Consider the following 72,089-nt stretch of genomic DNA (forward strand, 5'->3'; position numbering starts at 1 on the left):
CAGGGAACCCTGATTTGTCCACTTTGGAGAGCCAAGTGTTGAGGTCACTGGTTGCTTGGTGCACTGGTCTTTCAGCTCTCTGGTTAACATCTCATCCAGGCTCGTGACTGAATTTTCACAGATGGAATCTGGGTGCCTCCCAGTCCTGATACTGATTTTTTTGTTACCATTAGTTCATCCATAAACGCCCTGATCGGAGGTTTACAGTTGCCAGATTTGTAATTAAAGTTGTTGTAATTGTCAAGGGATGAGGTTTCCAACCTTCTAATCCATAGGCATTACCAAGGTCCAGCCACAGCACTGTCAGGTTTCCCCTGCTTTTTCCTGACTCTCTGATCAATTGAGTTACCACACTGGTGTGTTCTACAGATCCTGGGACACGTTTTTCAGGAGAAATCCCATGATGATGACAATCTTGAAGAGGGTCTTACATTCCACACTAAGGAGTGTGATTGTTCCAAATTGCTCAATGATGCCTGCATTCCTCTCCTTTGAAATTCACATACCTTCTGCATATCTCCACTGCTGAGGCACCTTGCCCCTCCCCCACTGCATATCACCATTTAGATCTCTCAGAGGTGCTCAAGGAGTCTGGAGCTCTGTTTGAGGACCTTGTAGAGCACTCTGTGCAGGCCTGGGGCAGAAAATGTTCTTGATGACCTGTGTGGATTTGTTGATGTTGAACAGCATGCTGGGCTGAGGTGGGGATTTAACAGTTACTCAGTGGCCATGGTCTTGTTCCCTCATGTTGTCAGTGTAAGTGGTGTTAATGTGGCTGTTTATCTCCTCCTCAGGGCATGACAAATGACCACTGCATTTCTGCACCTGCAGCTTCTTTGTATATCCAAATGGATTTGCAATAAAGAATTGTACTACACCTGTAGGTCATCTCCTTGCCTCTCTTCCTGTGCCACTCAGCATGCCAAAGGGTGATGAACCTTTCTTTTACCATGCTTTGAAGTTCTGTTGAGGCTGTCTTCTTTCCCCTCAGCTCTTGTCTAAGTCAGGAAATCTTTGTATGTGGTACTGCTGCAGAGTTGGTGGGTTGTTGTTCCTTGTTGCCAAACCTATAGTGATGATAAAGGTGTTATCAACAATACTTTACATTGCTATATGTAATCTGCATCATGCTTCAAAGGACGTTTTCCTTGCCACTGTTGCCTAGTGCTTTCTCATGGTGGGAATTGTTGGGTCTTTCTCTGTAAAAGTATGGTATAGACCTATTCTATATGAAAAGTGCCTTGAGATAACTTTTGTTGACTTCACTTATTCATTGTCTTGAGCCTGTGGTCCTCATCACCCTAGGCCAGTGTTTCCCAACCAGTGTGCGTGGAAGATTATCCAGTTTAACCCAATTGGTACTCTAAGTGAGTGTGTAGTGGCAGGCAGAACAATTACATGCTCTTCCACTAGGGGCAGTATTGCACTAAATACGAAAGTACATAGTCATGCTGCGAGTGAGACAACGCTGCGGCAGAGCTCAAAAAGGTTGGGAAACACTGACCTAGGCTGTTGCTTCAGTGGTTGCATTCTCACTTTATGCTGGCAGCAGGCCACAAAACACAGCACTTTTGATTGTCTTCTTGGTGTGGCTTGTGGTGCTTGGAGGTTCTGGGCTCTGTGGTGTGACTCCAGGCCTAGCTCCTCCATCTCACCAGGTACCATATAAGATACTGGTGCTGTGTAATGCACCCCTTGTTCCTTCCACAGCCAACTCATCGGATCTATTAATTTCTATGGTTCATATTTTGTAGAGCACTTTGTTCTTCAAAGGGGAACTGACACTTAACTGACACTGAACTTAAATTTAGTCTATTAAAGCTCACTTGGTTGGTAGGAGATAAATATAACATTTCCTGAGGATAGCAAACATCATCAGCATTTATAAATATGGACAAATCCGTTGCAATAATTGCAGTAAAATGATTGCAGATGATTACTTCCTTTCTGTCAGTGGTTGCTTTTTTATGCTATGAGTATTGGCCAGCCAACATACATGCTATGATTGTTGTTTTCAAGAGTACACACACACACACACACACACACACACACACACACACACACACACACACACAAAAGAAAAACAACAAACAAACCCCAGCACATTTGCACTGATTAGCTTGACTGCTGTTCAGCAGACTTTTGGGCTAAAGACAAGACAGTTACCGTGTTCTTCAGGAAACTAAAGTTGAAATTAAATTAGCAAAATTATCTACTTTGTCACTTTTATTTTCAGTATATTATATGTTAAGTATGATACTCAAAACAAACAAAACAGATAAAATACGAGAGGACAGAATAAAATGTAAAAAATGTAAAAAGTACACTATAGTATTATGCCAACACATTTGATGTAAGACTACATTTTTTAAATCATTAGGGAAGATTTGATAGAAAATAGATTTCTCGACAGTTTGTGCTGCTTACAAGCCAAAACAAGCATGGGATATTTCAGTTACACTCTTAGCGCAGTCATTTAATTTACTGCCTGTGTTACTGAGGCTGTAATAAAGCTAAAAAACCAACACTCCTAGTATGCATCTAAACAAATGGTGTTAGCATGGTCAGATAAACCTACTACATTGCTGTGGGGCAATAATAAGCAGCTGGTCCCCCATTAAATCACCATTAAGCCTGTTCCTCACACAAGGTGGAATGTATGCAGTGTTTTTGTTAGAATAAGATAAGATAAGATAAAATTAAGATAAGATGCAACTTTATTGATCCTGTGTAGGAGATGCATTTCAGGAGACAGTGGCATATGACATAGTTAGTGTGTAGTGGTGATGGATGGACATTCAGACAATGTGTGATGGTGTCATTGACAACAATAAATGACTAAGAGGCGGGGACAGTGCATATGCATAAACTGTATAAAAAGACAGACAGGAGTCAGTACAGTTTAGAGCTCTTCAGGTGTATCTTGTGTGCACTTTGAACTCTTCCCAGGTTTCTTTGTCGACAAATAAACTCTGCTGCCTTGGACACTGCTGTCTCCTGATAATTTTTGGACATCTGAATCAGGCTGAAGATTTCTGATCGCAGTTCAGTGGTTTGGGACTTTAAACCCAAATCCACATCACTAAGAAACAAGGGAAATCCAAGACAACTAGACATCAGACTAGACTAGAAAATGCTGTAAGGCCTCCACCACAGAGGCAGTTCACTGACGAGTGATTCAAATCTGTAATTCAGGGAAACATAATTGACAACTGCAGTCCTGATTTGGTGGAAAATATGAATCAGTTTAAGTTTTTAATCGGTTCTGTCACTATTCTGTTCTTCTGCCTCAACTGTAACAGCAGCACTGGTTTAAGCCTGGAAATATTCAAAATAAATTCATCAGATCACTAATCAGTCTGGTCAGACTGTTCAGGTTATGGCTCCTCTGTTCTGCTGCCTCTGCTCCAGGCTGTCTGTGCTTCTCAGGACGAGAGAGAGAGAGAGAGACAGAGAGAGAGAGAGAGAGAGCAGGGCAAGGAGAGGCTGTACTCATTTGAAATAGTGAATAAATAGATAATCAGTATGTGGTGGTCAGTGCTGATATTGTTGCAGCTGTAAATAAATCAATGTATGAGAAACACTGTAGGAGGAAAACTACTGGTAGATGTGCTAAAAATTGAAACACTTTCCCCCTTTTTTGGCTCACATTTACTGAATTCATTAATATTCTGTGGGCTGGATATGAAGTTTTGGCAGGGTGGATGTAGCCCGCAGGCCGCCAGCTGATGATCACTGACCTACACAATCATCACCACACAGTATTGAAGCCCGGTAGTTGTATATGAAGTGGCAGGAGACCTCTGTAGTGGAGCCAGATGTGGTCACAAAGAAATTTATGGCCACTGTTGTGATGTCACAGCGGTTGTTATTTGTTGTGATGTCACACCACTGTTCACCATATGTCACTCCCTGGAGAGACGAGGCTCTCCACTGATTAGCTGAACAGCTTGTTGCTCAACAGGCCAGGAGGTTGAGTGACCTCTGAGGGTGAAGAGAGGGACATGTAATTTGCTTGATGGGACAAGGTTGTAACACCTTTGTGTGTGTGTGTGTGTGTGTGTGTGTGTGAGTATGTGTATGTGTGTGTGTGTGCATATCATCATTTAAATGGACTCCCTGATTACAGTTTGTGATTTGTATGTCAGGCTGAAAAAGCTGTTAATACATGAACAAAAGGAGCGTACCTATCATTGTCCCCCTGCCCTCTGTGTGCTCTGCTGTCTATGGCTTAGGATTCTCTGCAATACAGACCTTGGTAGTTTGGCTGAAATTCTATCTGTTGAAATTATATTATCATTTTGTTTCTCATGTTGTCAGTGAAGCTAATCTGTGAGGCTCAGACATTAACATTTTGTAGATGCACACCAATAAAAACTGTGTTCCATCTCAGATGCTTCTATCAACAATTACAGGAATTGCATGTGATAAAATGCAAGCACACACATGACGGTAGACTGTCTGTGAGTGTGTATATTAATTAAGTGTTGTACTCTGTGTTACCGCTATTTATGGTTGACCAGCCATAAAAGTGTCTCCTCCAGCTCCTTGCTCCTCCATTTATACAATCATCCAGTCCAGCAGTGCACCTAACAGCCCACACCACAGCAGCACACAGCTTCGAGCATGCTCTGCACCAAATCCACACACCAGCTACACTTCCAGCACTGACACCACTGGAGAGTAATAGGCACAATACAAAAACCACATGCTGTTAACAACAAAGTTAACAAAATGTCTTAAAATTTGCTTAAACGCAGAAGCGACATCACATGACTGTTACTCTAAAATAAACTGTCTCACAGTATAAATAGCAGTTATTCATTACATATAAAGATTATCTATTAATTTTATTCAAGCAAGTTGGTTGGTTAGGATTGAAATATAAGAGATAATCTAAAGGGTGAGCACATATTTTGAGAAGCTTATTGTGTTTTATACAAATATCTCTTGTATGGAATTGTGAAGTATTGTGTCTACTATTTGGAGGGAAAACTTGATTTTTTGTGTTGTTTTGTTTGTTTGCCTCTGCAGGTAGCCAAATGGTGTCCATTCCTTTTTGTACACCGTGAAAATCAACTCAGACACTCAAAACATGCTGTGCTAAGGACAGCAAAGTAATATAGAGGATTTATTTGTGCCAGTTGCATTACTGTTGTGTGATTATATCAACCCTCACTGCAAAAATGATGTTCATATACAACTAAATGGTTTTGCCTAGCACTTCTTAATTGCTGTTTGGAGGGAGAGGGATTTTTCCAATCTGTGCATAGTTCATACCAGGGTGCCTCATGTAGGGTTGCAGGACTTTGAGACTACAGACCAGGGTTTGCATGCAGAGTCTTGTGTGTGGTTATATTTATGATACAAAAATCACTTTGGTTAGGAAATGATTGGGCTGTGATACATTTTTTTGAAACATGTGAATATATTTAGTGACTCAAAACTACACCTACCAACAAGGTTTATTAATAAGGTGTGTCTTGTTTGTTTACTCATTTATTAAAAGTAAAATAAAAAGTGACAATTTGTGGTTTTTGAACAAGAACTATTCCATGTTCAACTGCTGAATGCAGTGAGCAAAGTCCTGGAGTTTTGTCTTTGCAGTGAGGTTACCAGGTTTGGCACGACTATAGGTTACTGCTGTAAACTGTTGCTCATCAGGGAATTGTTACAGATAAACAGATAAAACAACTCCAGAAGAAACTCCATTCGCTGTGGAGTTTCTGACCTCTAGCAGAGCTACAGAGCTGCTTTTCTATGAAAGGGTGAAATCACAATCTGATCCAGTGTCTGTGGACCTGCCTGGTATTGTGTAGGTCCCCTTCGTGCCACCAAAACCGCCCTGACCCCTCGGGGCATGGACACGGGACCTCATCTGCCTCATAGATGTCGTAATTACTACATCCACTAGATGTCGCAACAACAAGATGTAACTGTGGACAGTAATGAGCCACTGCACAGACAACATATGAGGACGGCCTGAAAATGACATGTTTTTTCTTTTGTTTGTTTTGGCCACTTGGGGGCAGCAGAATAAACAGTCTCCCTCCTTCAGGCTCTGGTTTGTTCTCCACCAACTCCTGAGAGAAATATCCATCTCTATCGCTGCTAAATGGTCCACTGTGTTCACCAGCTGTGTTCTCTGACCATGTCTGGGCAGATAGTGGGTTTATCAGAGCTTCTTTAGCTGAAAATATCAGCCTGCTGTGGTTGGAAGTTTACGTGCATCTAATGACCACAGTTCAGTTGTGTAAAAGGAACATGTGTTTTCCTCTGTAACTTCATAGCATAGTGTTGAGGTTATAGGCTACACAATTCTTTTTTTTTTGCCAGATTTGCCAGATGTGAAAATGCAAAAATGTTTCATCGTGCAATTTTTAAGATGCATATGATGAATTCTGCCTCTCTCAGCTGGATGGTTTATTTTGAAACAGACCTGCAGAGATTGTTGCAATATAGAATTATTCCATAGTGGCCAACAAACTGCTAGTCCAATAGACTGCTGGGGAGGCAGTGAAATCCTTGAGAGGTTAATCTTTGAGTCAGTGGTGTATTGTCAACAATGCATTATTATCAGTAGAAATATCTCTGGTTATATTAATTAATGTGAGAATGATTTTGGCCCTCAGGTGCAGGTTTTATAGGCCACTTGGAATAACATCAGATGCTTCAAGGTGTTTTGACGTCACAGATGAATATGGATGAATTAAATCATCGCACAATGCTGAGTTATAATGACCTCAATAAAGGACTTCGTTTCATCCCTTGATATGCTGTCCCTAAAGGTGATGATGATCTGTAGAGGAGGTGGAGGAAGAGAAGGAGGAGGAGGGGTATCACCAGTTAATAACCCCTGCCTCATCTCTGCCTGTCAGCATCATGATCGCAGAATTATGCCGGGACCTCTTCACCAGAGGAGCCGCGTCGTGATGATTGTCCGCGGGCAGAGCTGCAGCCCAGTGACGCTTGACATTTCTTCCATCCAGTAGCCGATTTTTCAGCGCAGCGTGAAACTGGAGCTTTGGCACAAAGCGTCACACACACACACACACCGTCACACACACACTGTCACACACTCACAGAGGCTGCCTCTGTTTGCTCCGACACATTCCTCCGAGGCTTCTCCATCCTTCCATCTGGGGACTTGAAACTTGAGGGACTTTACCGTCGCAACCAGAGAACAAAAGACGGACGGCCGGACGGAGAGTGTGAGCGCGGTGAATGTAGCGGCGGGCAGGCTGTCTGTCTGCGGGGCGCACAGCGGTGCTGCTGGACCAGCCGAGGACGCACCAAGTCCCGTTCACACATGTCGTTTTACCCCCTCGGTGTCACGAAGACGGCAACAATGATTCTCCCCTGGACTGTGCTGCTTCTTTTCTTCTCAGGTACGTTCAGTGATTTGATCATTAGAATATCAGAGACATGTTTAATCCTCTGTGAAACACGTGAACTAAAAGATCCGTCTTTGTTTGGTCCTGAACTCGCAAGTTACACTGAGATGAGATTAGAGAGTGAAAAGTCACACTCCCATCTGTAGCCTCACATTTGACCTCAGAATCAAGACGAGATATTTCATCCTCTCTTTTATCATCTACTTCCATGACTCTGAGCTGCAGTTTTTGGCTCCTTTGGTTCATTTCACGGTCTTGGAGTAGGGATGCTTTTCTCCTCCCAACTTTGCAGCAGAGTAGGAAATGTTGTGTATGGCTGATACCGACCATTTAAATCGTAAGGTGTAAATGTATGTTTTATTAATTCAGTTTATATATGTGGTTCTGTGCTCTCAGCTCAGGCGGTAACTCTCGCCGCTTTTCTCCGTCCAAAGCGCCACTAGGCTACGCCCTTCCAGCTCCAAGCCCTGAACTGAAACTTTAAAATAATGACTGAACACAGAAACATGCTGACTTACAGACAGCTTTCAGAACCTCAGGAAGACACGGCTACAGGATTTTATTGTTAGAATCCCAGCAGAACAGAAGATTTTTTTTTCTCTTTATAGAGATATAGAGGCTCAAAGCAGCCTATGATTTTTTAAATAATAAAACACAAAATTAAAACATTACAAATCATACAGTGTTTTAAAATGAGCTGCTTTTAGTTTTCTAATGTGAAATTTTGATGCCATATTTGTAAATGACAAAAAGCATAAAATATAGTACTAGATATTTCTAGTGAATTTTGCAAAGCATCTTGATAAATATAAAATAATTAAAAATGAATGACAAAATGTCTTAAGTGTATATCTTGAAAATCTCCTCCATGAGCCTCTGTAGACCAAAGCCTTGGATGCGTCTCCTCAGTCTATTCTCATTCTCATCATTAAACAAAGGAAGAAGATTCAGGCACCAAATTAATTGATTATGAGGACCTATATTTTGTATGAATAGACTAAATGAAAATCTAAGAATTCTAAAGATTTTTTCAGTTGTTCTTACATATTATTGACCTTTACAGATCTCTTCACAGTGCCGGGGAATATTTCTAACAAGTTTCTTTTCTACACCTCACAGTGAATGTCTTGTATGCTATAGAACCATTCCAGATCTTATTTTTGGCCCACATTAGATCTTTTGTAAGTGTTCTTTTTCCAATTTATTCTTTTCTAATAAGGACTATCCTCCCTGACAGATTTGTGCGGATGCTTAAATTTCCTCTTCATGCATACAAATAGCACTGACAATGGGCATGATTTTGACTGAAAATTATTCTTGAAGAGTGGAATCCCCCTCTTGAATTAATTGCATGAATTCTGAAAAACAGACAGAAACACTTTTGTATATATATATGTATAAATCCCAGCATTTGTAGGGCTGAATGTACAGGCGTGTGTTGCAGGTTTTGAACTTACTGTTGCTGTGTGAGTGTGGCTGAGGATGACTTTGTAAAGTTTAGTCCTCTTTCTCTTTGTATGGTTTATATGTAGATGATGCATTCAGGGCTTTGTAAATGATAAAACAAAAGGACAAAGTTCTTAACAGCACAATAAACACACTCTTGGTGAGCTTCTCTAAAGGCTTGTTTATAGCACCATAGTGGGTTGTGGTCAGGCCTATAACAGAGTGTACAGAGTGCACATATATAGTGTACAGAGACAGGTTTACCAAAGCTACACAAAGAAACAAAGACTGATGTATTATTCTTTGTTGTTGGGGTTGATCATGACTGAACACAATGGAAACAAACTGCTAAATACTTGTTACTGAAAGTCATAACAGTCACTAAATAAAGACGAAACATAGGTCTGGAAATGTTTCTACAATAAAGAGCATTGTGCAAATCCTTCTAAGGCCTGAAGATTAGATAACAGCAGTCGATTGGTCAACACCATCTACACTTCGTGGGTAAATATGGAAGCTTGTTAGTGTCAAAGGTGTGGGAGTGCTTTAATATTTAATCAATGTTCAGGTTAAAATTCAGGTGTACTCTTTCCATGTTGATTTGTCAGGTTCTTAGTGCTTGAGGATGAGGGTGCTTTCTGAAGTGCTTCAACAGAACACACCCATGTCAGGCTTTTGAAGTCAGATGCTTCTCATAGCTTAAATCACCTGATAGACTCCATGTTCTAGGTAATAACAGGATGACGAATCAGTTTTAGTTTCAGTTTGTATGCCGAACCTTTTGACGTATACAAAAAATTTGAAGCTTTAATTTTCTTATATGACAGTACTTACATATGTATTCTCTGGTTTTATACAAAATACAAATATCTTGGAATTCTTATATATATATTTTTAAATCAATGTATCAAGTTTTTAGAATTATCTGAGCACAGCCCTGCCAGGTAACAGGCCTCCTTGTAGCTGCAGAGGTACCCCATGGCGTAACAGCCCCGCTGGTTGAGAATTAGTAGATTACATCAGAGCTGTGGAAGGACTAATGAAATTCCCCCACAGTGACTTTACGTGAGCGTGGTCTGTATGGCAGCATGGCCCTGCTGTGTTCATTAGCCATGTTAATGATTGTCCAGCTTGTAGTGACAGTGTAATGTTGAGTGACAGGCTCATATATCTCCCTGTCTCCCTGCGTCACTTTCACCCAGCCTCCCCTCTTCTCTCTCTCCCTCAAGGCTTTCAGGTTGTGTCTGATTTTTCTCTTTTTTCAATCTCAATCTAAATTCCCCCTTGGATTCAGCGGCGCGTCAGAATAAATTGTTCAAGTCATTCAATGAGGAAGTGCAGTCAACCGATGCTGGTGTGCAAACACATTTGGAGCGGCAGTGGTTGACGTCTTATCGGTGTGCGGGCAGGTGTGCGTGTTTGTGTGTATTTTTAGGGGTGGGAGGGTGTGTGACAGGGCTCATTTTGCGTAGACGCCACTAGTGGGTTTTTGAAGACCTATACTGATACCAATACTTTGGGAGTGAAGCTGCCCACAGGGAATATTTACCATCTCTTTTGAATATTAGCATAGTTTTTGTTGCCCTGAAGAGCCCTGTGAACCTATTTTCTCAGTCAGCTTCTTACTGCGAGTGATGGGTTTCTATAAACACACTATGTTCAGCAGGTCATATTATTTTAACATGAGAGATCTTTGTCAGCTTTCGTCTCACTGGTTTGAAGTGCTCATTATCTCATACATCAACCAGAGTTTAACAATATTTGAATCAGCTGTCAATCAGTGTGATCAAGACCAACACACTCCAGATGATCCAGATTAGCTCAGTTTTTGAGTGTTAAATATTTACAATCAAATTTCAAGTCAGGGGGAAAACATCTTTGGGTATTTAAAGATGCATTTCCCCCGACTTTAAATGTGATTGTTGTCTATTTATTCATGACTGTGATTTCAGATTTTAAACAAGCCTTTCAGGGTCTTTGCATAGCTTTAAAGTTATTAAAATGATCTGTCTCACACAGTATATTGTACTGTACAATCTAGTTCAGTGTGAACTGTATATACCTGTAAAGAATAACTAATAATAATTAATTTTCAACCCATTATTTTTGCATGTCTTTGGGTGGAAATGATTGACAGAGACAAAAACCTTTGGAATTGGTGCAGTATTACCTAGCCACTGGCAACAGCTGCTGCAGTGTAATCCAATGGCCAATTGTCCATGTCATTACGTCCACTGAAGTGTTTGTCTTTGTCACTGACAGGCTCAGATTGTTATGTAAGTGTCTGACAACATTATGGGTAGGATTCCTACAGAGATAGAGCTTTTATGTTTAACCAGAAACATCACTGTAAACCCCAAAAACATGGGGGAATAAGGCCAAGGTTCAAAAGTGATCAGTGTTACAGTGTGACTTCAGTGTGACTTCTTTTTTCCATGATGTAGGGGGACAGGGTGGAGGGTTAAAGGGCAGTTAAGGGGTTAAAAAAGAGAAGAAATATTTGGACTCCTCTGATTCTCATAAGCATCTGTGAACCATTGGTCTTTAGTGGTACAGTTTTCACTCTGATAGATGTGGTTAAATAAAAGTAAATGGTGCAACACAACTAATAAGGGCTCATAACTTCCTCCACTTTAGACTCTTTTGCTGTGTCTCAATTTGTGTGCTTCCATACTCACACTTGCTATTTTGGGTGCATAGGTGTGTTCACACTGTCAGGTAATGAAATATGCGGTGCATCAGTACCTGGATGGTGTACCATCTTGGCTACATAGTGAAAGTGTGGCAAACACAGGCTGGTGTGAGCAGGTCTTTAGACTTGACCAAGTTCCTCCTGAGCCAATTTGGTCTTATGCAACTTTTTCCACAGGCTGAATAGCACTCAACAAGATTGAATGTCCGGAGAATCAGGTCCGGACATTTTCCAGAGTTGCTATTTTGCCTGTGTCAGATGTACTCTCACCTTCTGGAAATCTTCTGTTTGGTTCCGGTGAGGGTGGTGCATGGGTATAGCATGTAATCAACATGCCCACTCACTCACTGGTAATTCTCTGGGCAGTGATCAGCTGTACTCACACAGCGACTCAGTCTGACATTACATAGACTTTATCCCTCTCAGGTCTATGGGTATTTTCTGATTTTTACATAGTTTATTTATTTATTTATTTATCCTAGAGCAATGTATAAAGACATAATTTGGCTCACATGCTGAAAATCTGAAGTCTGATTTTGTCTGAATAATGATTCATACTCCAGATGAAACTTCATGAGATGTGTGCAAATGAAAAATCAAGTCCGTGTCTTGGTCACTGATTCTCAAAACTTCTTCAAGAGATTGGGCTATCGTGATCTCTAATGCTCTGATATGATGGGTGGGTCTGTAGTGAACTCGTGAGGGTCCAATTGGTCAGTGTCACACAAAAGGAGATAGACAAACAAATCCATCAATGATGCACAGAGAGGGGCAAAACGTTCTTAACACTCACTCATCTCCCAAGACAATACAATAAAAACAATATTTAAACTAGGCTGTATTATTGCAGATTTATGAATAAAAACATTGTGAATTATGCGCAGATGCGCTGGTGAGCCGAAAGAAGCTCAAAGGTTATACTGGTGAGCTGGCAGGGTGAAGTGCAGTCTGATTTGTGTTCTCACATACAGTTCCTCCGGGTGACATATAGATAAGTTGAGGGTTGCTGTGCATGTGTGAAAGTAGCTCAAGTGATATACCGGTCTAACTTTAGACATTATCTGATCTAAACATACCACCTACACTTATAGCTCACAAACACACACACACACTCACTCACTCACACAGGTGTCAGGTGTTTCAAAGTGTAGGCTCTTACTGTGGTAACACACCCATTACTGATGATTCCACAGCACTGCAGGGCTGTGTGCTGTGAACAACAGGAGTCCCTCTAGGCAGAGAGAGAGAGGAGAGAGAGAGAGAGAGAGAGAGAGAGAAAATGTCTTATCTGTATTGACCTCCAGTGACAGACAGTGATGTCTATGAAGAGCAATGAGGCCAGAGAAATGAGCATCGTAAACCTACTTTGATGATAAGTGTAAAAAATGCTCGGAGAGAGGAGGGAGAAAGAGAGAAAAAGAGGGAGAAAGAGAGAAAAAGAGGGAGAAAGAGAGAAAAAGAGAGAGAGAAAGAGAGAGAGAGAGATGAGGAGGATTGAAGTGTATGAGGTGAATGAACCTGGTGAAAGAAGTGAGGAAATCCATCTTCCTTCTTCTTTCACATTTAATGAAATATGAGCAACGTACCTGGCCTCCATCCACCTGGTTCCATCTGATCTGGGTGCAGAGGTGTGTGTGAGTGTAATGTGCGCATGTGTGAGTGTGTGTGTGTGATACAGTTATCCTCAAAGCGAATGCTGTATCCAAGGGGGAAGTTTGGAGGTCTTCTGTGTGTTTTGTTGATAACTGGGATTTGGAACTCAAACACAGGGGCGGCAGATGGTGTGTTGGCTTCTGCTTCCTTGGCTCTGTCTATGTGCGTGGTGTGTGTGTGTGTGTTGACTGTGTGCGCAAGCATTAGATTGAGTGCTCTGGTGTGTGAGTGTATTGGTGTGTCCTTACCAAAACTCAGTGTCAGACATGAGTCAGTGGTCCCCGAAGGTACCACTGCTCTCTGTGGTCAGAGCCTGGACTGATCCCAGGTCAGCCACGGCCTGACCTCAGGCCCATCTGCTATCATGATGACAGATGTGCCAGAAACTGGCTTCAGATCTGTGGCTGGATCCACAATCCCCAGTCAGTCTTTCCGACAGACCGCCCTCCCTGTTGGCCTGAGGACTTCTGCCAGACATTTAGTTTAGTACTTCAAATCCAAAATATGTTTGGATACACACTCAAATGTGTTTTGATCTTCTCTACTTCTTGTGTAACTGTAGAGCTGTAGGAAGCACAGAACCTTTTAAACAGAGGGATCAGATGCATCGTCCGTGGGAAGTAAATAATTGCTGTGGTACTAGGTTTCAGACAAACACTTCCTTTGTAACCAGCAGACACTGTACAGCAACAGTGTAATGGTATATGTTGACATTCAGAGTCTTCCATGTTGCTGCTGTGTGTTGAGTCTTTGTCCAGTGGTGAGTTCCCAGCATGATTTTTGAGGTTCAGTTCATGATGACTGGCATCCTGTCCTGTATGGGTTTATATGTGTGAACGGTGTGTTACTGCCTGTCTTGAAGCCTGACATCACAATCCCCCAGCAGATATCCTGCAGGCCTCAATAGATGCCCCCTTATTTTTGGAAAAAAACAACCACAGACTGACGACAGTCCCACTTTGCCAAAATATGAGGCGTGGAAACAGCAGCTCTGTTAATAGACAGTGACACAGCAAGAGTCTTTTTGTAAAATATAAAAAGCATTCTTCTCTGTCTGAGACCTTTGCAACTATTCAGACATTATCCATTATTTTGCTCTTTGATCATAATTACACTAATTACAGCTCCTCTATTACCTCAGTTTTTCATAAACAAGGAAGCAAGGGAAATGGGAATGTAGAGGCTTAGTGATTCACAGTCTCAGAGAGTCTGTGAAATGTGATTAAAAATTTGCAGGTGACACAGTGACTTTTGTACAAATTATTCTGGTAATTTAGGAGGGGGGCAGTGCTGAGTTGTGGGCGTAAAATGGAGAGGGGAACGAAGCTCAGCCCACTCTGAGAGCTGCTGCACATGGTCTTGCTTTCCCAAATTTGTTTTATTATTAAATTGGTTGACTTGCTGTGGTGCTGGAGAACTAATTTTGCCAATATGATGAAGTTTTTTTCTCTGTTAAAAGGTCACTCAGACTCCACGGCTCAGAAACTTCAGCCATCAGCCGTGACTGGACCCTTCTTTTGACATCAGTGAAAGCTGCATGGCTTTGATATGGCATTAATGTTAGAGCATCCAAGATTATGTTAAATTCTCCATGGTTGTGATGCTGTCAAAGCCATGTAACACAATCAACGTGATTGATATTTCCTGTTCCCTGGCTCCTCTGACTGAGGAAATCATAAAGAGACATAAAGTGAAACTTGAAATACAGTAATACTAAAGCTCACGTTAGTGTGTCTAGTCTCTGGGTCACAGACACAGACTCTCTCCTGTCAGGCTGTTGAAGTGGTCAGAAGTACTTTCCCTGCCAGTTAGTATTTTTCAGACTAGAGTCTTTTTGAACTCGTCACCTGGCAGGTAGACAGATTTTCTCCCTGATGTCAGGAGATGCTGTGGCAGCAATACATGTTATACCAGCCCTCAGAGACTCCTGCAGGTTAAACTCTTTAAGTGGCAACTGACTCTTAAAGACTCACTATCAATGTACTGAGAACTCTTGCCAGCCTAGCAACATTAAGGACAAACAACCTATAATGTAACACTCAGTACGAGACCATGCTGCACTAGTACTCTCTCCATACAAATAAATAAATAAATAAATCTAAACTTTTGTCATTCTCAAATTTAAGATGGCCCCACATTTTAAAACCTATTTTCTGAAAAAAAAGGTGCTTTGTGCTGATATGACATATATTATATATATATATATATATGTGTGACAACTGTTGGATACTATTTACATTTAGTACTTTTACATTTCTGTAGTATGTCAGAGGCTACTGGATACAATTCACGCAAAGTCCATCTGCATTTGACTTTGCACATTTCGGCACCAAAGCCCTACGTCAGCTTTAGAGTGGAGTAGAGTGCTAATGAATAATTGAACTAGCTTCCTGGTCACTTACTGATTATCTCAGTCTCCCAAATGTTGACTCCACCCGTATGAGAATTTGTGTGATTATGTTTGTTTAGTCTCTCAATGTGTAGCACTCACTGCATTCTATAGAGCTTTCCAGTAAACACTGCTGAAATATCTTTTTTTCTCTCTTTCTTTTATTTTTGCATGCAGGTGTTCAATTTGGTTGGGTTTTTATAGATGTCTGTCTTTTCCTCGTCTGTTCATTCGGCTGTGGTTGCCGTCACTTCTCATTCTAACCAAACAGTTATTCCTCTCTTTGTCCCAAACAAACCTAAAATATGAAATGCATCACTTCCACTTCTCATCACAGTGGTGGGAATACTTTTTCCCAGAGAAACACAAACCTACATGCTCCTTTCCTCACCACAGCCAGTTCCTAGTTGTTCCCTGCCAAACAAAAGAGGGAGATATCTGAACAGAGACAAGGATAAGAGCTAATAAGAGCACATCATACTAGCCAGTACATGCTATATTCTGACCAGGTAAGTCAGTAGGACTGTGCAGTTGTAATAATAGGAGTGGAATCATATTATGGATTACATGCAGTTGTGCTTTGTGCTGTAATCCAGCAGCTTTCACATTAAATCCAACCCTGTGGCACATGATGTAAAATAAACTGTGGAGGCTAGGAGAAGCTAGTGCTGCTTTTTATGGCAATTATAGTCCTGCCTCAGAATTAATGCAGTAATGATTTATTGATATTGAAGTGCATCATTATTAGAAGATGAACTATTTTAGCTGCTACCTACAATAGGTGAAGTAGCTTCAGGAGATCTTGTATTGGCACCTGTGTCATGCTTCATTGCCATAGGGCAGCTAGTGATTCATTTGTTGATCTGTCCTTAACACACAATCTATCAGAGTGCTGAAAGAATTATAATGATACGTAGGAAAATGTTTCATGTCCTATTTTCTAAATTACAAAAACCTTAAGAATTTGTATATTTACTGGACTGAAAAAGATGGCATATTGATATTATCAGGTATGTGTTTTGACCATGTGACATTCTTAAGATGTGTTCAGACAGAACATTAACAGTGTCTATTTGCACTGGGGTAACAGTAGAATGATGCAGGAATGAGCCCTAAAGCCTGGAAGTTAGCAATTTAGCATTACCGGTTCCCTCATCCTAAAGTCAATAGATTCTTTTGAATGGGTTTTTGGTTAAATGCCTGAAAGGTTTTAACACAAGACATTTTATTCTATGACATAAAATATGTCAGAAAATACCCCACTTGTAATTTTTTAAGGTTTTACATGTCTTTAAAAAAAGACTGTTGCTTACAAGTGGCTAAATGCGACTGTAGAGGTTGTTGATGTCATAAAACCACACAGGAAAACTGTGTGTGTCTATACTCACACTCTTGCAAACTATTACTAACTTTCTTAGAAGAAAGGCTTTTGTAGAAGAGCTCAGAGCTAAATTAAATTACAAGTTGGTAACTAAGTGGTGGAGATGTTGACAGATTGTGTCCGTAGTGTAATTGGTTTATAGCCTAACATTAGCTTCTCTTCTGGAGATTGTCATTGTTTGATTGTGATTATTTGCTGACAAATGTGTAAGTATCACAAACCTGTTGGTTTATTTTCTGCAATACTCCAAAAGTCAATGAAAAAATGTTGAAGGAACCAGGGTGATGCTAACTTCCGTGTTGGCCTACAAAAATACATCATCCCTGCTCCACTCTATAGACCCTTTAAGGGCAGACGTCATGGTTACGTCAGTGATAGCAAGACAAGAACTGACAAAACAGAGGTTAAAAAAAACTGAAACGCTGATCACCTCATAGCAGCGCACATAAACCAAGCGAAAATGTCCTCTTGCTGTGTTATTGGGTGCTAGAATCTAAGGAAGCTTATAACACCTGTTGGAGCTTTTATAGCACTCTCTTTTGTTTGTTGTGCTTCCATCTTTGGTCAGCTTGCTTCCTGATTGGCTAACGTTCCGTTCCATGTGACAATCCACAGAGTGCTTGCTTGGCTTTTCTCAGTGTTCCCCCGACACGACAGGATTTATTTATTTATTATTTTTGGGCCTTTTGCCTTTATTTGGATAGGACAGTGGAGAGAGACAGGAAACAGGGAAAGAGAGTAGGGGAATGACACAAAGCAAAGGTCCAGCTGGACCAGGAGTGGATCCAGGGACCAGCTGGTCAGGGCACTAAGGCCTATGTGAGGTGCGCCCCAACCATTTGGCTGTTGGGGTGTCATTACGTAAATAGCGAATGTTTAATAATTTCCAATTGGGGTGGCCCTGATTTCTCTGGGCTGCAGTTTGTGTGTTAATTTCAGTCCTAGTCATGTCAGTGTCCCTGGGTTTGGTCCATGTGGAAACACTGTGTATATTTTGATATTACCACAGAATGACACCTAAATCACACATTTTCTAAAACTGTGTCCTCAGTATGATATCACCTGGGTGCCAAACAATGGGTATTATAAAGATAGAAATCTTAGGATTTATCCTTTTTCACTTTTTTATGTGGATCTAATTCTATACAGACCTTGGCTACTGTAAACCTGGCTCTAACATCTGTATCTGTATTCTAAAGACAGCGGACCCTGTCCCTGTGGCAAGTAAAGCTGTTTAAATGGAGTGTGTGTTCCAACATATATTTCTCTTAGGTGTGAGTCAGAACAAATGAAACTTCACATTCCATTTAAAACCTGAAATGTTTGGTGACTAGTAGTTGCTGAATGCAGTGAATGTTAAACACAAATGCTCAGTGTGGATGGTCGTCCCCCTCGAAGCAGCTCACCAGACTCGTGTCTGTTTTCACACAGTGCTGATGTGTAGCAGATGGTGTACTGAATGTTCATCGTTCATCAGTGGGAAAACAATGATAAACTCCACCAGCACTGATGGAGAGTGCTGCCTGCCGGCTGCAGACACAATGTGGCGACAAAAGTTTAATCTTGTCTGTTGTCTACTGATGACAAACAGGTTTTGGAAATTCTACCAAAACTGAGGCATATGCTTTAATTTATCAATGCACACCATGGTGAAGGTAAATTAGTAAAGACCTTTCTTCCTCAGATTAAACATTTTGGAGTCTGTGAAGGAAAAAGCTAACTGCCAAAGTTAGGTCTATCCAACCATTTTACCTCCGTGCTTGGTCCCCTTTTTAGTCAGTGTGACCCTGCTGGCTTGGCAACGTACACACTGTTTCTTGGACTTCCTGTGGAACCACCTCTTAAAAAACTCTGAAAGGGACCTACGACCACAATAACAAGACAACAAAACACTGGTTACCTTATTCATTTCAATGGGGCTTACTTTGGTTCAGTGGGGGGATGTCAGAGAGCAGTCCAGCTGCAAAGGAAGAGTGGTTCAGAAAAAAAGTACTTTCTGGCTGGAGTTGGCATTGTGCACTGTTTGCCAATACAATATGTGTGACATGCAGATCAGAGTAAAATCCATTGTATTAACAATTGGCTTCTTAGTTTACATACATTGAGATGGAGAGTAAAATCATAAAAAGGAAACTATAACTATAACTCAGGGGGTTTATCCCAAAATACACAAAATCTCATTTAAAAGCACACTGGCATTTAAAATGTTCCAAATTACTAATCTCACTTAATGGGATATTGTGTGGTTCATTCATTTTTTTACATAAGAGAACAAAAATTAAAAACATAGATATATTATTCATTCAAACAGATGATGCAGATTTTATGGAAAGTTGGTTGAAATTTGACCTAAATTTGTATGGAAAAATGAATACATGGACATAAAGTGCTGTGCAGTGTAATAAAGGCTCTACCCTTTAACAACATACCACAAACCAACAAAGCCTCTTGTGCTGAAGTGGTACTATTGTTCATATTGAAGCAAATTATAGACAAAACTGGGCTGACCAACTAAGGCATAAGTCCTGCAAAGCTAAAACCAATGTACCAAAAAGTACATTGCTTGTAAATGCCCTTCAAAATTACCCATGTAAATAGTTTTTGAAGTGGCGGCTCTGTCAGCTGGACAGCACAGTTTGTCAGTGTTTTCCAAGTTTGCCACAAATCACAGCCATGAAAAGATACATATTAGTGTTTTCTGATCTGCTGCAGCCATGGTGGTTTGGATGGGCTTAGAGTTTAAAAAATACAACTAAACAAACATATAACCCAAGGTCCACTGTTTTTTTCCTGAGATTTTGATTTGATTGCATCTCACAGTCCTTCTGAATTGACTATTGAGACAGCTTATGCAAACTGAGCAAACAAAATCCCTGAGGAAGACTGTGAGATACAGTCAAAGCCCAAGAAAAGGCTATTGAGTTAAATATTTTTGTCAATGTAGTGTTTCCAAGGTCAAAAATGACTTTTCATGATTAAAATAACTACTTTAGATTATAGGCAACGTTTGCTGTATGGTTGAGGGGTCATGGTTAAAACAAACCAGTACTGATTGTTGGTGGGAAACAAGTTGCAAACAGCAACGTTCTGCATTGAAGTTGCACACTTTGTCAACTCTGCTAGCCACCTTGACTGTTACTTCCTTCTTTGTTCCTGACAGTTAAGAGTCTCAGCTACAGTGTTGCTGCTATGTGTGCAGGTTGTCTAATTTTGGCACATCTAAGCTGAGTTTGATGTGTTGTCAAACTGCTGTTGAATAAGAAACAAATTTTCACTGTGAATCTAGAGCTGTTCAGTTACTGATGTCCATGCCAGATGACGGACATTAATGTAACTATGAGTATCACATGGCATTATTGCAGCAAAATCAGATGTGTGGTCCACCTAATTAATTAATCATTTTCTGGATTTGGGATGTACTTGTAGTGGTAAACAGCCAAAGCTTAGGTTTTCTTGACTGGTTAAACAAACAAGACACATGTTAATTAGTGGGCTTTAGAGGTGCTGGGAGGATATTGTTACCTCTGGACAGTATCACACAGTCTGTTTCCTGGTTTCCTGTTTTTATCCAGAACTAAACTGTATATTTCTATACAGACATTAGGTTGGTATTGATCTTCTCTCTTATTACATTTCTTGCAACTTTATTTCACAAGAAACTGAGTATTTCCCAAACTGACAAACTATTCCTTTAACAATCAAAGGGAAATTGTATGATGGTTTACATGCAGTGGTTGACTTTGTTGAAGTAAATCAAAGGGGAACCCCTCTGATTGTGAGGCTGTTTCCAGGTGTTGGGGAGCAGTATTAAGTTCCTTAATAAAAATTAAGATGAAACATATTTGTCAGTGAGCTTTATTCCCATGACAAAGACAAGACATTGAAGAGAGGAAATTAACATTCGACAATACCTGTGACAGTAAAAGCAAAGATGAAATTACAAACATACCTGGATCACCTTCCCACTGACTGCGCACTGGGAGCATAGCCACGCCTGCACCACCAACACTGCTGGCCTCGACCTAACTGCTGTGTGCAGCAATAGGAAAACATTGTGACCGCAGCAGCAGGTCTTGGTCGGCAACAGTTGACATTTAGACCCACTTTACATATAGTTAGTGTTTAGTATTGTTAGGAGAGAGGCTGCTGGAATCTTTTAAGTCAGCTTCTAAATGCAGTGTTATAATGTTATGTATTGGCATTTCACAGCAGATGGGGGTTTAGCCTCACTGAAAAGTCAGTAGCCCAGTTAGCTAAGCTGGCTCACCTTTTTTTTGTTTGTTTTCATCTGACAATCAGGTCTTGTGGAATTTGAATGTGCTTGTGACAGTTACGTGCAGTGTCTGTGCTTCATGTACTGCTTATCAGAATTCACAGGATATAATGTAGAAGACTGGTGGTTTGGAGCTAAACACTGCCTGTATGAGTTCAGCACAGTCTAGCACAACAGCACCACTAAGGCCTACAAGATTACAGAGTAATTAATAATAGCATTGGATTCTAGTGTTTTTCTTTCTAGACTTTGTTGTTTTATCCTCTTTAGTGTCTGGATGTTTTGCTCAAATTAATAACATCAGACCAGACTCACTTTGTGGTGTACTTTCAATTTCTTTTAGCCTGAAACCAACTGGATGAAATCTTATTTGAAAACAGTTCACAACATTTCTCTTAACATAATTTTCTGATGACTATAAAAAAGACTCAAAGAATGTCCAGAGTTTTCAAGAACTAAAACTAGACTAAGGATAAAAAGAATGAGGTTGACATATATGACTAAAACCGTCATGGACTTTATATCTTAGGACTAAATCACAAAATGGCCGAGGGTGTGGAGTTACAAAGAATTGAGTTTTCAGTCTCTTTAAGTCTGAACTGGTGAGGATCCAGTTGCATTGTGGGTAACTGTTGCATTGTGGGTGACAGTTTTTGAAGGGGAAGAGGAATTTGTGGAATAGTGTAGATCTCTGTATCAGTTGATACTTAAAAAACAGTCTGTGATCAGTGACAGTGTTACATGATTGCAATGTTAAATTGGTTACGTTCTCTTTTATTAAGTGCAGCATATGGGATATATTAATCACCAGTTATTAGTGTGTGCTTTTAGTTAGCTGGAATATTGATTACATGTTTTTTCTTTAGCAGAAATGTTCTTTTACTCTGAATGCCAGATGTGTATTTTGGAAGACTCTGGAAGACATTCACAAAATGAATCTGTTGACTTGCTGTAGCTGCATGCCATGTGACTCCCAGTGGTGTTTCCTCAGTGACTGCTTGTTATGTGTGTGAATTTGTTGGACTTTTATTATGAAATCAAATCCTGGCTGTCTGGAATTATGTTTTAAAGTGGAAAGGAGTTTCTGGGATGGCTGAGCTGACCGTACCTGTAAGAATACGACTATGTGCTGCTTTGAGCTCGGCTCAGCCACAAGCCTGGAAAAATAACTCAGAACTGTCTGTCTGCCTGCTCTGGTGTGTGTGTGTGTATGTGTGTGTGTGTGTGTGTGCTGGAAATGAGACTGGCAGACACTGTGCATGTGACCTGCATATGACATGACCCCACAGGGAGCTGCCAACATCAGAGGACACTGGGTTTAAAGTGGAAATGTGATGTTTCCTGTGCGGCAGAGATGGAAGTAAATTTGTTTGTAGAAGGCTGATGATGTGTGAGAGTGGCGTGAGACAGGACAGCCTCTGGTCAGAGAGGTGGTCAGGATCATGCCGGTCGGGCTGAGCGGGTTAGTCTAATGTGTGGACAAAGTGAGCTGTGGCAGAGTGTTGGGATGCTGTGCTCTACAAAGGCTGTTTGTTCAACCAACAATGTTTTATGTATGTGGTTAGTCTTTCATCAGCACACTCAGTATTCAATTTACATACTGTCTACTGATCCGGCACTGAATGTTAAGCTGTTTATGCTATCTCAGCCACTTTATTCCGACACTGAGATGTGTGTGTAGAAGTCTGTGTGTGTGTCTTCGACAGATTGCTTTGCCCCCTCCGCCCCCTCCCCTGTGGTTGTGCAGTATTGTGTTCTGGTAATAATGATGGGTTCTGTGCCTCCCAGTCTCCCTCCCAGCAGGACACATACATAAAAGGGTCCTTCTCAGGGCAGCCATGTGTGTGTGTCTGTGTGTTGTGTTTTGCGATTATGTGTGTGTGTGTGTGTGTGTGTGTGTGTGTGTATCTTTGTGTGATTCTAAGAACATCATTTTCGGAGGTGCATGCTGATTGTACCTCATACTGTGCGCGTGTCCAACCCATCAAGGTTCACACTGGAGCGCTCGCTCTCTGTCTCTTCCTCTACACCTCTCTCGCTCTCTCCCTTGATCCCACCTCACCCTTTTTCCATCCTTCTCTCTGTTCCCTTATTTCTCCTCCCTGTATGACATTTCTGCTGTCCTCAGACAACTTCTCTACACTTCCCCTGTGCATATCAGCTATTGGATTTTACCAGGGGAGCCTCTCCTTTTAGCTATTGCAAATCGAAGCAGCCACACATCCGAAAACAATAGTCCCCTCCTGAGGAAACTTTGAGTTCCACATGATTCAGACGCTGCTGGTGATAAATAAATAAATGAAAATGAGCTTCGAGCCTCATTCACGCCAGCCAGCTGTGACTATCTTGACTGAGGAACATCTACTGTATAGAGAGGTAGACTACTGGAGAGAGAGAGAGAGAGAGAGAGAGAGAGAGTGAAAATGGATGTTCCTCATTGAAAGTTAGATGAGTGGAAGCAGCCTGTGAGCTTTGGTCTGGTCCACAGTATCTCTATCTTTTGCACCTTAGAGTGGCTCAAACAAACTCTGCTACTGTTTGGTTCAGCTGTAAAGCTGCTGTGAGGGATTGACATTGAACTGATGTGGATCAAATGACCACAACAAGATATTAGCTATATTAATGTGAGTATGATATAACATTACTATTACAGGAATATGTCTCTTATCCACCGTCTTTCTATTTGTTCATCTTTATGTATGGCATCCAGTATGAGGTCCAGTTACACCCTCAGCTGATAGAGCTCATAATCAATGGTTTCTGTGTCTTCTTTGTGACACCAGACAAGATAAAGAAACACATCAGGTTCAGTAAAGAATAGCATTTAATTTGCTGATTGTGATGATGCAGGGTGACATCAGCAAAACTGATGCAGACCTAATTTAAGTAAAGTACAGGTCATGGCTGTATTAAGAGAGGTGGACTCAGCTTTGTTGCTTTTTTGTCCCAGTGGCTCCATGTGGTATTGCAACATAAAAAATCCCCTGCAGCCCAAAAAGCATTGTCAGACATTATGAAAACATGTCTGTCTGTATAACTGTTGACAGGACACATCAGAATACAAACAAGGTCAGTTATTACTCAGTGTTATGGATGGATATCAGCACTGATCTCCTGTTCTGTTTTTATTTAAATTTCAATTCCAGAATCAATGAATTGATTTGTTTCTTGAAGATTCAGTTTGACTCAGAGATTCAGATACATCAGATAAACATCAATATTGTGTAAAGCGCCTCTCAAATTTCTCCTGGGAACTGACATTTCTTCTATATTCAACAAGTGAGAAACACTGTTGTTTCCTTGAATATAAAACTGTGTAAAGTGCACATTAGCAGCTAAAGTGTCAACACATTTCCTGGTTATAAAACTGTGGATCCAGGATTTATCCTCCTTGGCAAATGCAAATATGACACATGTCTATTTTTAGGCCTACAGTATGTATACTAAACAGCTCAAGAATAAAACACCTGAACCACCTTCAAGGGCATCACCAAAAAAAAAATATATTATCCCCTACAAACGTCCAGTGTAATGCTGAGTGTGAGCACAGACAGGACAGAGTGAAAGTGTCTGTGTGGACAGGACATGGACCTGAGGTCTGCAGACAGCTGTTAGCAGCAGGGACAGACTGAATGAAGGAGAATCCACACACTGTTCACTCCACTTCCACCTCACATCTCACAGCCAGAGATAATATCTCTTCAACAAACACAAACTGACCTCAGATCAGTCTGCAGAGGCTTTTTTCACTCTGTCTCTCTCATACAGACTCTAACTATTCACCTCACAATTTATCATTGTGACTATCATGACCCACAGTGGCTCATATAGCAGCTATCACCTATGTTACTTTTTAACTCAAATAATACTAATGATTGATAATAACTAGATTTCACAAAGTAGACATTTTACACATCATGCAGCTCTGACTCAACTCACCACCATAGACACACAATGTTAAACAGAGATACACATGTATACAGAGAAAAGAAGAACTGATATCTGATCAAATACAAATAAAAATGGTGAATAATCAGAAAATTGATTTTTTTTAAGTCCAGCCTTAATCATTGTATTATGAACACTTGATCCTAGGAAAGATTCTCTTGTGTGTGTGATTTGTTGTTCATCCTTGAGGAATTCAATGGATTTTTAATTAACTGTTGGTCAGAAAAGCAGGTTGTTTCACAGCCATCTGAAGAAATCTGCAGTCTCTGAATTCATTCAGTGATGGGTACATCATTTTTCTCTGTGTTATTCATGTGCATTTTTAATTATCTGGTGCACAGTTAGTATCTTGATTTTTTTATTTATTTTTTTTTAGTTTTTTACTTGAGGTAAAATTGAAGCACAGAACAGAGATGTTGCTCAGACTTTAGTCTGCATTACAATATCTGATTCAAACTGAGATGAGCGTTTATAAAAACACACATTAAACAACAACTGATACATTTTCAAGTCTTCAAAAGTCTCCACAGAATATAAAAATCTAATCACCTTATCAAAGTGTGCATTATCACAATGAACAGTTGGTGTTACTGTTGATATACTTAGTGAGGCTACATACACAGTGAAGCCTACCTGCTGTTTAATCACATTAACTAGGTCTAATCTCCATGTTGTAAAACATAACATCTAGGTTGCCTGAGAATCAGGGGAAATGGATTAAATCATGGCTTCCACCGAATGCTTCAACAAGTAAACTGAAGAGTAAGCACGACAAATCCTCTGCTGAAACTAAAGTAAGACTATGTGCAGAGTGTTGGAGATTGTTTTGAAATCAGTTGTATAATTTGAATTTGCATTTGCATTTCGGCAGAAATGTTATGGTACCCTCTGCAACACAATGAAAGTGAACAGTGAATCCAGCTCAGTCAGACAATAAATGTTCTTCTGTTCTCTAGTTTTGCTTTGAAGAAGCAGTAAAGGTTAAAATGAGGAATCTGTTTTCACTGCACCACATTTCCAGTGAAAATAAAACAGAATGATATACAGCGTCATTCCGTGGAAGCTCTCTCTCTCTCACAGACACCAGTGGAGTTTATTGAAGGAATCTACTTGTCATCCTGAACCTTCTCTATTGTTTTATGGTAGCACTTTTGTAGAATACTAGTCTATGAAACACAGTGTAAAATGGATGTTACAACATCCTGCTACAATGTCTGCAGCGTTCTGGAGCTGCTACCTACTCTTTTTCTAAAATGTCCTTGAACTTATTTCTAAATTAGGGTCTGCTCATTAGGTTATATAGGCACAACAGCCTCACTCATGTGACAAAAAAGAAACTGCAAAAATAAAAAAAAAGACAAAACAAACAACCCCCATCCCCTTCCCCCACCCCCAGAAACAATTTAAAAAAAACTGCAGCAGCCCAAGCTTCGTAAGATGGTTCTAATTAGCCAAACATTTAAACATGAATTCAAATAATATTTAACTATATTTGGCTAAATAAACTAAATAAACCAACTGTGCTGCTACTGCTGACATTTAATGGCCCAGTAGGTTGCTGTGCAGAAAAAGAATATTGTCCACAGTTCCAGGTTAAAGCTGGTTCTCCTTTTTTGACTCACAAATCAGGCCAGGCTGTGCTCAGTGATGGTGGATGGATAGTGATCACAACCAGTGTCAGGTTAGGAGACATTTTAGCATGCTGCTTTCACCAAAGCAAATGGGCTATAAAATAAGGTCAATACTGAGGTGTGATGAGTTGACCTCTTGTTTACATCTTTCATTTCAAACAACTTTGCTGGTGGAAGATGGCCACAGGTGGTCGGAGTGTTGGATGTGTCCAAGGTCTTAAATCGAGCCAGAAATGCAACAGTGTCACTGAAAGAATATTTGGAGAGATGGACAGATTACTGACGTTTTCACTTTCTGCTGTGACCAGGCTTTAACACATGGTGGCCTGGACATGTTACCTGGTTGAGTGTTCTGTATATCATGAAGCTGTCTGCCTTGGCACCAGGTCACTATATTCACTACAGCTAATGTGTGTAACGAGTTCATACTGCAGCAGTGTTACATTTATGACCTTTATATCTCTTTTTCCTCTTACTCTTTTAATACATCATCTTCCATCTCTTTGTCCTCTCTTAGATGCGTTGCCATCCTCAGCATCCATCTTCCCCTTGCTTCCCTCCTCCACTGACTGTGTTGAAGCTCATCGGGTGTGCTCAGCCGACCCCCAGTGCGAGGCGTTGTACCGAGGCTTGGAGTTGTGTGCGGCTGATGCGGCCGTGTCCCTGCTAGGGGAGCAGGTGGCAGCTGAGTGCCTGGAGAGACAGGATGCTTTGCTGGCTAAGCACCCTGCTCTGCTGGCCTGCAAGTGCCACCGCGGCCTTCGCAAGGAGGAGCAGTGCCTGCGCATATACTGGAGGGTTCGCCTGCTGCCAGGTGAGTCAGGACTGGGATGGGGAAGGCTGTGCATGAGAGTATGTCTGTGGATCCATATCGGAAGCTGGGTTTCCATCCAGCAGAACAGAAACAGAATGTATTAAATCAGAAAAACTGAATTATGACGACACCCCTCAACTTAAAACAATTAATTTTTGAACAGATTAACAATACTGTATAAAAATATTGCTTTGCACATTGTAATTTCAGTTTAAGTAATTATCCAGCCACATTGAGCTTGTTTGCACCCATTCACACTCCACTGAATTGTTTCATTTGAAGAGTTCTGAGTCACTAAGTCATTAGTGTTATTTTGCCAAATCAAGATCATGAGATTCTCATAAGAATTTTCATTTTTGAATCCATCCATTCATTTTCTATATCCACTTATCCCATACAGCGTGGGTGGGGTTGGAGCCTATCCCAGAATACATTGAGTGAAATGCAAGCTATATGCTGGACAGGTAGTCAGCTTAATACAGTTTAAAGCTGAACAGTATTCTACATAGATATAAGTTGATGATGATGTGTAATGTAAGAAAGGTTGCATAAACAGAATCACAGAGAGGTATCACCAGCTCTGCCGTTCCCCTGCCTCCCCACAATCTCCCTGCTGCTGGATGTGTAAATGGTTCAGGTGCTGCTGACACCTGAACTGGGGTTCAGGTATGTTAGTCTGTTCACTGGTTATTTCTGAAGATAGAAATCTGTATAAACACCTCATGAATGTAGAGTTTCATTTTACTGTCACTCAAACTGGACAAAATAATGCATTTGTTGGGGACTATTTTCAGCAGCGCATTAATACCTGATGCTCTGGTGAGTGTTTGGGGCGGCAGGACGATGTGTGTCGGACTCAAAATAAACCTCAAGTGGAAGGAAGAGCAACTAATGACACTTCCCTCCTTCAGCAACATACAATCTCTAGGATTATATGTTGTCTCCCTCCAAACTAGTCTAGTCATGGCTAGTCTAGTTATAGCCAGATATTTACAGTATGAGCAACCAGGATGACACAATGACTTATTGTAAATTTATATGAAGAATATGATCTAGTAGGACATTAAGCAACTTCCAGGTGCTGCCAACAGATAGGACAGGAGCCACACAACCTCCTCTCCAACATGAAGACCAGGAAAGAGGACACAAACACACACGAGGCAAAGGGGAGATAGAGAGACAAAGACAACATGAACACAAGGAAGGAAGAGCGACAAGGAGGAGGCTGGGACTCCTGGAGGACCAAGATCCAGATGCAAAACATCTGGAATGAAGCACCGACAGCCAGGGTAGAGAGAGAAAGGTCCCAGGACAGCTGATGGTCCAGTACAGACAGGCTGGGTGAAAAGAGAAGACAGGGAGGAGAAAAAAAGGGGTGAGCTCATAGCCTGGATGTTCATGTCCTTGAGGAATAAAAAACAGAGGTTAGAGAGATGAAGTGGCTTTACTGGACAACATGGACCATATGTATGAATGTATACTAGGTCCATATAGACTGAGATCGACCTGCCAGCAGGTCTAATGCTAGGCACAAGGCTGCAAATAAGCAAAGATCAAGGCCCTAACTGAATGTTAAGGCATAAAGATGAGTTATAAGTTTGGATTTAAACATCTCAACAGAGTCATACAGTCTGGTGACTTCTTCAGTGTGTCGATTAAAAGGGAGAGTAGGATCAAATGCAACACACAAGATTCTTGACTGTCAGACTTTAAAAAGTTACACTGACTGATGAGACTGGTGACTGTGTCGGCTGTTTTATCAGAATTCAGGAGCATAAAGTTATGTGACAGCCAGGTTTTCGTAGTCAGACAAACAGGCCTCTAATTTAATGATTTGAGAATGGTCATTTACCTTTACAGGTGAATACAGCTTGGTATCAACATAACAGTGGAAACTGATTACATGACTGTATAGTTTGGCCAAGAGGTGAAATATAAAGAGAGAAAAGCAGAGGGCCAAGAACAGAACCCTGAGGTTTCTCACATCAGAAGATATTGATGTAGAGTTGTTATAGGAAACACACTGTTCTTCCAAGTGCACACAGTTTCAGTAGAATGACTCAACATTAGATCCTGCATGTCTGGATCACTGTCTAGTCTCTTTAGCTAGGGTTTAACAAAATTAGTTTTCAACTTGGTGTGGATGATGCCAATTGTAAGGGATAACTTAATGATATTCAGCATTGTAGGTCCCAAAGCTGGACAGAGATCTTTGAACAGTTTAGCTGATAGAGGCTCAAGGGGGCAAGTAGTGGGTTTAGAAGCCAACATCAACAGACAATTATCCAAGTATCATTTTGTTAAAACAGATTATAGTACAGGCAATGAAACAGACTATTTGGAATTCAACATATTGCTCGACTAGTTCTGCAGAAGAAGTGGAAGAGGACCTAATTTTGCATCTAATCTCATTTATTTAGCTGCAGAAAAAGTGTAAAGAAATCATGACCTGTAAAGGACAAGCAGCTACAAGATGGCTGCTTTGGGGTAAGTTTGGCTACAGTGTGTATTAGTGGTAGTAAAGGAACAGTGTGGCCTATTGATGTGTTTTTAATAGTTTTTGGACAATAATGGAGCTCGATGGCACAGATACAGTACATCAGGCTTTAATACACACACTTATTAGTATGAGACACTGATGGTTGGTTTGACTTTACATGGAATTTGTTGACAAGAAGAAAAATTTGAATTTGTCAGCCTTATCCTTGAAAACTCCAGAGGGAGGTGGCTTACAGAGAAACCACAGGTTCAGGTGTTTGGACATCCATCACATACTGCTGGTGTGTGTTTGTCTTTTCATACAAACAGTACAAATTTCTAGTGACTACTACGACTACTACTACCACATTCATTACCAAGCTATAATCCTAATCTTATTTTAACACTTTTACCCGAATCCATCTTCCAGCCTCATGTGGAAGAGATTTCTAGTCAAAAAGACCTCACTCTGAACACACACACACACACACACACACACAGACACACACACACACACACACACACACACAGAGTAACAGAAGCAATCCAGTGCTGGTGTGATGTGTGCATTAGTAAGTGAGCTAACACTAGTCAGCGGACTCCTTCTCCCCTGTGGCCTATTAGTCAGTGGAGCATTAGTGTAATTACACACTCTTCAGTTCCTAACGCTGCTAGGCTGCTCTAGCGTGTCATTACCATAAATATATAGCCTGGAATAGGATTTACATACATAAACACTTTACATGCCATTACATTCTTGATTGGGTTTGTACTTTGGAGTGTGTTTAAATAATTTGCAGGAACAAACGGCTCGTCCACTAGTCAGTCATGGCTCTGCTAATGGGTTTCACAATTGGACAAAAGCTGCCTCCAATAACATGAGCTCATGGTGACTTTTAAGTTTGCCCTCATATCGATCTTATCCCTCTTCTTATCCTTCAATTTGTCCACATTGATGAGATTTCAGTGACATGGTGATTGTGCTATTTGCAGATACAGGTACAAATGTTCTGCAGTGTTTCTATGTGATGTGGGTTATTTACAGAAATATAACAGGTTATTAAAAGAAGTAAGATTCATTAAGTAACCTACCTGAGCAGCTAGAGAGGCTCTAGAGTGGTATCTTACTAGAGATACTGACTGATCTCAGAGCTGCTGATTTTACACAGCTCTGTTGATGAAATGATAGTAACATTCACTATCAGTGTCAGCACTCCAGTCCAGTCGGTGTAGGTTGGGCTGTTGTTAGCTACATTACAACATTTTCCAGGCTGAAACAAGTCTAAGAATTGATTACTGTGTAATTCATGGACACAGACAGAGGATAAATCCCCTTAACTTTTCATTTAGCACCACCATGAAGTTGACATTTTTGCTTTTGGTAACATGTCTCAGAAATATTTAATGGTTTGCCATGACATTTTAAGTTTCTTTTTGTCCTGCATGCATGCCAATAGACTCTAGGTGGTTTTACAGTTCTGCTTTAAGTGGTTACAACATAGCTACAGAACCAATGCATGTAGAAGGCATATCGATGCATAGCTAATGTACGTCTCCTCAGTGCAGCTGTACACAGAGGTTGCAGCAGTTCTGTGGAGACCACAAAAACTGTCATCTTCAGCTTGGGACGCTTGTGTTTTCTTCAACAAGTGTCTGTACAGAGGGAGGTGATAGTGAAGAGTGAAGACAACATCAGTAATCTGTGAAGCCATTGCTACTGTAAAGCTCCTGCTCACTGTAATCACCTCTCTCTTTAACAGTGAATAAGAGAATGTAAATATCATGAATGGCAGAGGTCGTCTACTCAGCAAAACACACAAAGTGAACCTTATCACTGTTGCCTTGGATAACAAAGTAAATGAAAAAGCACTCAAGCAACTCAATTTTTTTAATGTGCAAAGACAGTAGGTTTACTACATGGACCCTCCTGCACTGCAGTGGATGCAGGGGGGAGTTTTGTTCTCCTAATTAGCTTTTGTGAAATAAATGTCAATTTAGTACAGTAGACTGTCAGAAGATACACTCCACAATTTAATTTAGAGATAGAATAGAGTAAATGACAGAATCATAATGTGCTTACAGAGCAACATGCTAGTGAGGCCAGCTTAACTCTGCTTGATGAGTTCTTAATGGTTTATGACTGAATTATAGTTCTGTGTGAAAAGTTATTTTTTCTGTTTTTTTTTTTTTTTTTTCATTTTCCTTGGTGTCTTCTGAAAAGACTCTACTACTAGTTTGGCTATTTGGGAGGTCCTTTTTGTTCTGATTGACTTTACTGAGCTACTTGTATCTCGGGGTCTTTAGCACAGCACTCTGGGAAGATCTGTGGTGTACCTCGAGGTTCAATCCTTGGCCCTTGGTCTTTTCTGTTTTAAGAAGAGTTGTGGCTGTTTACCTATTTTTTCAAAGAATGTTCAAAAAAGACTTGCTCGTACTACTTTAAACATTAGACAGACATGGCTAGTGCAACACCATTTTTCTTATGTGTGGGCAACATATTAATGCTTTTGTTTAATTCATTATTCATTCATCTTTCTTATCATTTGGCCTCATTCAGAACATTGATGACCTTCTTACAGTAAGTTTGATCGAGGTTACATGGAGTTTTGTTGGTGTTTTTCAGTTTTCAGTTTCCCGTTGCTGTCTTTACCTCAGTGTATATCTTAAGTTTGTTTTGTCCAAGCTGCTGTTGGTCACATTGTAAATGATAACTCAGTTGTTTTCCAATGTGTGTGTGTGTGTGTGTGTGTGTGTGTCTTTTTCTCCAGGGGAGGATGAACTGGAAATATCCCCCTATGATGACACACTAATGGATACTCGCATGGCCTCCTTAGTGGCAGGTAAAACACATTCATATACACACACATAACACATAGAGTCACTCATACAGCCTTTGTTATGATTAGGTAATTTGAGCCGGTGTCCATCACTGTCACACATGAAGTATTTAATGGCAGACAGCTCTATAGTTCTGTCTCAACAGCCATACAGATACATGCCAGGAAGTGATCAATGAATCAATGAATTCTTAGACAAGGTAATCAACATGCATCAATCAATAAAGATATAACTAGTGACCAGCTGACTGAGGGAACTCTGCTCTTTTCATTTACTCTCTTTTCTTTCTGCCTCAGTACCTCTTTATGCCGTCAGAGTTTCTCCTTGTGCAATCAGCTTGGTGGTGTAGGATAATGTGGGCAGGATAAGAGGTCTGCTAGGCCTTTTAACATGATATTTCATTTTGTTCTGAAATTCTTTGGACAGTGATATATGGCTTGGCCTGGATATGGACCCTGGACAATGTAGTAGCAAAGCATTATGCACTGTAGATCCCAGAGTGAGATTGGTGCAGTCAGTCATTGCATTTTTTCCCCAGCTGACTGTGGTGCCAAAGGATTGGGTTTGTCAGTTGGTCTATTCATCCATCCAACACTTTGGTTCAGAGCAAATATTGACAGCTGCTGGCCATATTGCAGTAATGTTTGGTGGGAGCAGTCACAGAACCGACAGGATAATAACCCTCTGAACTTTCCACTAGAACTACCATCTTTCCCAAGGTTACCTTTGATCAGTACCTCTGACAAGGTATCAAGGCAACTAATGGATTTCTTTTTATTTAGCCATGTTTATTCATGGTACCCAGAGGATGATTCCTATTGTTTTTGGCTCATGACCTCATTTCTAGCACCATGGTTTGGACAATTTTTTTTTCCTTCCTTTGCCTTTTCTTTACTGGTCAATCTAGAGGAGGCACCCTCTCTACCTTGAAGAATCCAGAGCTCAGTATATTTTATTTTGTGGAAAGGCTAGGAAGGAAGGCTGATAAACAAGAAAAACAAAGTGGAAACAGCTCTTAATGTACAAATGATATGTATACATCAAAGCCTCCTCTCTGTCAAAATGTAAAAATCTATACAACAGGAATTATAGTTTTGGAACACTGACCTTTAACTGAATGACAGTCAGGCACTAACACTGCCACTGAAACTGATGGTTGATTACTTGTTACTTTTTGTTGTTGTTGTTTCTTTACTTCTGCAGCAACTCACAGATTAAAAACTAATAGGCATACAGTGTACTTTTTTAGCAGTTGCTGTTCGTGGGAAAAGACTCCTTTCTACACACAGGTGCTTTGCATTTTGCTAATTCAACTTTTCCTCACCTGCTCAGCCTCATCCTTCATGCAACTGGACGGTGAGAATCAGTGCCTCAAGGCAGCACAGGACTGCGGCTTGTACGAGAAGTGTGGTTCCCTGCGGTCAGAGTACGTCCTGGCCTGCACCAAGCGGCTTCCCGGAACTAACCGGTGCAACCAGCACAAGTGCCACCGGGCTCTCCGGACGCTTCCTAGAGCGGGTCCCTGAGGAGTACAGCCTGGGTGTCCTGTTCTGCCCCTGCACGAACACCCTGTGTGGTGAGAGGAGGAGGAAAACCATCGTACCCTCCTGCTCCTACGAGAACACAGAGGGACTGCAATTTAACTGCCTCCACCAGCAGAGTTTCTGTCGCCGAGACGACCTCTGCAGGTTAGACATGAAGTATATGGGGCTGATGCTGTCTGTTAATAACAGTTGAATATGTCAGTATGTGAGAATTGGTATCAGTTGGTAGCAGTTTTATGTGGCATTGCTTGCACACAGTACTGTATGTCTGTCTGAATGTATGTTTTGTAATTATAGTAGTGTCCCCAAACTCTTCAGTTTCCATGCAGCTCACCACTGATGAACTGCAAAATTGTGTTGACTTTGAAAATTTGAGGACAGTTGGAGTAATTGGGTGCTTCTGGGAATGCTGGCCTGTCTGGTCTCAGCCTAAAAGGTCGCATGTCACTCTGCTGCTCCATCTACTTAAACTCAGTCATATAAGCTTACACTCCTTCTCTCTGTTCCTCCAAGGATCATTCTCATTTGTGGTTCCACTGTTTGGGGATGCCTTATTGAACAGATTTAGTTCTTAGTTCTTACTCCAAGGTGTCCTACTATACTGAAGCTTTAGTATTGTCCTTAACTTGAAGTCACTTTGGATAAAAGCGTGTGCTAAATGATTAATGTAAATGGAATGTAGGCTATTGTCTCTAAATTCCGGTGCAGGCATTCATTTGTCATATGTCTTTGTGAAATAGATGGTGCTAGAAACTTCATGAAGTGGTGGCTATTTGCAGGTCTAGTTGTCAACCTACTTTAGGTGGCAACCTGGGTTTCCAACCTAACACAAAGGAGCAAGCAGTTTAGAATTTTGGCAAATAATGTCAATAATCACTTAACTCAATTAACTTTCTGTTAGTATTTTCTGCCATGCTTAAGAGAGGTCACAGAGTAGTTTAGTATGGGAATTCAGAGATGCACAAACTTAATTTTTTTCTTCTCTAAAGTAAAGTTGTTGTAGTCCTCATCACCTCTGCCTCCCATCAGAACCAAAATCCTATTAACACGAATTGTGAAGGTCAGCGTATTTGGCGTGAAAGTTCAGCTAGACTGAACTTGAAAAACCTGAGAGAAAATTAGCATATTCAGTTTTGGACTCTCCAGCACCCCATCCCTTAGAGCTCAGCACTGTGAAGATGATTTGCCATTGGTCCACAGTGACACTTCACTTTGCCTCTGTGAATGGATTTGTGGGTCATGGATACTGCATTGCAATGGATAGATTTCACCAAAATTTGTTGTTGGGAAGACCAAGATTTTATGATGAAGATGATGATAATGATGATAAATTTTAGTATGTCATTATAGTTTAATTGCTTTTTTAGAGGCCTTTCCATCATTAATATTTAATGTACGGGATAAATCGTGATACAAATGTATGAACATCAAAAATTACCAAAAAAGTCAAGCTAGTACTTGTCCTTCAAAATGCATATAAACAGTCCTATGTAGGGAGAACAAGGCTGGAGGAACAATGGATCCAAAGCAAAAATATCTAGAAGAAAGCAATAGTGAAAAGACAGAGAAAGGACAAAACATACAAAACATGTATCAATACTTCTACTAAAGAAATACTGAAAACAAACATGGCACTGAAAACCCTGCATCCACTGAACCTAAATTTAAACGCCTGCAAACACACCCCAACACACACACACACACACACACACACACACACACACACACACACACACACACACACACACACACCCATCTAACTTTCCTGCCCATTTCTTGTGTTTGATGTTGAGTTGTTGTTTGTGTTGTTGCCAGGTCCAGACTGGCTGATTTCCTTAATAACTGCCAGCCATCTCCTCTGACGGCCAGCGGCTGTTTGAAAGACTCAGCAGGCCTCTGCCTCCGAGCCTACGCTGGACTCATTGGTACGGGTCGCAAGGAGGAGGGGGAGGAAAAGTTGGGGAAGGAGGAAAGAGGAGTAGTTGAATTACATAAAACAGAAAGCTGCATTTTACCCTCAGACATAACTTCCAGGAGAGAATATTTTGGCACAGTGTGTCTGGGACACTCCAATGTCTTTGGAATTTGAACTATGGATTACAATAGAAACAAATTGCAGTCAAGGGTTATATATAGAATTTCATTAAATATGGAACAACTGAGCAACAGCAAAGAAAAAGGTCATTAATCTAAAAGCATGCATGGACAGATGTGAAGCCCAGAAGACAGGACAGAGCTATGAACACAGTGTTAGGGTGTCTTCACAACTTTTGTTGATGCCAATCTAAGAGCAGAGCACAAGCTCTATCGCATTTGATGTGGAAATAAAGCAAGATCCTAAGTTAGACATCAGACCTCTAGTGTGCACCACTAGTCATTTGTCTAAAAGAAACTGAAACCCTCACTGTCAAAAAATCTGTTGAAATAATGACCTCTGTTCATTTGAGCCCCTCTCTTCATACTGTGCATCATCAAATGGTCAAAGCTAGCAAATATCATATTAAGGCAATTTCTGGACTTAATAAGCTAAGGACTGTAACAGTAAGCAACATATTTGTGTCAATAATACATCCATTAATAAACAATATGTATTTAGGAATCATTATTCCCATTGGACTTTGTCCACTATTCCTGCTGCACAGCTGACCTCTGTACTCTCCAACCATCCGCGCAGTAAAAACAAGTTGTTGTTAAGGAGAGTGATAGCACCACATGGACATAGTGAGTAACTTAAAATTGTCATCATGACAACAAAAAAATGTTGAATATGCTGTCTTAAGACTGTGTAAAACCAAAAGTATCTACAGAGTCCAGTGAGCGGATGAGAAGGATAGATGGTCAGACTGAGAGAGGAATGGGTAGAGAGGCAGAAAGTGAGTGAACAGGGTGATCAGACAGAGCAGAAGTGGAGGAGGGGAAACAGCAAGATAGAAAATGAGGACCCATGACAGCTGACAAGAGATGTGGATAGAGAAGTGTTGAGTAGCTCTCTGCAAGCTCTGACAATGATGGATGACTTTTCTATGAGGAATAGCTTTTCTAAAGGCACAACCTGCATAATCCACATATTTACCAGAGTAGCCTGCTAAAAGTAACCACACAATGTGTGTGCCGTGCAGTTAAAAAAATATAATGGTATTAGTTAACCCCCCTGCAGGATCCAAGGAGACAGAGTGTGATCCCTTTTATTACTGATTATCAGGTGCATGTTGACATGTATATACTATATGACATACAGGCTTGGAAACTAAACTGAATCTGGTAGTTTATAACCACTTTTTTTCTATTTAAAAACAATCTTCTACTGTAGTGATATGAAGTGAAACCAGCGGCTGTCTGCACAAGTCTGCCTGTCTCCAAGAAATTGTGCTACCAGTTTGCAAAAGCAATTACATTTTGAGGAAACATGATGCAGACAGGCATATAATATGGTTTTTTAATGATCGTGATGAGGAAATGCTGTAAATGTTTATACTAGACATCAGTAAAGTGTTCACTGACAACGTCATTTGTGCAATATCCACTTGTAGCAACTAAAGCTTTATTAAGCCTTTTTTATGCTTATCCATGCTCAAACACTCAAACATTTGGTTTGAGTATTTTGAAAAATCACGGTCTTGGTTTAAAACAGAAAACGTCTGCAGAGAATTGAAGCATGAGACAAAACATATTAATTAATATTTGGTCTGAATTACAATAGAACCTTAACCAACATTACTTTGTCGACTAAACTTATCCACTCATGCGTCTCAGGCTACAAACTGCAGTCCCTGGTCCTGTGAACACAATTCAGGCAGCATTACACATAACTGGGAAAAACAAATTAGTATAAATGGAGACAGGTTTGACCTGTAAGGTAGAAAAATGCAGTAATAGAAAACTATGGTACAGTCTGTACAGCAGCCAGCTGTAATGTAACGTATTATAGCTTTTAGAAAATCTGTCCAATAAGCTTTTTCACTTTTCATTTTCATTTGATCATTCTTGGAAACTGAGAGAATCAGTACATTTCCCAAAAAGTTTAACTGTTTCTGTAAGATTTAAAAGTGGTTAAAAGGCTCCAGCTGTTTTTCAAAATGTAACTTCTTTAAGAAAAATCTCTAAAAATTGCTAAAACGGCAATTAGCAGAAAGGCCCATCTTTAAGCTTTCAAAGGTCACAGAGTCTACATCGTGTCTTTTCTGCAGGCAGTGGTTGAGCTTGCAGTAAAAAAACTCGGCCCACTTGTGTTTTGTGCCATAAAGTAATTTCCCGCCAAATTGCTCAAAGTACAATGCAGTGTTGAAGCCAGTGAGGCTGCCACTCTTTCTGGCTGTGGCAACATTTGTTCCTGGCAGTTTGTTTACATCTGTGAATTAAAGTAATAAAGATGTAATGATTTTGACTAACTTTGACTGCTCTGACCTGCAGGCACCATCATGACGCCCAACTATATCAGCAACAGTTCTGCTGATGTGTCGCTGTCATGCAACTGTGAAGGCAGCGCCAACCAGTGGCAGGACTGTCTGAGACTGCAGCGCATGTTCACCCACAACACCTGCCTGCGTGAGTCCACACTCATTCATGTTTCATGGGTTTACCAAGTCAGATGAGTTTCATTTATTTATGTTGTCTGTTGTCCCTTCAACTGAATTGATTTAGTGATGACATTTTGATCAAATTTCAGACAGTTTATTATATTATTATTTGCACTATCAGTGGTATTAGTAGTTGACGTGCTGACTGTATAAACTTAAACATTTGTCTCAGTCCAGTAGAAATATGATTCCTTTCTAGCTTTGGAAAATCAAATCCTAACTCCATTCCAAACTGTCAGGGCTGGATTACCAACTGGGAAACATTGGCAACTGCCTTAGGAGCCTAGACCTGAATTATGCACCACTAAAGCACAATATCAACCTGTTGTTGATTAGCCAGAGCATGGTTATGTAAAAATCTAGTTAAGACCTTTGTTATTCCATTTTAAACATGAAGATCTTCACCAATGAGGGAAAACATTATGGCCACTCACAGGTAAAGTAAACTGATTATCTTGTAACAGAAGCACATGTCAAGCTCTAGGAAATATTAGATGGTAAGCGAACAGTTGGTTCTTGTAGTCGGTATGTTGGATACAGGAAAAATGAGCAGACTGAGTGACTTTTTTTTGGGGGGGGGGGGGGGGGGTTTAATAAGAACAGCCAGATGAAAGGGTCAGAGTGAGTTAATGATGGCTATGGGAGGAGTACATCACAACACAGAACATGACACCCTGCTGCATGATGTTTTGGCTCATCACTGAATATTCCCAAATAAATCTGTCCTCAATCAAATTACCACAAAACCATTTGATCAGGTAAGGTAGTACTCTAAGAGAGGAGTACCGGTCGGTCTCTGAAGCCTTTGGCAAATTATAATTAAATTACCATATGCATTCTGTGCTGTGTGCACTGCACTTGATAGATACTTGTTAACACTAATGCAAAAAGAATTGGAGCAGTTTAAGAAGGGCTCTCATCTGTTTTCTATCAGGTTTTTGTTGGAGATTTATGTAAAAGGTTGAAAAATAGGTTAAAAAAAATAAATAGGCAGATGAATCTAACCAAAGAAAACAGATGCTGCAAAGGTAATAAAATAAGAAAGTGAAATTCAGTCTTAATCATCAATTGTGATCAATGAAAAAGAAACACTGCCAACTCTTAATTTGAAATATGTTGTTGTTGCCTCCTTAAACGGGAGATTCAGTATTTTGAAAAATACACTTGCTTTCTGAGAATGAGAGGAGAGGGTTGATGTCATTGTCATGCTGTGTTAGATGTTGAATCAGGACATTGTAGCTAAGCATAAAGACTGGAAGCAGAGGCAAATAGTCAGCCTGGCTCTGTCTAAAATGGAAGACACACCAACACCTCTGAAGTTCACTAACTAACATGTAGAGTTGTTTGGTTTTTAAATCTGAACATAAAATGAAATATAAAAACAACAGTTTGTGGTTTTAGGTGGAGTTGTGTGTGTAATCAAATTATTTCTTGGCAAACAGCTGTGTAGTGAATATAAGCAGCTTCCTGGGGTCTTGCTTTCATAGTGAGGTTGTGCCCATAAAGACACTGTAACCAAAACCTGTGCTCACAGACTGACCCTAAGGTCAAACAGGCTGTTTCCCCCCGCTTCCAGTCTTAAAGCTATGCTAGGCTAGCCACGCCCTGAGTCCTGCTCTGCACTGAAACATGAGCATGAGATTAATATTGATCTTCTCATCCAACTGAAAAGTGAAAAGACTTAGTCACCAAATTTTCTGCAAACCGTCTTACAGACAAAGCAAACTGGATAAACATATTTCCCTAAATGCTGAGCCGTAATTTTGTTCAGTATTTAAGTATTTTTTTCATTTTTTTGCTCCTAAGGACATTTGTGCAGTGCAAAATTGGGTTTAAGGTTTCTTATATATTTAAAGAAATTTCCTAAGGACATAACTAGATCTTATTTCATGCATCAAATTACTCTATTAAAAAATATCCTTAATGAACATAAGGAGAGGATTTCCCTTGGTTTTGTGGCATGTGTTGCTGTCCCATGATGCTCTGCATGCTGTTTAAGAGCTTTTTATACCAAAGCTATTGTATTTAGAATTGAGGATTGTTTGGAATATAGAAAGTCACTTTTAAAAGACGTCCCAAAATTACTGCTATCCATACTGATTTCATAAAGGCTGTTTTAAATAATGCATCTGAGGACCAGAATTATGAAATCAGCATTAATGTGTCACCATCAGTGATACTCTGAGGAACAGCTCAAAGGGAATAAATGAAAAAATGACTTCAACATGATGTCTGCTGAGTCTGTCTGGGTGGCTGGCTCCTGCAGCGATGTTCACAGCTTGAACTGAACTCTACCTCTTTATATGTCAGCTACATGCTACAGCTTTAGCATTCGTAAGAGTCTTGCAGTCTGCGTCTGCAGCATGAGGCTGCCAGAGGGTAAAGCCCTCCAGCTGTCATTCAATCACAGCAGCTGTCAATCAGGCTGTCGATACACACTGAGGCTGTAATGTCCAAACACTAAAGTCTGGATCGATGCATCAATGCACTTCCCATAAAGCTCTGTGATTTATCAAGCTGCCGACAGCTCAAACAATAAAGCTGCCAAATAGATATGAGGGTTCACACCCACTCAGATGCAGCACCACAGCACACAGGCCATCTGAGCACACACACACACACACACACACACTCTCACACAGAGGCACTGATGGGGTTGTGTCTCCATGCAGGTAACTCTATCAGTTGGATGGGGAACCCTGGCTCCCTGCCTGCAGACATCACGCCCCCTCCTGCTCCCAGACCCTCCCCGTTGGTTCAGGAGGATGAGCTGCTGAGCAACAACCACCTGCCTGAACACAACAACATTGTGAGTACACCTCATTTTATCATGCGCATTAGCTGTGTATTTTGTAATTCCTTTTCCACATGGGCATAGATTTGTGAAAGTTGTTGCATTACGTCAGTTTATTATTTTTTTTAAGAATTCCAAGTTTCAGACTTAAGACCACTGTATAGCCCTACAACCAGGATTTTTTTTTTCAATAAGGAAAGGACTGCAATCATTAATTAATTTCCAGATTAATCGTTTCATCAATGGAAAAACCAGTAAAACAAGACAGTCTACAGCCATGCTAGCAGCTTTGTGAGACTGCTCACAGTGACTATGCTAACATGCTAATGTTATCAGGTTATACACCTTCTTGATTTAGCATGCTACCATGCTAATAGCGCTTAACACAAAGTACAGCTGAGGCTGATGGGGATGAGTTTCACAGATATTTGATCAAACCAAAGTATTGGACAAATCAAAATTTTGACTTGATAAAATTAGATAAAATTATAATATATATAAAAGGAATTATATAAATGATTACAAGTAATTCTCTGGGGACCATGAATGTCTGTACAAAATGTCATGACAGTCATCCCATAGATGTTGAAATATTTCATTCTGGATCAAAGCGATGGACCAACAGAAGGACCGACATCTTTAGAGCCACACAGATATTGTGGCTAAAAGACACCATGTCGTTTTCCAACACAGAATCCATGCAATTCATTTTTGTAGAGTTCAAATGCTATGAATCACAAATCGAGCAGTACCTTTTTGATGTAATGATTGGCTTTAAGACCTCAGGGACATATTATTATGACTGACATGAAAACTGCAGTGTATTTATATTTGTGAGGCATGATCACTTTTTTAATTGCTGTAGCAATTACATTAATTGAATGTGTATTATTAACTCACAGCCTTTTCAAGGCAGGAATACTGTGCTGTTATTCCACCTCACTGTTCTATATAAAAGGTACGAGGTAGAATGGGGGGGGTCCTTATCTCCCCACCTTGAAGCTGGCAGTGGTAGTAGTCACACAGCCGATGTCTGTATAAAAGGGAGAGTCAGCACGGTGGGACAAGTAAAGGCAGCAAAATTACAGGTCTTTCTTAACACCAGTATTGTGCAAGCTCTGTGTAAAAGGGGCTACAGTTTGAAACACCGCTGGAAGGCTTTTACTGTGAAGCAACTGCAGGAAGTACTGAGTACATTAGTCAGGCTAATAGCAGATTAATATGGGGCTGTTGTAGCCACTGCTTTAAATGTATTTATTTTTGATTGCGCACTCACTAATACCTTTGACTGATCATTGACAGTTGTCATCCTTAGAGGAAGGTCAAACCTCTCAAGAATGGTAGTTAAACACAATGGTGTGTCAGCGTTTGATTTGAAGATAAAAGGAGTAGCTCTGGGGCTGGAGATATCACAGCACTTTGGCAAGCCTTCAGAAGATTCTACAGAGTGTGTACGATCCAACAAGAGCAGTGTTTTTATGTTTCTCTTCTATGTTTCTCTGAACTGTCTGGTCCTGTGATTTAAACCCTGTACAGAGCAACATCCTTGTATTTTAAAGTGGATCTCTGAGTTATTTTCCTTTTGACAGCTGCTAGTCATTCTCTTTTTTTCCATCAGCTAAGACTGAACTTTGACTTTTGTGTGAAAATGAAGGGATGTTTTTGCTTTCTTCACTTTTATCGATGGAAACATGCTAACACAAACATATAGGTGTATTTGGGAACCAACCAGACTCCAGAGCAAGACCCATAAATCTTATCAAATGTGCTGTTGTAATGGCAGGTATGTATTAAAAGTATGCTGGATTTGCTTATAACAGTTCCTTTTTGCACTGAAGCCATGGATGTAGAGACAGTGGATCAGTGGAGACACTGAATGATGTCCGTATGTGTTTCATGTCTGTGTTTTCACCTTTCAGTCATGATTCTGAGAGGAAATTCACCACACTCAGTATCTTTTCCTCCCCTTCACCTGTCCAGTGCCCCGACTGGGGAGGCTTTTGACTCTCCTTTGTCTTTGTCCTGCTGAATGTCCATGACCATCACAGACTATATCCTCTCATTTCACCAGAGTTAAAATGCTGTCCAGAACAATGGGTATAATTACCAAGGAGCACAGTGAAGATTTCACTCCCTGACTCCCCCTGTGATGTTAATCCCTCCTGAATGGGGATTTTATATCATTCTGAGGGACCTAGACAAACAGCATATTTTGTCATCTAATTTGGAGGACTTGTCAGTTTGTCCTGCTCCTTACCAGATGTTGGCTGTGATGCACAAACCTCACATTTTGGCAAACTGGCACCACTAAGATCATGCTGAATGAGCTATTACCAGTTTCTGTTACCAGTTTACCCATGGATGTGCAGCTATCACTCGATTACTGTAACACTGAAATGATGATTGATGATGATGATTCTCATCAGATTCTGGGGTTATAAGGAACATTCAATGATTTGTTTTAGCAGATTTATGGATGTTAATGCAGTAAGTGTAAGTCACACTATGGGGGTCAGGGTCAGACCTCAACTATGAGCAAACAAATGTTCAAAGTGTCCTGACTGTGTCCGTTCAATTTGTCTCTCCCAACCAATCAGGCTTCACACAGTCTGTGGCACACAGACAAGTCTTGGCCCTCAAGTGTTTTGATTTCCATCCTGTTGGATCATGTTTGAGCGTGCCAGCTCAGTAATGTGCAGACTGTAGCAGACACACAGAGATGCTGAAATGTGCTGTTAACACATATGTTCTGAGAGCGCCACAGCCCCTGGCTGCCCTTGTCTAACACTGACCATTAAATGTGGTCCAATCCAATCGTGGTCCTGGCTACTGTAACCTTGGCCAGACCACAGTCTGCTGTGGCTGTTTCTCCCTGGCTCCCAGCATGCCTCACTGCCAAAGATAATCTGGGCCTCCAGACAAGAGGGGATTCCAACTCTCTCTCTTCCTCAGTTGCCCTCCTCCTCTCTCTCTCTCTCCCTCTCTGTGTCCGTCTGTGTCTCTCTCCCAGCGAGCGGATTAGATGAGGTGTTGGTTGGAAGCAGTGCATCAGTCAGGCTTCATTAGTATGAATTTATTCATGCCCATATGTCTCTCCCCTCTTTTTCTCCTACCCCCAAATCCCCCTCTTCCCTCCTTACCATCTTCCTTCTATCCTTTCCTCAATTCCTCCATGCTACCTTTTCTTCTTTTTTATTCATTCATTCTTCCTTCTGGTCTCATCCTCAAGCCTTCACTGTACCCCTCCCCCTCCCCTTCCATCCATACCTGCTCCACATCTCCTCATCTGTCCATCACTCAGCTGCTTGTCTTGTCTCTTTGAGGAGCTTTTGCTTGTTTCTCTAAAGTGATTTTTCCAGCATTTGAAAGGTTTCACTTCAAAAAGCTGAGTATCCGCTTCAGCAGTGGAAAAAAAATGTCACATTTAGAAGCACAGATGAGTACTCTTTGTTTTAAATGTTACATTTCTACAGAGAATATAATCAAATTTGTTGTGAGGTGGGATTTTAATCTCATTTTGAAAACCTGCAGCCTGTTAATTTCCTTATTTGCTGGGATATTCATATTTGTTTTGACATATAGAAAGCTTTACTGAAAGTGTGCTGGATTATGACATGTTATAATGGGCCTTTGCATTATACCTGGTATTAATGGGTGTTCTTGATTGTGATTGAATCTCAAAGAACAAAATAGGAATGCACCAATTTTATATGGATCAGGTATCAGCCATGATGTGACCAGAAATTTTATTTTACATAAAAAATAATTTTAGAGTTCCAACCTTTGATGTATACAGATTTTAAACTGGGGAAACCGAGTGAACTAGTGTTGAAATGATGCATATATCATGAGTTGAGCACTCAATGCAAATGTTTTCAGAGTTTGTCAACAAACAGCTGGAATTCTGCCTCTCTGAGGATACTCTGAACATCTCTGTGATTTACACAGAGAATGGTGTTTTGGGTAACCATTGGACACAGAGTTTCACAAAGGAGCCAAACATACTACCTACATCTATAAAAGAAACTGCCTTGTGAATGTATCTGAGTGATCCCCTTGCACACTCACCAAGGTGCAGCCCAAAGACGCATAATCGTAGCATTGACTATGACTAAGGAGGTAAAGGTCGATATGCTTGTTGGATTGCCTGCCATCACTTGTGGGGCTGTGGCTGTGACTCAGGAGGTAGAGTGGGTCATGGATGATTGATAGTTCAGTTTCCAGGTTCTCCAGTCTGCATGTGGAAGTGTCCTTGGGCAAGATACTGGCATGACATGGCACAGGTAGCTCTTGTTATATAACTTGTTTTTAGGTTAATTAATTAGCATTGAGCCCTACCTCTGTATCAGCTGCTGATAGACCACAGTTTACAACAAGAAAAGGATGCAGGCCTTACCTAAATCCCTGATGAGCTTAACCTAATGTTCACAGTCGCTCCACTTCTTCCCCACAGTCACTCATTTCACTGAGTGGTTGGGGCCAGCCTGCACTGGTCCTCCTGCGTCACCAACCGTGCACTGAGCTTGGCAGGGGTCTTGACCAAACTGGAGACTTTCTTCAGATTGGATCATTCCAGCTGTGATGCCCGTCAACTTGTTGACGTTCTGACCCATGAGAGCTTAGCACTCATGGTTGGACCACAGTCATCTTTGGACTCTGACTTCATTTTGATCTCAGCTGCACACCTGTAAAGTTTCATGACTGTATCTTGCATGATTGTGGGGCTAATGCAGTGACAAAAATCTGTCCACAGACAGACATATACATGTCTGCCAAAATAGTCCAGACTGCCTCTGTAGTAGTTGCTGCTACAGAAGGTGTCTCCAGGACCACATTTTGAGATGGTCTAATAAAATCAGAAAATTCTCAGTTGATCATTATATAATGTTATGTTAATAGATTTTATGTGATGATTGACTGTGGGAAGGACTCTAGCGTGCATGTTCTATGCACCTAAAAATGTATTCTTAGACCTGCAGAAACATGTCTTTTTCTTTATACAACAACCATATTTATTCTTATTTCAGAAACTGGACACAACAACTCACAACAAACACCAATATTAAACATACTGTTAAAACATATATGAAGAAGTTCTGTGGACATGTGCTGGTCCTTAAAAGACCCCAAGTAATAAGTTATAAAAGCAGCAGATCAAAGGAAAGGTCACAAGGCTCTCAATAAAAGATAGTGACTAAGAATAGCCTGGCAAACTGGAGCTGAAGCTTTGAAAGGTGCTCTCTGCTGGTCAGGCTTAATATTTTTAACATTTCTTCTTAAATAATTGTCAGTGAAGGCACACAATACTCACAGGAATCTATTTCACCACTAAAATTATCGCCACATCAGTACAAAAGAGAGAAGAACCTAACCATGATCAGTTTCTGCACCCTGAAGGAGAGCAAGACAACTGCCGTGTTTACAGCTTCTGCTGCTGTCAGACGTCATGATGAAAGGTTAAAACTGAATTTAAAGATGCCAGTCAAAAAATATAAGATGCATAAAACAAGCAGGTATCAGAGGCAGTATTTCAATCTAATGATGTAGCGCAGTATTATTATCAGTAAAAGAAGAATTTGAACACAATAAGTTAGTGTGGGCCTTGGGCTCCTCCAGATGTTGGTGCATATACTGACGATGAACAGCTGGGCAACCTCAACACTCAACGCCCGTAAGACTGCAGTGACTCATATTCATCAACAGCTTTAAAGTTTTAAATAAAGACTTCTGTTAATCAGTATTTACTCATGCACATACAGCATATTTAAGGTGGCAAAGACAATACATCTGACATTTCCTTTTTTTAAATAATATGTTTTAGCTATTTATTTATTTATCTTTGGTGGTGGTGGTGGGTGGTACAGGAATACAAATACAAATTATACAAAATTTTAAAAAGGGGAAAAATTAATTAATACATAAGGGAGTGGCAGGCAACACTTTTAACTTTTAAACTAAACTAAAATTATGAAATACAAATTATGAATTGCCATATTTAATTTAAGTGCCATGAACCATGAAGTATCTGCCCACAGATTTCAAATCAAACTATTTCCTATCTGAGAGTTTATGTGAACATTGTAATAAGATGCATGTATCTGAGTTGTAAATTGTGAAAATGCTGAGAGAAGTTCCCCACCAGCTTTCACTCACACTTTCTCCTCCCTGTCAGGTGGTGGAGAGCGAGGAAGAGGAGGAACTGACACATACAGAGGAGGAGACTGATGAAGGTGACCAGTTTGACATCATCCCGTTGTACTCAGAGAGAGCCACTGTCTCCAACTTGGGCTCCTCTGGGACAGGGGTGGCTGCACCCCTCAACACTGGCCCTGCTACACCCATACTACTGCTCCTTCTGCTCCTATTTGCCTCCCTCAACTGGGGGTAGAGCACAGGATGTAGAGAACACACACACACAATCACATGCACATGCATACACTCACATATAATGGACCCTCCAACAATCCTGGACTGATTGCTGTAAAATTCTAAGAAACATAGTGAAGAAATGGACTTCACCTTTTGTCAGTAGCATCTCCTCAATTCTTCACTTCTGTCCTTCCTTCATTTGAAAATGGCACTTTGGTTGACATGGTCTGACTGCAGCTGCAGTGGTGCCATCAACCAATGAGCATTATGTAGCTGTTCCCATCATAAAGCCAGAAATATTCTGTTAGTTTGATTGGCTTGTGCAGTTGTGAGTGAGCAAACATTGGCGATATTAACCAAGCAGTATGAGCAGGATAAAACACAGATTCACCAGTAATGTTGCCTTTGTTTTGAATCATACAGACCATGGTTAGGTCATGGCTAAACGCAGACTGTAATATTCCCACTCAGGAGGCTGTTACTGTTTGAAACAACCTAGATGGCAAAGAATTGTAATGTGTGCAGGAGTCTGATGACTGCTGGGATGGTGTGTGTACACTGTGTTGGAGGTTTGATATCATCTCCAGTGTTATCCCTAGATTGACTTTCTATGTTGTGCTGGGGTGGGGGGGTGTCGAACAGCTTGTTAATCATTATTAACAATGAATAATAATGATAAGCAGCAGGAGAGCTGCTACACCTCTGGCCAGGACTACCTTCCCTGCTATTAGCATCCTCGCCACTGTTGGCAGATTGTGTGCATTGTAAAACAATGTTGATATTTTAGTCTGACTTTCATCAGGACATCTGTCCATCTTTGACGTTGTCAACCTGCCCCCGCTCTGTGTGCGTGTGTGTGTGCGTGTGTGTGTGTGTGTGTGTGGAGAGAAACATGACAGTAAATAGCAGTAAAACACAGCAGAGACTCTCACACTGACCTGAAAATAAACCAGTACATATAAATAAGGTCAATAATATGAACAGGATATTGTGTTTTCATATTTTTTTGATTTCTATTCCATTATCTATAAGGCTTATCCAAAAGGGTCACGCGGGGTGGCTGGAGCCAATCCACTGCACCACCGGTGGAGGGTCATGTAGGGAGTAATTGGCCTACGTCTTTGCCTTGCTTGGATTACTGCCCTAAGCAACCAGATGTGACACCTGAATTACACCTGCCTTTAAAGAGGCAGAGAAATTTTCCACCAAAAACATACATGTACTTTCCCTCACTATTTGGTACACACAACAAAATATTGTTTCTCCTTGCAGATCTCCTCCCTTGTTTTTGCATAAAACTCCCACTTTTCACTCAACGCCCTCATAAATGCCTATGAATGTGTGGGAAAAGTGCGACTTCACTCCGGCTGTGGGCAGAATGTTTTCAGGTGCACGTTACAATGAAATGAAAGCAGGCACAACGTGTTAATACATCTGCCACTCAGACTCTCCTCTTCTCCCAGAATCTATAATCTAGATGCATATATTTCTAATGAATTACATTCTTTATAGTTCTTTTATTATTCAGACCTATAGATCAACTATTTTGAATTTGATGGTGACTCTGAAAAACAAAATCTAAAACTTGGGAGTAATACACCTGAATCTATTGTTTGTGTGTCAATGAACCGCAAAGCTGCAGTGTACAATCATTAATCAGAGTTTCTAATTAACGGATATGAGTCAGTCTGATTAAAGGATTTAGTGAAGGATAGCCTTGTGTATCCTTGCACATGGCTCCTCAGAGATCCCTCCTCTCTCCTCAGTCCTTGCTCTTCAGTCCTAACTCCTCAGAGCAGAAGTAATAGGTTTTTTATTGATGGCCTATGGAATGGAGGACTGGAATGACTGTCTACTGTATGTTAGCAGTATAATTATATTACTGGTTGCTAGGCTACAAGTTTAATGTTGAATGTGCAAACAAGTATAGCATAACGTATGAGGCTAAGAAATGTTGCAGATGTTTTGCATGCTAGCAAACATTGCTAGTTAGGCTGGCTGACCAGATTGTCCCTATCTTGGCTGAGGACAAACATGAGTTTTATGATGTAGACTGTTGGCTGCTCCAAAATCAACCAATGGCTACATGTTAGGAAAGGAACACAGTAAAAATAATGGAACATCCCAAACTCTGCAAACTTGGGAGAAGAAAAACCAATGGCAGCCACACTGCATCCACATCTATACTCCACACTCCATTTAAAGGAGTGTTGAGCATGATGAGACGTAATCTGAGCGGCGCAAGCTGGGTGCTCCTGTGCTTGGACATAAATCCCCCCCAAACACTACAGCCTACTGCTGCAGTCAGACCTTGTGTTTTTGTTAAAGAAAACTAATTATTTATTATCATTGATGGATGATGATTTGTATCACTGGTTGCGACTTACCTCTATATGGGTCATCCAACAACAACAGGGAGTGGAAGCTGATTTACGATGCATCAGTCAAACTTTATCGTGGTGATGAATGGAGTGATTCTCTTTTCCCTGCCGTTGTCCCTATTCTACAGCCATGGTGAATGACAAATTACACACTTGTCTCTTATTGTTTAATGAACATCAAGTGCCAAGTGTGTGATGTGTGTGTTTGTGCATACTGGTACAGGGATCAGGCAGAGAGATTGCAAAGAAAATTGGGTAAAGCTTTTTGTTATAATTTAAGTCTTGCACTTCGTCGTTCTCACCCACGTCAGCACAGCACACATAATGTATAGCCGTCTGCGCACACACGCACGCACACACACACACACACGTACATTCGCACACATACCGCCTGCCATGTATTGAGCCGATGCAGCTCTTTCTTGCTTTATTGCTCTATCCCTGTCCCTATCTCCCTCCCCGGTGACTCAGGACTGGGACCTAAGCTGCCACAGGCACCGATATGAATAAAGCCGTCATAATAAAAACAACACACCAGAAACAATATGAGCTTGAAAACGGCAGAACAAATCAAATAGCTCCCCAGCAGGCAAAAAACACACGCTACTTCTGACATCGACAGAGAGACAAAATGAAGAGAGTTAGAGAACGAGTGGGAGAGAGAAATGTATGGAGGAGAAATTAAGAAAAAAAAAATAGAGCCAAGTCCCCGTGTGGTCTTTGTGTGTTTGATGTTTTACTTGTTTATAGTTGGGGGGCTGATAATCAGTCCCTGACAACATCTCTTTATCATCTGACAAGCTCCAGGGGGGTGGGGAGTGGGGGGTGGGGGGTGGTTAGGAGAGGTGGGGGGGTATCAGGCAGTGATAGAAATAGTGCAGTATAGCGAGAACAGAAGGGACCCTAGAGCACAAACATAGCAGAGAGAATCGCCGGCTCTTGATTTTCTATGTCTTATAAATCTTTTGCTGACACAATTTTTTTTTCTCATTTCTTTCCTATTTCTGGGGAATGTGTAAAATTGACTTCCATCTGCAGGGGCGCCAGTGATGGTGGAGGGCAAGGAGACAGAGGAGCGACTGAGGAGAGGAAGAGGAGAGAGGGGAGAGAGAAGGGGAGACAGAGGAAAGCATCAAAGAAAAGAGGATGAAAGACGGGAGGACGAAGGAAAGAGGAATTAATAAGAAAATGCAGACAACAGGCAGAAAAGAAGCAGAAACAAAATACTGGAGGAGGAAACAAAGTGAAGAGGAAAGAAAAAGGAGGGATTAGGTAAAGAGAGAGAAAGCAGAAGAGGAGAAGAGAAACAGGGACAGGAAAGAGCAGTGAGGAGGAAGGGGGGGGGGGGGGGGGGGGGGTGGAAGGAAAGCAACAAGAGCAAGAGCGAAGAAGAGGAAGAAAGTAAAGAAGAGGATGAGACAAGAGAAGAAGTGAGATGAGAGGAAAGGACGAGCAGATAGTAGTGGAAACAGGAGAAAATGTTGAAAACTGAGGAAAGACGAAAGACAAGGAGGAGCAGAGAGAGGAGAGGAGAGGAGGGAGAGAAGGACAAGCAGGATAAAACATACAGACGAAAAGAACAAGGAGCAGAGGCAGACAGGAGGAGGAGGTCTGCTTTGTGAATCCACTGAGGAAGCAGACTACAAAAGAAATGGAAGGATGAGGAGAGAGAGAGGTGACAGGTCTGCAGTGTACTTTAACCTCCCTTTCTCTTTCCTCAGGCTCTGTTGTCGCGTACAACTGCTGAGAAATACACACACATACATCTCAGGGCTCTTTGTGTCTGAACACAGCACTCAGACAAAGCATCTGTCTATCAGTGAAACTGTGATAAGAGACAGAGTGAAGCTCTGTCGGCTCACCTGATCTTTAAAACTTCAGCGGGCTGAACAGTAAATACTGACGCTCCATGAGGACGAGTTTGCTTAAGTATCGACTAAGAGTCATAAACAGCAATCAGGCACTGTAATCTCAGAGAGGACACTGATTACGATGAAAGATTCATTCACTGTACAAACTGCAAATATCTCCATGAAGTGTTTTCATTAAGCTACACATAGAATCACCAGACACAGGTCATGACAGTTTTGTAAAGGATAAAGACACACGTTGTGCACCTTAAATCATCAGACTGTAGTAACCTGCTGTCAAATTCAGACTTGAAGAAATGTTTGTAGGAGAAAGGGTAATTCTACATTTGTCTTCCAAAAACTTACTCATTCATAATTCATAATATTGTACTGAGTGCACTCACTAAAAGACCAAATGTGGATGAATTTGCTACTGAAAATAGTCCCCAACAAAATTTATAGATTTACATCTTCAGTATGAGAAGCAGTGGGCAGAAAGTACTGAGGGAAACAATTTGGAGGTCCTCTCATGGGATGTGTTGACCATGAGAGAGGTAACGGAATAACACCATCCCTATCCTGAAACTGGAGAGAATTCCAGAGAGAAGTTTGTTGTTGGTTGCTTTGGTTTTACCTTCTGTCCATGCCAAGCTAGCTCCGTGGTGCTGAAGTGTGAAGACAGTGATGATCCTAAAACATGTGAGGCCTATGATGTTGTTGATGATGTAATCTTTTTAGTGTGGAGTTTGCATGTTCTTACTATGCCTGTGTGGGCTCTCTCCAGATGGGTCCTCCTGCAGTGGACTGGCAATCTGTCCAGGGTGTACCCTGTCTCTCGCCCAGCTATCCCTTGTGACCTTGAAGGATAAGCAGTCTAGATAATGGATGAATGGATCTTGGTGTAGGACGAATTCCTGACCAACCAGTCTGTTTTCCTTTGGTACCTACCCTTTTCTCTCCATTCTGACAGCAGTATTCAGGACTACTTCCTGCAGTACAGTGTTGTCGTAATAGTGCATCAGAGGATGTAGTAACACAGTTTGTTCCTACACCGTCTTTGTACAGACAGAGGGTTTGTCAGTTTGTTGGGACACCTGCAGAAATTGTGTGAATCAGTTTAGTAATAGAGTAATAGTATAGCTAACCAGGAAACTGAAGATGCAGTTTTACAAAGATATAATGAAAAGTGCTAAAAAATAGCTGAAATCGGAATTTGTGCTGCTTGTTCAGGGTTTCGGTTTAGTTTAATTCCTTCAATGTAGAAGGTTGAAAATTGCTAGTTGGACAGGATTTTTGAAACATGTCAGAGTACAGGCCTGGTCACACCTACACTGGAAATGTCCAGTCCACTCACAGGGTTTAGGTAAATCCACAAAGATCATTTAGTTAACAGCCAAATTAGCTAGCTTACCACTAACAAGCAAGCTAGCTAGCTTGGACTACCTTGCACATGACAAACCGTATCATGTTCCTGCCTTTTAAGCTCACCAGCCACATCAGTTAACCAACTTGTGATATGAGTCAGTCATCTTTTAACACCATCCTTTGAGTGAGAATATGCAGTTAATTTTGCTTTGGCCTGCAGTGACCAGGCCATAAGATTGGTAAAAAAAAAAAAAAAAAATGCTTTTTAGGGAGTACTTTTAACAAGTTAGTTCGTGTTTGGAAAAGGTGATAAAGTGGCTGATGGCTGATTAACCTAAGATTTTAAGACACATTAATATATAGATAAAATGTTTACAGAGGTCATGCCAGCAAAAGAAAAGCAGATCAATATCAGGTTATAATGTTATAATATGTTTTTCATGTTATAACAAGTTATTTTCATGTTATCACAACATACAAACGTATCATGTTAGCCTTTATTGTTATAATGTGAAAATGATGTCAGAATGAAAATGGTGCGTGGAGAACAGGTAAACTGAGGAGCAGGGCTCATTTACACGATTCTTTGTTCTGCGTCATGCTTGGGTTGAGACATGGTGAGATTCTTGTTACTGTTACTGTTACTGAGCGAGGTGGATGACACTGTTATAACTATGACTACCAGGCTTTTAAAATGCATGGGGCTGTACAGAGGGACGAAGGAGTCTGCAGGCTGAGTCATTTCTCACTGATCAGCTGCATTGACACAGACGGCTCCATGTAAACATGAAACTAACATGAAACTTTTCACGTTACAACAATATAGGTTTTCATATTAAAACGTCTTACATATTGAGTTATAACATATCACAAAAATCTTGTTATAACACTAAACTTTTCAGGTTATAACGTGAAACTGATCCGTTTTTCTTTTCCCAGCACGGCAGAAATACGCTTCCATAAATATGACCGAAAGGTTGTCATTTCAAATTCTAAAAATGGCTTTGAAAACTGAGGTATGCATAGAGATTGATTAACACTCCCCCGTCCTGAAACAAATGAAGTGAAACCTGAGAGCTAGTTCTGACAGTCAGCTTAAATCTGCTGCTACAGTCACACAGCATACCTTTGTCACTGCTCTCCTTCCGCTCCTCCTGTCAGGCCCTCTGCCACGCCACTCACCTGAAAGCTCTGCTGACACCTGCTACTGCTGCCGCTGCTGTTCATGTACCATTTCAAAAGCTCCACCCCCACCCCAGCATCCACCTGTAGGCTGAGCCTACGGGGGCAGGTTATAGTCATGTCCCACTCCCTGCTCTGCTAAGTTTGATGTTTCCTTACAGGGATGCTACAGCATTATGATCCATCCCTCGTGGGATGGTTGACTGAACTGAAGGTGGATATCAGGGCAGGTAGCTGAGCTCTGTCTGTAACAACAAGGCAATTGTCTTTTAAATTTGACTAAAGTGAGTTCCTCCCACTCTACCACCCCCAGTAGCAGGGGTTAATTGAGATCAGCAGGGAAGAGCAGGCGTGTGATTGACGGGGGCCGGCAGGGGTCGGAGCGACGGCTCTTTACTGGGCACCATTGTTCATCGTAATTGTTGTCTCAGCTGTTTGTCATCGGGGCCGGCACCCGGTGGCAGGACGACAAGAGGGATGGACGGAGGCAGAGAGAGAGAGACTGGAAAAAGACAGAGAGAGAGAGGGGAGGGAGTGGACACCGGTGATTTACATTAATATGTACTGAAATAAACAAGCGGAGAAGCCATGCGTTAAATCAACTGAGAGAGAGAGAGAGCAAGAGAGAGAGAGAGAGAGAGAGAGAGAGAGAAAGCCTCCAGGGTGAGAGAGGAACAGAGAAGGAGGATATGTGTGTATGTGTGCTTGGAAAGAAGCATTTTTTTATTGTTCTATTACTGTGCTGTAGATTTACACGAACGAGCGTGCACGCATGCACACACTCACACACCATGTCAGATTTGAGCATCTAGTGTGTCTGCTTTCTCTCTCCAGTATTTTAGTATTCTAATCCATCATTGGCCTGACATGGGGATGCTGTCTCTCTCCTTTCTCTCTCTGTCTGTGTCACTCTCTCTCTCTGCCACTGCACATACACGGCATCCAAACGGAAGATAAAGACAGAGCAGGGGGAAAAACAAACTCCACAGCAGGGAGAGCTTTATCCAGAGAGATAAAGTGTTGGAATAAAGCGGCGACAAAGAGATATAGAGGAAGTGGCAAAGATGGAAAAAGGGGGTAAAAAAAGAGTAAAGAGCAGAAGTAGAAAAAGAGGAGGAAGGGGGTAGAAATGGAAGTGGGAGAGAGCCGAAGATAGAGACAGAGAGACGTGTGTGTGTGTGTGTGTGTGTGTGTGTGTGTTGCAGTGTGTCGCGGCTGAAGTCCTCCCTGCTCCATTTCACACTCTGTAGGTCCTGACGCATCGGCGCTCAAAGACACACATACACTCACACAGTCACACACACACACACACACACACACACACACACACACACACAGGCTCTGTCCTTTTTTTCAATTTCTAATTCACACACACACTTGCTCGCCGCCATTTCTCAGTCATGCACGCAGATAAACAAAGATGCACAAACACACAGTCACAGTTGCTGAACTGAAATTCCTGCAGCTTTTGCCCTTGACTTCTCTCTGCTTCCTGGGTCCCTGCTTTCAATCTATTACACTGGGTTATAGAAATGTTAAAGGAAAAGTCCCCTCTAAAATATAAAAATGCTCTTTTAACAACTTTAATGATGTCACATGGTTCATTTATTTTGTTTCTTCCCTGAGCTGCCATTTTGCACCATTGACCAACTCTAATACAGCGTGAAATCTGTCAGAGAGCAGAAGGTCTGAGAAGAGCTGATACAACTAAAACATTAATTACAGCACATCACAATATAACAGTGTGTACTGAACACCACACACTGATGAGATCTAACAGTCGAGGAGACTGTGAGGGGCAACTTTTCTTTTAAAGCTCAAATTACCCACACACACACACACACACACACAAATCTTACTGTCTCACTTAACTCCAGTGCTTCTAGTTAAGGTTTTTCAGCAGATATTTGTCTCTGTATTCATCCTGATACAATGGAGGTGAATAGAATTTTGAGGGTGGTTGAAAACAGGATTTTTGGAATAAAGTAACATCAATGTGTTTCATATTAATCTGAATTGTTGTTCTAGTGTTGGAACATTTTTTCCAAAAAAAAATATTTCAGACTCCCTTGGCATAATAGAGACAAGCAATTTATTAATTTATTTTATGGAATTAGGGTGAAGTGACCCTTTTAAAGATTAAGATGGATGTGTCAGATCAGACGTTGTTATTGTATTTTATCATGGTATGTAAAGGAGCTGCTTGTTTAACTTTTTTTTAATGTCTGGATATTAGTTTCATGTTTGTGCAACAATCAGCGTCTTAGTGAAAAAAAAAAAAGACCTGAAGAAGAGAAACTGCTAAATGAAGTTCACATAAGATTCCAGCCTATCAAGGCTGAACAGTCATGGACCTGTTGTATCTGTGCACTGGATGCGCAGATAAAACCGATTATTCATCTTCTCATCTGACTCTAAGTAAGATAATAAGATGGTAAAGAAAAGTTCTTATTTTTCCCACAACGTCTCCTTGTTAACGTCTCTTAAACTGTGTTTAGACGATCATGGGAACACTCAGCCTGAAAGACTCACTAGCTGAAGTGAGACATGTAAATTTTACTGAACAGTGACCACTCTGGCCACCAGGCACACCTATGAGATCACTGTAAATGCTAAAATGCTTAATTCTTATGAATTAAACTTTTCACTTGTATGAGTCAAATCTTTTTTTGAAAAGTAACAGTCTGGTGGTTTATCCATTCCTTAATGAAGGATGACACAGGTTTCACTGAAGGACATCTGACATGAAAAAAAGCGTAGCAGTTGTGGTTGTTATTTTGGACATAGACCACACTCACTGGCCAATATCCACTTGACATATCACTTAATCCAAACACTGGTTAAAAAACCCTCAACAAGCACAAAACCTCTCATCTCTTTAGAAAGTCCAGTGTTCTGTTTGAAGCAGCAGAGTCTATCAATCAACTTTGCACTTTTTATTTGTTAAACTGTGTCAGAATGTGTGTATTAAGGGTGTTTGATTATTAGCATTGTTTTGTATAATTTTGCTGCACTCACAGACCCATATGTGAATATTTATTCGGTTGATTTAGTATTCAGTTGTATAACTGTCTCATTCTTGTACACTGACTGGGTTTTCTTTTCTGTACAATTAATATGTAGTGAATTCATTGTTTGGGACTTAACTGGAGTTTCCTTGAGGACCCCCAGGTATCTTCACGTGGACTCCTGGTACTTCCTGGACTCTTTGAAAACCACTTTGTTTCATTGTATCTGAACTGATCTTTCAGATGTGTTTCTGCAGAGGGTTTTTGTCTCTAGCTGAATGTTTTTTCCAGCCAACACAGATGCACAAGCTGCATGCATTGCCATGGTTACCCCGGTCTCACCTAGTCTGCTGCACTCCAGGTGATCCCAAAAGGTAAATGGAGCTGAATGATCTTTTGGAGTCTGATTCTTTTCAATACACCGACACCTAGTGAGGATGCGGCAGCCATTTTGATACTTTTTTCCCCGGTTGACTGACTGACTGAACCCCCCTCCTTTCTCCTCCTCCACCTCTTATCCCGGCAGGTGCCTGGTTGAATGGGAGATCATCGCCATGGAGATTGAGACTATGACACACACACACACACACACACACACAGTCACAGACTCGGAAATGAGACTGGCTTTCGTGAGCTGCACAGTCTGATTCGATGAAAAGTTGTCTCTCCAAAGGGAAGACAGCCGCACGGATTGAGCTGTCACTTGAAGGGAACTCTGCTCTGCTCTTTCATCCCTCTGTGTGAAAATGGATGGATGTCTCTTTCTCTTTCACTCTGTCAAATGTAAACCTTTCCTTCGGGTAATTCCAACTAAAGCCTTTGGCACGGGAGACGAGCAGGTGGAGATAAATGTACTCCATTTAAAGAACATTGACTGAGGCTAAAAACACTCCTTTCACTCCCCAGTTTCCTCCCCCTGCTTCCTGTCTAAAGCATGTCAGTGTACAGTGCCAGAGTGAGGGAGGCACATTAACACAGGGCTTTCCCCACTCTTATTTTAGTGTGTGATCCATCCGACGCTCCTTTGGTCCTGTGCTTTCTGCCTGTTGGACTGTTGGTGAAACTTTAACTGTTTCGTAGGCACATGAACTCCGACCAGTCTCTCCTGCACATGAATAAAAAAAAAAAAAAAATAGAAGTAAACATTGACTCCAGTCAATAGAGATTGGTGGTTGATTGGTTTTAAACTGTGTTGGTGAAAAACTATGTATCTCCGGGGGGCATATATGTGGCCCCGCATGAAATATTCCTATTTCTGATCATTTGTTGACATTTTGCCCTGCTGAATGTGGCCCCGAGGGGACATGAAACACTCCATGCCTCTGCTGTGTTCACATGTGAATAATAAAATAAATGTAAAAGCTGACATTTCCTTACTTTGACTTCCAGCGTGCCTGTTCTTCTCTAATGACTCCTTATAGATTTAGCAGATTTACATACTGTATCTTTCTGTTGTGGTTTGGGCTCTGTACTCCATTACATTGGATTTGAGGTGGGTATCACTTTTAGCTTTATTTGATCTTCTTCGCCCCCACACAAAAACAAATACTGTAGGAACTGTAACTCATTACTGAGGATCTTGAATTGCGAGGGTAACAGGTAGCCAGTGGAGCTTCCTGAGGCCTGAAGCAATGTTCTCTTATCTTTATGTCCAGCCATTTGGAATTAGTTGGTGAGTGTCCAATTGTCCAGTTATGAATGGTTCCCAAAAACTAAGAGACTATGTTTAAAAAGGCTACAGTGTCTGCACTGTTAATCTGATATGAATTAAAATACCCTAACTGTATAGAGGTCAGATCATTGATGGGGCGGCTGTGGCTCAGGAGGTAGAGCAGTCGGAAGGTCGGTGGTTCGATTCCTGGCTCCTCCAGTCTGCATGCCGAAGTATCCTTGGACAAGATACTGAACCCCAAGTTGCCTCCGATGTTTGTCATCGGTATGTGAATGTGTGCTTTCTAGCACAGACACACACATCTATAGAGGTGCTGTATGAATGTGTGTGTGAATGGGGTGAATGTGATCTGTAGTGTGAAGCGCTTTGAGTGGTTGATATGACTAGAAAAGCACTATATAAGTACAGTCCATTTACCACTGACAAATAACAAGCTGTCATTTAGTTTTATTTGATCTGGTTTCGTGTAGTTTTGATCCATTCTCATCAGTGTTGTTTTCAGCAGCAGCAGCTGTTTTCAGTGAAAAAGCTCTGACTAATCCACTGTCCACTCATAGAGTCAGAGAGCTTCTGGTGAACATAGTGGAGCATTTAACAGCTAAAGAGACACCACCTGCACTGTTCTTACTACATTTGAAAATATTTGCTAACATGTTCGGTATCAGAGTTATTATTATGAATTTGCATTTGTATTTTTAATCTGCAGCCAAAAGTGAATTAATGCAGGTTTAACTAAATAAGAAGGAATATTTTTAGCAAGATTTTAATACATTTTTTGTTGCTGTTTTTATGTGACTAAACAACAAAACTGGCTATTAGCATGAAATAAAACATGGCAACATCAAATGCTGGATCTGCATATGAAAACAGAGAACATTTATTTACATTTTTAAATTAACTTTCATTCTTTTTTTTGGTCACAAATCAAAGCTGTGCTGTATCACTGGCTTCATTTGAAAATTGAAGGGTGATTGTAATACTTGCACATGATGTGGAGTAAAAGATAATTTGTCAGTTGTTGGAAAATCTGCTCTGAACTCTCACAGATCTGATGGTATTAAAACATAATGTTGTTTTTGGAAAAGCAGAGAATTTGGAGATACAAAGATTTGAGTGAACAACAGTGATACATAACACTTGCGTGATAATGAAATGTATAGTAACGCTAACTGTTGCTTTCAACATGTTAGGCTGCATGTGGTGCATACAAATGGACAACGAGGAGTAAACATTTCTGTGCATCTGCAAAAATCTGCATTGATCCAGTCTCCAAATGGCAGAGTGATATTCAGACACACTGGGAAGGGTGTTTGATTGAACATATGGCCACAGTAATAAGCATGCACATACATAACGATGCACACGTACTACAGTACATACAGGGATTGCTTTAATTTGAACTGACTTAACAGACAGATTTTGCTTCAGGCAGGAGTTTTAAGTACAGGACAGATTGCAGCTCACAAAAATGGCCTGATACAGCAAGTTCTGGGCCTCAGTGACAATACCTTCATTACTGCATTCAACTCACAATTAGGTCTGTTTCTCAGAAATGAAAAAAATTCAACTGAACTCTTTTTACAGGTTCAGTCCAACGCTGTAAATTATGTCCTGTAGCTTCTATTTATCAGCTAAGAACCTGCATGTTAATATTAGCCTGATGTTGTAAATAAATCAAGCTAAATAAAAATACATTTAAACTGGATATGTGCTAACTCCTGTCTGCTCTTCATCTCATCATCCTGCTTGCCATGGGAATTGCTCCTGTCACACTGTGACGAGAATGAGTCCAAGGGTGTTTTTAATAGAGCCTGTCAGTGTGGGACTGATGAAAACACACTGATATCTAAAAACTCATTTGATGTTGGCACAAAAGAAAACAAGCGCACGCGCACACACACACACACATGCAAACACTTGCAGATATGTGCTTGAATTGCTATACTTGCTAGGGCGTTCCATTAATCACATGCACCACCTTATCTCTAAACTACCCTCAGTCTTTTAAGCAAGACTGCATCACCTTTGACAGAAGAAATACCATGTTCTTGTTGTTACAAAAAGTTGAATCCATAAGCAATTAAACACAACCTGGCTCAATTGAATGCACTCAGGTTTTGTTGCTATAGCCTTAGTTGGTCTGGTATGACCTTTTGTCTTTTAACATTAACCTTTATCCAATAATTGGTACTTGTGGCCATAGTAAGCAGAAGTTACATCAGCTCACCTGCATGTGAATGAAGGCTAATTCAGAAACCAACAGCCCAACACTATTTTGTACGACTGATGCCACAGTTAGTCAAGGCTGTACATGTCTGCTGCAGCTTATATTTTAACTAATACAATCACTACATCTGCTTGGTTTGTTGATTATATTCATTAATATATTTTTAGTATCAGTATTGTACTGTAAGATTTTTGTTATGTGTATATTGCTGTAGTTTCTACAGTAAAATTGAACAATAATATCTCGTGTCATTTTACAAAGCTTAACTGTATATCACAGTTTATCATGGATACAAATAATTAGTAGCTGACAGTCACATATTGTAAAATAACAGGTTAACGGTGTTCTGACTGTCGACGATGTCTATCACAGTTATATACTGCGGACTGCGTTGCACGCGGCGGTTTGAACTAAGTAGTCTGTCATGAAGCATTTGGCAGCAGACACCAAAGAGCAACAGAAGTGCCCATTCACTCCATAATGTATAAGTTTAATGCTAACAGCCTAAAATATTAGATTATGATTCAACAGTTGACTGTTTGTCCCCCTGGTTTGCACATATCCAAATAAAGTTAGCAAGAGATTTTTTAGAGCATGTCAAACAAGCAACTCCAGGCAGAGCAGTTTAAGCGTAAATCCAAGGTAAAGTACAGAGAATATAATCATACAATGCTTCTACATATCACTGTTAATTCATTTCAAATTTCTCTGTGGTAACTGAGCATAATTTACAGCCTAATGTCTGACCAAACTACCTCTGTGCTGACTTGCGGCCATGAAACCTGCTGAACGCTGTTTTATTTTATTAGCTGACACTACATGCAATTAGGCCACATTCAGATAGAACCAGGAGTTGTGACAAATAACTGCTGAAAAACAAAAAATGAATTTCTCTGATTCACCTGCTTTCTCCTGTAATATACTGTAATCTTTTTTAGAGTAATTAACAGCAATTTTGCAATACTTTTTTTGCCATATATTTCCTGTAAATTCTACAGAAAATTCTTTACAGGTACATAGGATGACAGTGCCCCCATCCATAGGGCACAAGGAGTCGGAATGCTGAATGGTGATGAGTATGAAAAGTGATGACCTTCACAGTCATCAGACATCAGACACACCTGAGGGAATGTCTTTTGGAGGAATGGTGTTCCAGCTCTCATGTAGAAGTACAGAGAGTTGTAGAATTAGTACCGCGGCACACTGAAGCTGTTCTGATGGCACATGGTCACCAAATACATTACAAAGACACTTGGATTTTCCTTTAATTTGTCGCCTGTTTGTAGATAGATAAAATATCCAGTGAGCAGCAGTTCTGTGGAGGGAAACACCTTGTTGATGAGAGAGGTCAGAGGTCATGGTCAGACTGGTTGGAGCTGACAGAAAGGCTACAGTAACTCAGATAACCACTCTTTACAACTGTGGTGAACAGAAAATCATCTCAGAAGTGAACAACACTGTTCAACCTTGAGGTGGATGGACTACAACAGAAGACCACGTCAGGTTCCACTCCTGTCAGCCAAGAACAGAAATCTGAGGCTGCAGTGGACACAGGCTCACCTGAACTGGACTGTTGAAGACTGGAAACATGTAGCCTGGTCTGCAGATGGTAGTCTCAACCTGCCTTATGTCAACAGTCCAGGCTTGTGGTGTAAGGGTGTGGGGAAACTGGTTTCATGAACATGACAGTGACCTCCTGAGTCACAAGATCTGAATCCAGTAGAACACCTTCAGGATGTGGTGGAACAGGAGATTGGCAGCATGACTGTGAAATGATGTGATGCAATCATGTCAACATGGAGCAGAATGTAAAAAACAGATGGTGGAAACAGTCCTTTAGATTCTGGTCCATGTTGACATGATTGCATCACATAATTTGTACAGATAAGAAAGAAAATGAAATGATTTGACTGGCTTTGTACAAGAAGACCATCTACACAAACAGCACACAGCATCCTGACTGCTTAATACACAAACCAAAAATTATATTGTATAATATAAATTTTTCCCTTTGGGTTATGATTTTTCTTCACAAAGGGAAACACAGGGCATGTCACTGGCAAAACAAAATGCATGCTGTATGTATGGAGTACAGAGATATTGACCTCATTCTCTGTTCATTCCCATTTGCTACAGTTAGCAGTGGTTCTCTTATGACTGGAACAACACAGTAATTAAATGTTCTGTCTCATGAGAAGTTGAATAAGTTTAAGTGCAAAATGGGAAAGTGGTTTCCAACTTCATCAGAAAGGCTCCATTCTGCTCTGATAACACTCTACTTTAACTGGGACAAAAGGGGGTGATATGATTGGTCATCACCACACCAGCTGTTAATATATTTGGACTAATCCCATGCTGCTTGCCACTCTGTTGCAGTTACACTGTGCACCCTAGGCCACAAAAATTACCACATATCACTTGCCACACCCTGTGCTCTTGTGCTGTGTGCCATTGATTCACAACAATAAAGCCCCAGGTGTTTGGAAGAGCAAATATAAAAGCTTTCATTAAGTGGGTTTTGTTTGAGTCACAAATGTGCTGTCGCAATTTATGATGAAAAGTAGAAAACCGAGCTTTTATTTTTATGTCATAGGTTATTAATTTTAAGTCCAAACAAGCTCATTACATGGGTCTAAAACATGGACAGTCCTCACAAAGACAGAAGTACCTGAACAATCACAGACACACAAACATGCGCGTACACACACAGCTCCCTGTGAGGTCCATTCAGAGCCTATTAAATAATCAGGCGGGTTTCTTCCCCACTGGCAAAAATCAGAGCAAACTGGTTGCTCCTCAGCAAACTGCTGCATGTGTTCGTTATGTTTGTGTGACAGACAGAGCGGGCGCCCGCATGAACACAGGAAAGATTCTTTATATGTCAGTGTGTAGGTGTGCACTCTCAAATCCAGACATCTAATGTTGTTTGTCTGTGTGTGTATGTGCTCTGTGTCTCCTCCAGCACTGCCATTCAGCCTCTGAGGAGCAGCTCTAGAATTAGCACTGATTATTTTCAGCCTCCATGGCTCATCTGTCACCAATGACCCTGTTTGCAGTCAGGCCTCAGATTCTCTTTACCTCCAAATCCACCTTCATCCCTTTCATTTCATATCACTGGCACAAAACACGTTGTTGGAGATGAAGATCTGACCAGTTGGGGGATCAGAGGGTTTAGTGTGGACATTGTCCCGGTCTTGTAACAGTGGACTATTTTTCAGCCAAAGGTACTGCAGGGGTCATGGGAAAAAGGCAATCCTGGACTTGGATAAGACTTATTACTGTGTCCCTCAGGGTGTTTGTGTGGCTTCTGTGGGAACATACAGTTCTGAGTTCTTAGTCCCTATTGCCTGACAGCAGCTGATGTTGGATGATTCAACAAACCCACAGAATTTGTTTAACAAACTCTTTTTGTTTTCTGTTTTTTTTAACATCCAATGGCAACATTTTGAAACAACTTGCTTTGTAGAATATTAATGCATGGCAGTATTATATAGTTGAGGTTGAAGGAAATATTGTGATTATGGGAAATAAATTATAGTTAAGATTTGTCTTGGGTAAGGCAACTCAAACACTTGGCTAAGAATATGAAAAGATCACGACTAAGGACAATAAGAAAACGGATGTTAACTGCAGGACTGTAAAGGGATACAAACTTTGGTCTCCAGCATGAAAGTCAGATGATCAACATGCCCACCCACCACTCTGACCTCCATACCCACACTACACCCAGATTGATATTGGGGGCATAAGGACCAGTATTGCGTAAACTTCAGCTCGAGTACCAGTTCTATCTGTGTGTGTTTTGTTCACCTCAGCTTGCTTATGTTGCTCCTTTACCACAGCCTACAGTGCAGATGCTTTGTTTGAGTGTGAATGTGAAAAATTATTTTGGTGCATCAGTGCAGGTGACTCTGAATTGCAACATGTAGCCTGGGAAAATGCACAGATTTGAAAAGCTCCTTCACTAATTCCCCCTGTACAAAACTGGCACTGTACAAAACATTCAGCTGGCAGCCGTGCTTTTAGTTGGCACTGACCATCACTTCCAGTCAAAATGACAAACTGGTCAAAAAACACTTAATTAAACTCAGCTGTATTCAGGTTTGTGTACTCTCTGCAAACAGGTCTTGTGTTTAAGTCTGATTTCCTTTTGAATAAATAGTGTTTCCCACTCATTAAAATGCTGTTTTCTGTTGCGCCTCCAGCCATGGCTGGGGTTGAGGGTTGAGGTTAGGTTGTGGCTGGGTGTAGCAGAGATAGCTGGTTGGGGTCAGATTAATATCATCACTGAAAACCGCAATCTTTAAACTATACCTTACAACCAAAACCATTACTAACAACACTAGTAACAAAGTTATTCACACTGTTGCTTCTGTTAGTTCAAATTATTTCTTTAGCCTCTGTTAACACATTTCAAACACAGTCGCACTGCATCATACCCATTTTATCACGCTTCATCAGACTCATATACTGTATATATTTTGTTTTTTCTTCCACTCTATTCCACTGGTTTCTCTTTTGTCCCTCCTCTTCTGCTCCTCTTTCATCTAATGTTTTCTTCAGTGCAATCATCTACCTAAACAAAAGTGATTCTCCAGAGCCCAAAGGACAACTGCAGAGAGAGGGATGATGGTGAGCGAGGGGAGGATGAGTAGTAGGCGGAGGAAACAAAGTAAAGCTTTTAATCTGTAAATGGAGAAGGGTAATGGTCATTTAAGCATTAAGATATCCCCTCTGTCCGTCTGCTCTGTTTGCGTCTCCTTAATGCTCCTTAAACATTTATGAAGGCTGATAACAAAGAAAGACCGTAGCTACACAGTGTAATCAAATCACTGCTGGTTATAGGGCTCTACTCGGAAGAGAGAGGGAGGGGGAGATAGAGTGAAGGGGGGGGGGGGGGGAGCTGGGAATTAAGGGGAGAACACAGAGTGACAGTGTGAGAAATAGAAACAGAAAGGGGAGAAGACAAAGAAAAATATATTAGCTCTTAAAATAGTCATCTGGCAATGTGCAAATAAACTGTAGTGTGTTGCTGTCAAGGAGAATATACCACTATGTATATTACTCTTTTCCTAAACACATATCTCTGTCTCTCTGGGGGCTTCCCTCCCAAAACACCTTATATTCATTTTACAGTGTTTGCTGAAATTCATGACTTGGGGTTTTACAAGCTCGGGTTGTGAGATAGCTATTAAGTTAGATAATACCCTGTGGTAAGTTTTATACTGTTATGCCTTGTGGTAGTTTTTTTTTTTTTAAATTTTAATATGATAGTGTCAGAGCAGTGGTCTTCAATCATGTGTCATGAAGGACAAAATTTAGAGATCCACTAGTCAAGTTTTATTTATAGCAACAGAGATTATCTCAGGGCACTTTTCATACAGAACAGGTCTAGACTGTACTCTTTATTATATCATTTACAAAGACCAAGCACCTCCCACCATAAGCAGCACTTGGTGACAGTGGAAAGGAAAAAGAGAGGAGGCAGAACCATACTCTGGGTGGGCGGCCATCTGCCTCGACCAGTTGGGTTGAGAGAGAGAGAGAGAGAGAGAGAAAGGGGGAGAGAGAGACTGAGAGGGAACATGACACAATGCAAATTACACACATAGATAGAGATGTAAGGTAATTGTGATAATAATAATGGTGGTTTGGAGGAGGAGCTGAGAGAGCACGAAACTACAGGAAAGAGAAGATGTTGAGTTAATAGAATACATTTATGGGATATGAGTACGTACAGATAGAGAAAGAGAGAGGAGCTCAGTGCATCATGGGAAGCTATGCCTATAGCAGCAGCCCTAACTAGAAGCTTTATCAAAGAGAGCCTGATAGCTGAAGGCTCTCCCTCCCATTCTACTCCTGGAATCTCTAGGAACCACCTGTAACCCAGCTTTGTGGATCAGTGTTAGACTGGGATAACAGAGAACTATGCGATCTTTAAGATATGATGGTGACTGACCATTATTAGTGGTCTACTGATCCATCTTGGATGAATGGATGTCAGCTGGGTGTAAGTGCAATTTGTCCAGATGACCACATTCATAAGAGAATAATCCACCTAGAAAGGAAAACGGTCATCTAACTCCACCTTGTCTTGCTACTGCAAAAGCATTAGCATTAGCATTAGATAGTCTTTGCTAAAAGTGGTTTAGAATTGAATTCCGTAACATTTTTTTTCTGATATGGAATGCACCATATTTGCTAACAAGTCTGACAGAGCTGCCTAACTAATTTACATATTGAGACTGGATCCCAATGAGGGCAGGATCAAAACAACAAAAACCCTTGGGAGTGTGTGCTCTTGTGTGCATGATTGTGCACAAGTATTTCACATTGAGGGAGGGCTCTCTCTCTCTCTCTCTCTCTCTCTCTCTCTCTCTCTCTCTCTCTCTCTCTCTCTCTCTCCACACTCCACTGTCAAATAAAGGGAAATTCCACCCACCTAAAAAAAAAAACAAAAAACAAAACAAAACAAAAAAACTGGTCTAGAAAAATCGCTATCATGACATGGTAGCTATGGGATTTTTTTGGCCTCTGGTTGTGAGAACATCCTCGACAAAATATAGAATGGAATCCCTTTGTTTTTCTGACTGCTTAAAATTTCATAATGAATGATCAGTTTTGCATGACTAACATTTAATCACCCACATTCCCTGGGATATTAATCCCCTATGAATGAGGCAGTTGACACTGCAGACTACTCTACATTTAGGGAAAAAAAATCTACCTTATCAGACTATTATTTTTTGCTCATGGCACCACTGAATTGATCTGCAGCTGCACCACAACAGTCTCTCTCCAGTATCACACTTTTGCTGATCAAGAAAGCCAGCTCTGTCCTGGGATGCCCCCTTGACCCCGTGGAGGTGGCGGGAGAGAGGGGGATGATAGCAAAGCTATTGTTTTATATATATATATATATATATATATACATATACACACACAGAACCCTGACGTTGAGTCAGACTACAGAACTCCAGGAATGCAGGGATGGAAGTGGAAGTGCCACAGCAAAAAACAACAGGTGGACAAAAGATTTGGGTGGGGACCCGGGGAAAGTAGCCAGGAGGATTACAGGAGTGGCTGGAAATCCACAGGAGCGGACAAGGACACTAGAGGAAGACTGTGACAAAGAGAGACAGAATCACTAACACTGCTTACCAAAAACACAGATTCAGTAAAGCTTCACTGCTCGACTGGGAGGCCAGAAGTTATCACTGTGGTAGACGGAACAAACTGGCGTTGAGTGAGGATCAGGCCAGAGATGATAAACGGTTGAGGACGAGTAATAGATTGCAGCTGTGCCGGTGCCACGCCACGCCCCTGTAGGAAAAGCACACCCACACAAACACAGAGGAAGAGGGAAGGACGGGAAAGATACAAGAACTGGACAGGAACTGAGGAAGAGGATGGGGACCATGACAGCGATCATCCCTGATGGTGAACAAGTTCTACCTCATGCAGGACAGTCTGACAGCACTGAGCAGCTCCTTCAGTGATTCATTGCTGCTTCAGCAAGTGTGTGAGGAGAGGTATCACAGTCCTTCCTTCCTGCTGCTGTCAGACTCTATAACCAGCACTGCTCCTAGTTCACCACATACTCACATGGACCATCTCACTAGGTTCTTAATCAATCCATCCTATTCCAAAACAGCTGCTATCAGTCATATCAGTCATTGTGTGCAATTCCATTTCAAAATGTGTAATATCTGTATTTAGTTCATTTTCTGTCTCTATGTATAAAGTCCCGTGTATATTGCTCTTCTATTAATATTTTTATTACATCATCATGTCTATACTGTTGTGTATATTTTTTATAGCATTATTTTGTCTTCTACTTGTATTTGTCTTTTTCTATCTTTTCAGTCACTTATGCTGCTTCAACAATTTAAATTTCCCCATTGTGGGACTAATAAAGGATTATCTTATCTTTTTATCCTCTTGGTTACATGTTTATGATGTCAGATAAAGATGCTGGGAGATATGCAGCATAAGCATCAGAATAGACATCAGTTGGTTTGGATGTATTTCTTAATTTCTATCACTTTTTTACTAGTTCTTCCTCCTTTTCCTTCTCTGCTTTCTCTACTCCTCTTATCCAAATCTCCCTCTGTGTGACCAGTGATGGGTTCTGGTTTCTGCTGATTCACGGTAGATGTGGCTGAGACAGCACAGCCAGGTAACAGCGACTGGGGGCAGAACAGATAAAGACGAATTTACTTCCAAAAGCAGGTAGAGATAGCAGCAAAAGTACACTTCCTCATATACAATCTGTACAGCCTATAGGTTGGCAGCAGCTCAGCCAGTCATCCAGCTGGCTGGCGAAAGAGGTGGGGAGTGGAGCGGGGGTTACTCAGGGTTAAATGGAGCCAATCACAGACAGAAAAACAGCATTACACACCACATTAGGCATCATCTCACTGCTCTCTCTCTTCCTTTCTCCCCTTTCTCTCTCTTCCCTTCTCTTTCTTTCTCCCCAGGTGTGCAGCCAGCTGATAGTGTCGGCTCTATTTACACATTCACTTGAAATTCTCCAGAACTAATAGATTCTACCAGATTCAACTAACGCAATACTGCTGATCTGCAGCTTATTACAGCCAACCAGCCAACTAGCCAATCATTCAACCAACCAGTCAACCAAGGACCTGAACTGCAAATATAATATGGATATGAGGTCTGCATCTGGAATGTAATCTATAAAGTCAATCCTTTATTATTGTTTTATCGATAAGCTGAGGCAATGCAGAAAGCTTAATAACATCTCTCGGATGACTGCCTGCTGCATGGCAAATACACTCCATCTCAACAAAATGTATTAATCTTATATATTGCTGTGGTCAGATAAACATAGATCTCACCTGCACAACGAGGAAAGAAAAAAATAATTTACAGGTGTGAAGATCAGCATGCACTTTGCAATAATATGGTAGGTTCCAGCATTCATGACTTAACACATAAATGAAGTCACATAAGTCATGTAAAATCATTGACCTCAACAAACGAAAGGTGTAGTTATTCTTGGATCCAAAGCTGGAGCTGTAAATTGGGCAAACCTTAGCTGTGAACTTTAAAATTAAGCATGCATTGAAATAATACCAGTTAATAATACATAAAGTGTCTTTTGCTTAACCAGTCCTATAAATAACTGGTTAAAAACAGATCTTAAAAATTATTAACATGGATCAGGAAAATACCATCTGTACACAGACATCTACTTACTTTGTAATTTTTCACTCAGGAGATTATAACTGATGCATTACAGTTCAAATACTGTTGGATCTCCATACGGTCTGTGTCATCTGTCTGCCGCCAGAAATCAGTATCAGTTGTTACTGGTACTGCATGGAGGGTTTTTTTTCTCCCCATAGTACAGTATGGGGATAAAAAGCATATTCGTACTGCCAAATGTGTGCCAGGTGCTCTACTGGATTCAGACATGGAGCATTATCCTGCTGGAATTATCCATTAGAAGATGGTGAACTGTGGCCATAAAGGGATGAACATGGTCAGTAACAATACTCAGATAGACTGTGACATTCAAACTATGACTGATTGGTATTAAGGGCCCAAAGTGAGTCAAGAAATCCTTCCCCACACCATTACAGCACCACCACCAGCCTGGACTGTTGACACAAGGCAGGTTGGCTCCATGGATTCATGCTTTCTGTGTAGGTTCTCAGTGGTTGTTTGGTCTTTCCTATGTATGAGTCTGAGCACTCCTCATTGCTTTGCACAGCATATACAAGGTTGCTCAGCCTGTGCTGAAAATTCTTGTGAATTTCTCTGACAATCCCGCCACACATGGGATGACAATGCTGTTGTGCCTGGTGGTGTAGGGTCTGATGATGTAGGCTTACGACACCAACAATCAGCCACCTGCAACATCGTCTTTGTCAAGCGTAGCAGTGTGGACACAGGCGCAAGAGGACAAAGCTGAGGCAAGGTCAAAAATACAGGCAAGGGTCAAAAAAACTATGGCTGCGAGAGAACAGGTTTCTTACAGAGGCACAAGACGAACTGGCAGGGAGTGCAGGGAGACACAGACACTAAATACACAGGAGCAGGGCAGACAATGAGACACAGGTGAATTACATTAGGGCAGGGTAGGTAATCACCAGGAGGAGGGAGCACAGAAGGAAGGCTCAGAGCTGACACCCTGACAGTCTTGAGATCCTTACCCAGG

The 72,089-nt window shown here is 40.9% G+C and overlaps 1 protein-coding gene across 1 annotated transcript; it reads left to right on the forward strand.

The window, feature by feature from the left end:
• Positions 1–6,882: 6,882 nt before the first annotated feature.
• On the forward strand, positions 6,883–56,566 carry gfra3 (GDNF family receptor alpha 3). The gene is given in 9 exon segments (XM_018694402.2): positions 6,883–7,388; positions 27,325–27,621; positions 32,868–32,939; positions 34,270–34,439; positions 34,441–34,625; positions 36,297–36,406; positions 38,892–39,026; positions 41,731–41,867; positions 48,025–56,566. Coding segments are annotated over 9 exon segments (1,401 nt in total). The 5' UTR covers positions 6,883–7,309; the 3' UTR covers positions 48,241–56,566.
• Positions 56,567–72,089: the final 15,523 nt, after the last annotated feature.

This window comes from Lates calcarifer, linkage group LG8 (genome assembly GCF_001640805.2).
Source record: "Lates calcarifer isolate ASB-BC8 linkage group LG8, TLL_Latcal_v3, whole genome shotgun sequence".
In the NCBI taxonomy this organism is placed as follows: Eukaryota; Metazoa; Chordata; class Actinopteri; family Centropomidae; genus Lates; species Lates calcarifer.